The following is a 58265-nucleotide window of genomic DNA, read 5'->3' on the forward strand; positions in this document are numbered from 1 at the left end:
TATTTTCTTTTACCAGTTCCATTTCCACTTCCAACAAGCCATTTGTGTTTGTGTGCCATCTAGGCTGCTACACGTGGCAAAATGTCAACAACATGCTAATTGTCCCTAAAACGAAAGTTAAAATTGCACTTGCTGCAGTAAACTCCTTGTGACCCAGGAACTGGCTGTCTGTGTATCATTGGCATGTAGACAATTCCCAATATACACATGATGACCGAACCAAAACACATAAAACATGGTTTTCATTGTGCCATGGCAGCACATTCACGATAAATGGGTTGATGGCATGCTATGCTGTACTAAGTGAAGTTTAAAAAGGCCTTTACAGTACAGGGACCACAGATAGGCGCCCAGCTGGCTGGATGTGACCCGGGGCCACCTATTGAGGGCTTTTTGGCCTCCCCAAGTTTTTTTTTTTTTTTTTTTTTTAATATATGCAATTATGCATTGTTGGTGTAGGTCCGCATGTGTATTTGAAAAGCTATGTCTCATCAGTCCTTGTAAAGTGCAGTCACACTTGGAGGTAGGTACAGTATCTGATTAGATTGAATCGTCCATTCGCCACACTGCAGACATTTTTTTTGTAAGTGGAAGACAGCTCACATTTCTTCTGTAATTGGATCCCATTTAAATGTAACAGTACTTAAGATCTCACAGGGGCAAAACAAAAATGTTAAATAATAAAAATAAAAAAGGTTATTCCTTCTGTCTTCTCAGTTGGATGCCATAAACACCTCACCAGGAGTTATCTCAGATAGATAGATGCCTAACTTACCTTACCTGGCTACACAAAGTTTTCCCAAATGACTTTGCTACCACCATTTCTCGAAGTGTTAGACCAGCCACCCGGTAAAGGAAGCCCATTTTGGCTGCATCATATTCAGAATAACAAGTGGATTGGTCATTATGCAGAGATTGTGAAAATAGGTGAGGATAGAAATAAAGATGTGCTGGTAATTCGAGAGTCTTACCGAGCCCTCTTTCTCTTTTCCCCCCTCATCCATAGCCGTTTGTTCATATAGGCTAAGTAGGCGGCTGCCTAGGGACCCCAAACCACCGGGAGGCCCCCATGCTCTATAGTCTCTACCTAGATCTGTAGTCTCTATAGCTCTGTAGTCTTACCTGAGTTTGTGGAATACAAAAAAACGGCAAAATTAATCTGTTTTTATCCATTTCTGAGGGTGCGGACATTTTGCCGCTTGTTGTCAATTAAAAATGACATCACAGGTCAGGTAACAAACAACCACGGCTCAGCTGTTTGCTGACTTTGAGCGGCATCACGGTTGCTCAGGTGACAACCAATCACGGCTCAAAGTCAGCAAACAGCTGAGCCGTAATTGGTTGCTGCCGTGATGTCAATTTCAGTCGACAACAAGGGGGCAAAATCAATCCTTGAGATGGATGGATTTTGCTGCCTAACTAAGATGAAAAAACTATTAATCAGAAGTACCATGTTTATACATAGTATTCAAATTACGTCACTGACCCCCACCTTTCGACCCAGCAGGCCGTTAGTGTGGCAAACCGGCAAGCAAGACAACAACGCTCGTGTTGCTTACTACAAGTTACTTTGATTCATTCATTTTGTGCATTCATTCCAGATTTTCATAAACCACTTCAGAAATGGTACACACGTGTGCCGTTCACGGGTGGAAAATTGGGCGCACAAAGATGTGAAATGAAACTTCTAGAATATTCACATGACGTAATTTGCCCCACATTGTGTGCCGGTCCATGGAATGTTGAATGGGAACGGACAAAGAAGTGTCCATAATTATGAAGATACATCTACAGGATTTTCAACAAAGTCTACCAAAGTGTGTTCTGACTATTTTGATTAAGGTAAGTGTCATTGGAAGATGGTAAAAATGCTTTTACCACAATGTTATCGTGATATACGTGAGCCGCTAGCTGGAGCTAGCTCTGGCTAAAAATAGATCTGGTGGTCAGATGTTTGATTTTGATATCTCTCCAAATACCCTCCTTAAGGTCTCTTGTTTTTCCTTTGCCAGCAGCCCAACGGTTGAAATTATTGTTAAAGTGTACGGAAATCAGAGATGAATCATTACATGCCAGCATCAACACGTCGCCATCCCAAAATCATATCAATTGATAATTTAGGGCGCTAAGAAAAATCTAGTTTATTAAGTTAGCTAGTAGTGCACAGCTGTCTGCTTTTAAAGTACCGGTAGTCCGACAACTGTGGCTTTGTTATCTTTCTTTGCCTCTTTTTCAATGATGTGAACATAGGCTAGTTTGTCATTCACTCTCCATGTAGGAGTATGTGCCTTAAATTGCACTTTGAGGTATTTTTCTTTCTTTAAAAAAAGGAAAGAAAGAAAGAAAAGATAATTAGAATCATTTTCATCCTCATTTTTTTTTATAAAACGTTTTTTCCTTTAAATAAGTAAAAACATTCATCTTAAAATGTCAAATATGGCTTGTGTTCCTACATTCTAAATGGACATTTGGCATGGAAATTTGACAATTTGAGTTGAATCTTGTTATTTAATGGGAACAAGTGTTTTATAAAATAAAAGGAAGACAAAATTCTGTTTATCATTTTTTTGCTGATCCCAAATATTATCTGATCCGTGATTCAAATCCGTGATCTGACCGAACCGTGAAGCTTTTTTTTTTTTATCCATTCCACCAAGGGATCAATAATTAGTGAGATGAATAGAAATGAGTAGTGTAAAAAACTGCATCAATGTACATCAATTAAAAATGTATCAATAATCATTTCATAATTGAATCGTAGCCCCTGAATCGTAATCGAATCGTGAGGTGTCCAAAGATTCCCACCCCTATTAACGTGTACCGCTGCAAAAAGAGTTGAGCTAAATCTTTCGCATACGTCTTGCTTACACAAGTAACGTTAGAGGAAGCTGGGGGTGACATTCATCAATAACAAAAGTACATTCGGTGTAAACACAAAAGTTGCCCAACATGAGGGGCGCTCTTGCGATCCTGTGACGTCAGTGAATACTAGGTATAATTGTAAAGAAAATGCTTGGGTTGACTTACCTTTTAAAGGCAAACCCAGAGGTACTTTTTCCTTAAGTTTTTTTTATCTCAAGTTCTCTTTGGCACATAATGCAAATGCGAAAATAATGTGGGTAAAAACAGAGACTTTGATTGTCAAATAGAACAGCTTAAGCTCCCCCAGCCAAGTATCACACCACAAATCCTTAGGTCAGCTTGTCCATTACAGTGTGAAAGTTCTGTAGGTAGCCTGCTGACCCTGAAGATTCTGCTGCTTCAGAGATACCAGCCCTGAAATTAACAACTCACCCTTCTCTCTTCCATCTCCTTCACCCGACTGCCTCCTCTTCCTCCTCCCCTGCTCATCTCTTTATCTGTCATAATCACTTCCTTCAGTTCGTAAATTTCTTCTTTGAAAATCAAATCATCTTCTTTTTGACCTCCTCTCTTCCACTTTTCATCTTCACATAACACAATATGCTAAACTTCACTCCTTTGCCTTGTAATTCAGTGCAACTACACTGTTATCCCCACATAGGTAATGCAAAGATGAACATCCAACATGTTCACGGTGTTTTCCAACCAGTAGGGCTGTGCAGATTGATCCAAGTATCGATAGAATCGATACTAATGTGGGTATTAGTATCGGATCAATACCAGAGGGCCAGTATCAATATTTTAGTTATTTATTTATTTATTTTGGTTTCTCATTGGTTCCTCGCACAATCCCTTTGTCTAATTTGATTAAATAAATAAAAAAGTTATTTAATAAAACAAAGGATTTAAAATACTATAATATTTTATAAACCAAAAAGTACTTGGTATCGGTATCGGCGATATTGGCACCTTTATTTACTTGGTATCGATCGATACCAAAATCTCAAGTATCACACAGACCCCATGGCGTATGTGCACACATTGCAGGGGTATGTGGAAACCTTTAATAATTTATTACCTGTGGCACAGTCGTGCTCAAATCACAATCGCCGCATGTCAGTGCAAGTGTCTCATTAAAGATCAGAACGATGATTGATGAAAAGAAAGCAAACCTACTATAGTGGGTCTAATATTAGCAGTTTAAATGCATGTTTAAAAGGGACTTTATTCAAAGGAGCTCCAGTTTTTATTTTAAATGCTCAGATAACAAAGGAAGGTGTTTTATTTTTATTTATTATATTTATAATAAGTATTTATTTTCAAAGTAAATATATTTTATTTATCTTTGTTTCATTTGAGTTAAAAAAAAATGACGACAAATAATGTCTCGCTCTCTCACGAGCATTCAAAAGCAGGCAATTAAAATATTTACTTAGATGTCACTATTAACATATCCGTGATGGCAACAGAAGTGCAATGCCAGCCCATCCGAAATTACACATGCTCGTTTTGTAGATACCACTTATTATTAAGGGGTTTCCACTAATTCCACGGTTCGGTTCAGTTTTCGGTTTCGTGTTCACGGTTTTCGGTTCAGTTCGTTATGCAATTTTAAAAAAATTAATTATGTCTTGGAGTAAAAAATGACCGCGTATATTATTCACAATTATTTATTATTATTGCATTATCATTTTAATTATTATATTTATGCCAGTGGCATATAGTGGCAGGTATATGCCACTGTTATGCCTGCCACTATATGTTATTTGTTAGGCATAACAAATAACTGTTCATCAATTGGATGGCAAAAGGTGTAAAACCTATATATATATATATATATCCATCCATTTTCTTAACTGCTTAGTCCTCACAAGGGTCACGGGTGGCACTGGAGCCTATCCCAGCTGGCTTCAGGCAGTAGGCAGGGTACACCCTGAACTGGTTGCCAGCCAATCTAGGGCACAGAGAGTCAAAAAACCCAGAGAAAAACCCACACGAGCACGGGAAGAACATGCAAACTCCACCCAGGAAGGCCGAAGCCCGGACTCGATCTCATGTCCTCTGCACTGAGAGGCGGACGTGCTAACCAGTCACCCACCGTGCCGCCCGACTACATGTCACAAATAATGCACACTGTACCTTTAAATGGTTCTTGGTTGATTCATTGTAAACTACTTTCATATTTTAAATGTTGAAAATCTATATAATTTACAGTTTTGGAGGTTGAGTAATTTTGAGTGCATCTGCTTATTTAGAGCAGCATCATATTCATCTGCTTTTCTAGAAGATAAAAAGATTTAAAAAAAGATCTTTTGTTAGCCTTTAGCATATGTAGCTAGTTATTGTTTGTTTAACCATGCGCTCATTTCTATGGTCATAATTTTCATCAAAAGTGTAATTAATTTTTTAGGTGGGATTTCAAAAAATCACGATGTTGAACTGCGAGTTACAAAAGTTACAGTACTCAACAAATGTGATGTACATTAAAAAATACATACAGTGAATATAATATTTATGCAAACTGAGAGAAGCAGGGAGTCTGTCACTCTCAAATTCTATACTCTCCTGACACATTCCATTGCATTATAAGTAATTGTTCAGATTAGTGCCGTAAAAATTAAAGGATTAACTGATGAATTTATTTTAAAAAATTATCGCATTAATCATGAATTAACGCAGATTAATTAATTTTGACCATAGATTATCCTTTAGCGTGACAGTGGATGGCTACGTTTAAGGTAGCACAGGTTGTGTTTGAGCAATAAACATAATTACATGCATTAAAGTAAAGCATTTAATAAATGTTTGCGTATCACATTTAGAATATTTTTTCATGTCAAAATATTGGGGTAATTTAGATTTTTTGATGGGGTCATCAAAAAATTGTTGATAACACATAACCTGGTGCTCTTGTTGAATGTTGATTTAAAAAAAAGCCTTTCTTGTTAAGCGATTAATCGTGATGAATCAAAATTCCAAGATGTGATTAATCTTAAACTCAAATATATATATATATATATATATATATATATATATATATATATATATATATATATATATATATATATATATATATATATCTCTATCTCTATATATATATATATATATATATATATATATATATATATATATATATATATATATATATATATATATATATACATACAGTGCTGCTCAAAAGTTTGTGAACCTCTTGAGCATTTTGGACTTTCCAATTGTTTCAACCTGAATATATATATATATATATATATATATATATATATATATATATATATACACACACACACACACACACATATATTAGCGATTCGATCCATAATTTATATACAATTTATCCAGATACAAATTTATAAATTGATTATTGCAATTATTATTTTCTTAACTTAAATTTAGAAAATAATAATCAGTAAAATTGTACATGTACACTGTAAGATTTGTATGAAAATTATTTTTTTATCTGAAAATTCAGGCTTAATAATAAAAATGCATTGGAATTATATAGCGCCTTTCTAGACACTCAACAACACTTTACAATGGAATGGCTACATTAATCATGCACTCACACATTCACACTGTGTTGGAGGTAAGCTACTTAACTGCCAGTGTGCGCCTACGGCCCCTCCGACCACCACCAAACATTCGCACCTTCCATACACCAGTGTGAGTACCACTGGAGGCAATGTGTGTGAAGTGCCTTGCCCAAGGACACAACGACACATGACTTGGGGAGAGCAGGGCTTGAACAGCCGACCTTCTGGTTACTGAACGACCATCTTTACACCCTGAGCCACGGCCGCCACAATATATAACTGAGCCACTGTATTTAACAAACAGGTTGCAGTCTATTTCCTGTTTGAACAGCACTATTTCATGTTTGACCCCAGTCCCCACAAATATATCGATTGTTATTTAATTTATTACTGCTAAATTGGTTTGCAGTGTACTCCTTTGCACAACGATGTATGCTTTTATTTTGTTAAGTTCAATACGGATGTGCATTGTAAATAAATGACACAAGTTTACTACAAAGGAACCAGGAACGATCGACGTGTTCTTTCCATATTAAGACCAATCTAACTTTAAACAATAAGTAACTTGCGAACTTCTACACATTTAAAAATTGACGCCAGTCCCCACAAATATATGCAGCATAATTTAATGTATTAAGCTAAATTGTGTTATAGTGACTCCCTTTCACGACGTTGAGTGCTTTTATTTTGTTAAGTTCTCAGATGCGCTGTGACGCTGCTCTACTGTAAGTGCAAGCAAACACATCAACACTTTCACTTTAAATCTTTCAAGCTATTTTGTGGAGTTGCTGGGTAGAACATGCTTCACATCTAAAGATCAAGTGGCTTGGGGTCACTCCAAGTGACAAGACGCCGTCCATTTGGCTCTTGGCTCTCACAGGGGTGAAAAAGCCCATGGAGAGAGAGCTGGAGCAACGGTTAGCTCGTTGCTAATGGCTAACCGAGTGCGTTCTTTTAAAGCAGGGGACGGGTGGAAGTGATACACAGTCCTATGGCAAGCCCTTTGAGCATTTATTCCATATCCTTGATATCAGACAGTAGTGTTTCCTAACTAGTGCAGCCTTCGTCAGAACTAGGTGGACATTCAGCCATACTAGTTCTGCGCAATGGCAAGCCCTTTGAGCATTTATTCCATATCCTTGATATCAGACAGTAGTGTTTCTCACTAGTTAAGTTTTTGTCTGCGCTAGTTGGACAATTAGCCACACTGGCTATGCACTTTGTCATACTAGTTGCACAGAAACTATGACTAGTCGCTCATTTTCAGCAACGTGTTAATTACTCAAACGTGAATTCTTCTCACTGGTGACATGTGTCCTATGATTTCCTTGCACTAGTTAGGTTGTGAGAGCTGAAACACCCACTAGTTAACTAGTGAAAGACAAAACACTGACAAGTTAACTAGTGAATGGCTCTTGAAGTCTACATGTTGAACTAGTGGCACGCAGATGTTTTACTAGTTAACTAGTGATACCCCAAATATCCACTAGTTACACTAGTGAGACATTTTGACTGAACTAGTTCAACTAGTGAGGTCCAAAACGTTTACTAATAGAACTAGTGGATGCCAACATGCTCACTAGTAAACTAGTTACACCCCAAAAATTAATGAGGAGGTGGGGCCGACGTGCATCCAGGGTTCCTATTGGCTCTGCAATTAAAATACACCAATCAAGATTCAGATTTTGTTATTATCCCACCCCCTTAAATTGCATGTTTCACACTAGTTTACAAGTTGTCCTAAGGAATTGGAGCTCGTTCACAAGTGAATGCCTATTATGGTTACATGTTAACTAGTGAATGCAGAAACTCAGACTACACAACTACTTGCATTGTACCTTACAAGCTAACTAGTGAGGGTCAAAATGTTCACTAGTTAGCTAGTAAATGCAGAGATATCCTCTAGTTACACAAGTTGGGCTCATTATGATGTCACTTGTTAACTAGTGAAACACGTGTTTTCCTACAAGTAAACTATCTGGGTACAGAGTGAGTAACTAGTTAACTAGTGACACATATTTTCTTATCACTAGTTTACTAGTAGAACGTATTTTGTCTCACGTGTCGGCCTCAAAACTGAACTTGTACAGACTTTGACTGTGCAAGTTTCACACAATTGCTCACAAGCTGGCATATGCACACAACTACTTCACCAGTGAAAATAATTACATTTTATTAGTTGACATGTTTGCCAGTTACAACACTTCGCAAGTTCACTAGTTGTGCGCACATGTCAGCTAGTAAGCATTTTTGTTAAACTAGTATGATGTAAAAGACGCCTATTATACTAGAAACATCAACTAGTGCAACAAAACTCCCTACATGTTAGATATTTGTTGTACTAGTTGGGCACAGTTCCTTACCAGTGAGTGCTACATAAGGGTCCACTAGCTAAAAGACACGCCCAACATGTAGGAAAAATGTCTAACGTGTTCTGTCAAATCTTGTACAAGTTCATTTCTTGGTCTGACTTGTGAAAGAAAATGCCTTCCACTAATTAACTAGTTAAATAAACATCAGTTATATAGGGTATATTTGCGTTTACTAGTTCACTAAATCACATTTTGTACCTCACTAGTCAGCTGGTAAGGTTGGGAAGATCCCAACTAGTGTAACTAGTGGACATTCTATGCCTTCCGAGTTAACTAGTAATCAATTTTAAACCTTACAAGTGAACCACTAAGGTAAGAAAAAACGCAACTGGTGATACCAGTGGACATTCGGCCCTTACATGTCAACATGCAAAATCCAACAATACACCATAGACGTTGTTGAAAACATTCCTTATGTTTTCCGCATGTTCGTAATGTTGTTTTCAGAATCAGAGTTGAGATCGGTGAACAGTTCCTTCGAAGGTTTTATTTTATTCAGAAATTTCTGGACAGAAGCACATGTGTGACCAAACGCCATTAATTCCCCATGTGTCTGTCTCGCTCCTCCCACTTGCAGTCGCCATTATACTTTCAGCATCCCAAAAAGCCCCTCCCCTTCCTCTTTCTGCTTTGCTGCCCTTAGGCCCCCTCCCCTTGCTCTGCCCTCTGAGTCTCAAGATAATAACAAATGGTCAATTGATATGTAAACATTGCCCGGCCACGATCCGGCCCCCCCGCAGCTGATCAACCAGGCAGAAACACAGTTTGCCAGACATCCTGGCACTTTTGTAGACATAATAAAACTTTACAAAGGAATTGATTATAACACAGATCCCCCGAAACAGATGGCTAATTAAGTGATAAAATGTGGAAGGAAGAATCTTCAAATGTTTGGTCACATTTATTTATATATTTTTATTTTTTCTCTCTAAAAAGAGCTCAGTATTGTTCATTCGGTAATGTCATCATCATTGCTCTTTTCTTTTCTTTTTTTGTATGTGGGTGAGTATGTGAATGTGTATGCGCATGTGTGCGTGCGTGCGTGCGTGTGTGCGTGTATTCGTTAGTTCACCAAAAACCTATATTTTAAAAAATCCCATACCGTTCACCCAAACCGAACACCGCCGTCAGGAGACCAGAGGAAGGACCAAAGAAAACAAAGGAAGGTGAAATCCAGCTGGACCGACCAGACACCACCCACCGGGCCACCAACCAGAGTTCTTCACCAACCCCAGAAACATATAAATTTCAACAAATCCAAAAAATCAGGGAGACCTCGAGAGACCAAAGGAGAGACTGAGGAAAGGAAGGAAGGACAAACGTAGCAGAGTGAGATCCACAGACACCAGCCTCCACCGATTCAATGACCTGAGGAAGAAGCAGATTGCGTATGGCAAGCCCTTTGAGCATTTATTCCATATCCTTGATATCAGACAGTAGTGTTTCTCACTAGTTCAGTTTTTGTCAACACTAGTTGGACAATTAGCCACACTGGCTATGCACTTTGTCATACTAGTTGCACAGAAACTCTGACTAGTCGCTCATTTTCAGCAACGTGCTAATTACTCAAACGTGAATTCTTCTCACTAGTGACGTGTCCTATGATTTCCTTGCACTAGTTAGGTTGTGAGAGCTGAAACACCCACTAGTTAACTAGTGAAAGACAAAACACTGACAAGTTAACTAGTGAACGGCTCTTGAAGTCTACATGTTGAACTAGTGACACGCAACTGTTTTACTAGTTAACTAGTGATGCCCCAAATATCCACGAGTTACACTAGTGAGACATTTTGACTGAACTAGTTCAACTAGTGAGGTCTAGTTAACTAGTAAATGCAGAGATATCCTCTAGTTACAAAAGTTGGGCTCATTATGATGCCACTTGTTAACTAGTGAAACACGTTTTTTCCTACAAGTAAACTATCTGGGTACAGAGTGAGTACCTAGTAAACTAGTGACACAGATTTTATTATCACTAGTTTACTAGTAGAAAATATTTTGTCTCACGTGTCGACCTAAAGACTGAACTTGTACACACTTTGACTGTGCAAGTTTCACACAATTGCTCACTAGCTGGCATGTGCACACAACTAGTTAACCAGTGAAATAATTACATTTCACTATTTGACATTTGCCAGTTACAACACTTCGCAAGTTCACTAGTTGTGCGCACATGTCAACTAGAAAGAATTTAGAAAAACTAGTATGATGTAAATGACGCCTATTATACTAGAAACATTACCTAGTGCAGCAAAATTCATTACATGTTAGATATTTGTTATACTTGTTGTGTACAGTTGCTTACCAGTGCTACATAAGGGTCCACTAGTTAAAAGACACGCCCAACATGTAGGAAAAATGTCTAACGTGTTCTGTCAAATCTTGAACAAGTTAATTTCTTGGTCTGACTTGTGAAAGAAAATGCCTTCCACTAATTAACTAGTTAAATAAACATCAGTTTCACTTGTTAACTAGTGACTCAGTCTGGATGTAACTAGCTTGCAAGAGAGAAACCAAGTGATTCACTAGTTAACAAGTGAGGTCAAAACGAGTCCAACTAGTGCCACAAGTGGGTATATTTGCGTTTACTAGTTCACTAAATCACATTTTGTACCTCACTAGTCAGCTGGTAAGGTTGGGAAGATCCCAACTAGTGTAACTAGTGGACATTCTATGCCTTCCGAGTTAACTAGTAATTCATTTTAAACCTTACAAGTGAACCACTAAGGTAAGAAAAAACGCAACTGGTGATACCAGTGGACATTCGGCCCTTACACGTCAACATGCAAAATGCAACAATAGACCATAGACATCTCTAATGCGACTCAAACGCCAACACATTCACTAGTGGACTGCATGCAAATGAAGCAGGTGGGACAAGAACTTAGATGTCTTGAAGCTTTAACCCTTAAGTGCCTGGACCGCAATAACTAAGTATTTACAAAAAACAAACAAAAAAACAACAACTCATGCTTAATTCATCTTGCCCCCACCACTAAACTCAATAAGCATTGTGGCTGTTTTCAGTTTGTTTGTTTTATTTTTAAATAACTGGATAACTACTTACGCCTAAGGGGCGGTCGTTAATCGAGCGTTAAAAAATGTGTATATGAATATATACATATATAAATATATATATATATGAATATAAATAAATAAATATATATGAATATATATATATATATATATGTATATATGAATATATATATATATATATATATATATGAATATATATACATATATATATATATATATATATATATATATATATATATATATATGAATATATATATATATATATATATATATATATATATATATATATATATATATATATATATATATATATATATATATATATATATATATATATATCAGAAGATTTATACATACTGTCTCTTTACAAAAAAAAATGTGGGTGAAATTATTCAAACAAGGTTAGAATCTAACAAAATAGTTGATAGATTTGTGTACACAGTGACGTATGTATTCCCAGAGCTGGGCACTTCCGTTAATTGTTACTTCCAGTCGATGACGACACCCACCTTTCGGCAAATGCACAATGATGCAAAGCCTCGAAAAAATACATGGATTGAGCAGCGACTGATGCACGTTTACATCCGTCGATTAGGGTGAGTACAGACAGTCCCTCTCATTCCGTGTATTTTTGTGAGGCTTTGCGTCATAAAGCATTCACTGAATATCTGGAAGCATTCGATGAAAGGTGGGCATCGTCAACAATGGGAATTGACGATTAACGGAAGTGCCCAGCTCAATGTTTGAAGTGCAGTGACGTGCGGTCAGGATAGGCAAGGGTAGGCACTGCCTACCCCAGGCTAAAATGAAAGTTGAAACCGTTTGGCTTTTCCTATTTATTTTTAATTTTATTTTTCATTTCAGAAAGCCTTCACTACCTATAGGTTTAAAAGTGACAAATACTATATACTTTACAAAAAGTATATCGTATCGTATCGTATCGTATTTGGTGATTTTCATACCTCAATTAAAAATGACTCATTACTTCGTCTGGCCTGCAGGCAAAAATGCTGCAAAAATTATCCTCTGAAGGCGCACCGCTACTGTGCTTTTCCCAGCCCTGTCCGCGTAGCGATGTGTGTTTGCACATGCGTAGTCAGTTACCCAGTAGAAAAGTCCTTTACGCAAATAAGCAGATTGCTACGCAGCCTTTTTACGTCGCTGTATTATTCCTTTTTTTTTTTCTCTTTTTAAGAGCTCAGTATTGTTCTTTCGGTAATTTTACCGATTTGACATGTCATCATCATTGTGCGTGTGTATATGTGCATGTGTGCGTGCGCATGAGTGTGTACTCATTAGGTCACCTAAAACCTATTAAATCCCATACCGTTCACCTAAACCGAATACTTCAGAATCCAGCTAAAGTTGTGAGGTTGTCAAGAGACCCGAGGAAGGATCAAAGAAAATAAAGGAAAGTGAAATCCAGCAACGACCAGACTTTACCGACTACCCACCGGGTTACCAACCAGAGTCTTTCACCAACCCCAGAAACATCTAAATTTCAACAAATTAGGGAGACCTCAAGAGACCAAAGGAGAGACTGAGGAAAGGAAGGAAGGATAGATGAAGCAGAGTGAGATCCACAAACATCAGCCTCCACCGATTCAACGACCAGAGGAAGAAGCAGATTGTGTTTGAATTTCGATAGATGCTGGTGTGGTGGATCTGGCATGCATGAAAACCTCCACCAAAGAGGGGAGCCGTCGAACCCAGCCAGGACAGAGCAAGCACCACACCTCAGGGCCCCCCAGGCCACGGCAGCGCCAAGGGACAACCCCCGGGCCCCGCAGGGGCCACCGGCCGGAGAGAAAACCCAGGAGCCAGGAGCGCCCCCCACCCCAACACGACCTGCACCCCCTACCCAACGCAGTAGGACGAGGCACGGCAGGCCCTGCCAGGCACCCCACCGGCCCACAGCCCCCACTCCCCCCACAATCCCCATCCACCCCCGCTATCCACCACAACCCAGCCCCAGCCGCCCCCAGGCCCCCAAACCCCCAGACACCGCACCCAGCCACCCGGAGCCCCGAGACCCAGGCCATGGGCCGGGGGAAGGAGACGACAAGAAGGGCAAGAGGCAGCGGCACGGCCGCAGCGAGAGGAGCAGAGGAGGAGGAAGGGTGACGAGGGAGAAGGGACAGGGAGGCGGAGGACGGACAGGAAGAGGCGAGGAGGGAGAGGCAGCAAGGGGGAGGGGAGAGGGAACCACGGGGCACCCCGGAGGCCCACAGGCCCTGAACCGCGTCGCCGGGCCCGGAGCGACGGACCGCGCCGGGCCCGGAGCGACGGACCGCGCCGGGGCGGCGCCGCCCCGGACAACAGGGAGAGCACCGCAACGCAGCACCCCCCAAGAGACCCAGGGAACGGCCAAGACGCAGCCGCCACCCAGCAGCCAACAGAGGGGCAGAGCCGCCCACGCTCAGCCAGGGGGTACAGCACCTATAGAATTAACCCACTGGCATGCAGTGAATCCGAATATTAACCCTTAGTGCCCATTGGAGGTGAATCTTGAGGAGTTGATGACTGTAAGGTGTCGTTTGATGTAGTCTGCTCGATCCTGCTGGCAGCAACTGGGTTCCTGATTATAAAAACACAACCATTAGTTACAAATTGCCGAATACAGAAACAGCAATGTAAGTTATCGCGATGTGGTGGCTCTCGCTAACAGGCGGTAAGTAACAGTAACCAGATTTAGGTTAAAATATTTTATATACGTAGACCATGTTTCTATAAATTTTGATATTTGTTTTTTATTTGAGGCAGATATTTTTTCCATTAAAATGTGATTTATGAGGAGGTTAGACCATTGGTCGATATTCAGAGTTTGTTTATTTTTCCAGTTAACAAGAATTGTGTTTTTTTTTGCGATAGTAAGGGCTACAAGTGTAGATTGATATTGTTTATGTGGTAAGTCAGTTGTTGTTAAGTCACCTAGCAAACACAAGTTTGGAGATAAAGGTATCCTACAGACTAAGATAGCGGAAAGTTTTTCTAAGACTTTAGTCCAGAAATACCTAACGGAGTGCATAACCATAAAGCATGAAAATAAGTGTCTGTAGTGTTTTGTAAACACTGGAGACAAATGTTGGAGTCTGAGAGTCCCTTTTTCTTCATCATATATTGAGTAATGTATGTTCTATGAATAATTTTATATTGGATAAGTTGTAAATGTGTGTGTTTTGTCATTTTAAATACGTTTTCACAAACTTGAATCCAAAAGTCAGATTCCGGAGCTATAGACAAGTCTGTCTCTAATTTCGAGATGGGTAAAGACATTTTATCAGTATACGAAAGTAACATATATATTTTTGAGAGTTTTTTTGTTGTTGTCGGAGAAAGCTTGGTAATATCTTTAGCTAAAACAGGCGGTTGGTGCGTATCCCGAAGTGCTGGAATTTGTTTCTTTATCATACTTTTAACTTGCAGATAATGTAAAAAAATTCCGTTTTTTATTTTGTATTTGTGGAGCAAGGATGTATATGATATAAACATATTATCTGAGAAAAGATGGTGGAGATGTGTGATTCCTTTCTGCTCCCACACACCTAAATAAAACGATTAGTTGTTAAGTTGAAAGTCGGGGTTATGCCATAGGGGAGAAAGCCCACAGGGCTCCACTTGGGCTTTTGTAATTTCTAGTGCCTTCCACCAGGCAGTCAGGGTGGTGGAAATCATTGGGTTTTGAAAACAATTGTGTCGCTTAATCTATGTTGTAATGAAGAGTAAATCTAGGAGTCTGAGGTTATTACAATCCTTCTGTTCTCGTTCCAGCCAACAGTTAGTATCTCTGTTGGGGTGTGCCCATAGAATGATATAATGTATCTGGTTAGCTATATAGTAGTGCATAAAATTTGGTGCCTCTAGACCTCCTTTGGATTTACTTTTCTGAAGAGTAGATAGACTAATCATTGCCTTTTTTTTTTATTCCAGTAAAATTTTGTAACGGCCGAGTCCAACAACTGGAACCAGTTAGCCGTAGGTTTAAATGGAATCATTGAGAATTTTTATTTTATTTTGGGTAAAACCTTCATTTTAATGGTGGCTATTCGTCCTATTAGAGAAATAGGAAGATTATTCCAGCGCTCCAAGTCACTATGAATGCTATCCAGAAGTGGAGTAAAGTTTAAATGAATTAAATCAGTTAATTTAGGTGAGCTTTTTATGGCTAAGTATTTTAAATTAGGAAATGAGTAGTGTGGGTCCTGGCTTGCAGGGTTCCATGAATTTTCTGTAATAGGTAGTAGTGTTGATTTTGTCCAGTTAATAGAATAATCTGATAAATGTGAGAATTTAGTTATTAAGTTAAATACTTCCCCGAAATAGCAGGCTTTTCTAAATAAAGTAAAATATCATCGGCATATAGATTAATTTTGTGTTCTGTTACCCCAGAGTGAATTCCTTGAATCCTTCTTTCCTGGCGTATAGCTAATGCAAGTGGCTAATGCAAGCGCTGTATTATTCCTATGTGAACGTACTTTCACACAGTGCATTCGTAAATTCAAAACACACTTAGTGCACAGCAAAGCGGTAAGATGACGCCACTCTGGAGAATATAAAACTATTTTCACGCCTTTCTTTTGAGGGAAAACGCCATATTTTGAAGGATGGGAGACCAACGCCTTAGCTACCGGATCTTCAGCAAAGTAAGGGACAAATAATTATTCGTACTTTTCACAAAGAATGGTGTAAAAGGAAAGATTGGCTTTGTGGATGTGTTTCGATTAACCGGCTGTTTCACTTTACATGGTGTTTGGCATTGCTATTGCTATTGCTAGCTTGATTTTGTGAGGAATTAGGCTGTTTTACAGAGAGATATTCACTTTATTACATTCTTTCCGGGCGTGTTTGAAATTGTCCGTTGGAGGCAGAGTGCACTGCAACATTTACTGTGGCTGGCAGATCGCGCACTGGCTGTGACGGTGGCCCAGAACTTTAGCGTGTGTGTGTGTGGCAAGTGGCAATTGCTCGAAGTAAAAAATAAAATAAAATTTAAGTTGCGGAGCAAAAAATGTAAGACTTCAAAAGAGAGTATTTTTTTTTTGTTTTATTTTCTACCCATACAGAGGAGGCATAAGTTAAAAATTTTGACTGTATGGCATCTTGTATCTGAGTATCAAGTATCTCGAGGTCAGGCTGAGTGTCCTCTTTTTTGGAAATGAAAATATGGTCACCCTAGGATACGTTGTACACTTGCCTGCGACACACAAATTTGTAATTGGTGTGTGCGTCTCAATTTGCGACTGCCTGCCTACCCAAACCTAGAGCTCACTGCACGTCACTGGGTGAAAGCCACACGGGTTCTTTCAGCTCTGAGCTGCGATTGTCATCAATGCATGAGCTGCAAATGAGCCAACTTTGACTTACCCAGTCCATGGCTGTAGCTAGTCATTTTGAGGCCAAAGAAAAATATTGTCAGTGGACTCTCAATCAAAATTGAACATTATTACCTTTTTTAAAGGTATTAGAGAGGACTTTACTACAAATGAAGTTGTTTGATTCACTTAAAAATCTATTGATCAACCTGTAACAGACTTGTACTTATGGTTAACAAAAATAAATTATTACTGGTTGGAAACAAATACACGAGACGCCAGCATAAGTTTCCAGAGAAGGCGTTTACTGTGTATAAAGCGGGGGGTTTTACGCATGCCCACTATTGAGAAAAGCCACAAAATCTTCTCTAATACCTTTAAGTTAATTGTTCCACGCAATTCTTATACAACATATCATTAGAATTTCAGTGGGTGACAGGGAATGAACAATTAGCAGCATTGAAGATAAAAATAAAAGGCTAACAATTAGTCTTATGATAGACACATTTGGGAGTGTGTCCATTATAAGTACTTGTCAATTGTGTCGTTTATTTACACTTGTCGATTGTGTCGTTTATTTACACTTGGGTATTGCACTTGATTGTATTGCAGGTGTTAAAGGAGGGATAGGAGCTTGTCCTTAGATGGCACTGCGGGTGAGAGGTGGTGGGCTTGCAGATGAATTACACAGCCTGGTGGTAAAAACTGTTTTGGACCGTCGTGGTTCTAGACTTTAATGTCCTGTAGCCTCTTCCAGAGGGAAGGTGGGAGAAAAGTGAGTGTCTGGTATAGGAGTGGTCCTTAATAATTCCACTTGCTTTCTGCAGGAGTCTGCCAGTTTAAATGCCTCTTGGGTAGGTGGGGAGGGGGGTTGTATAGATCCAATCACCCACTCTGTTGCCTTCACTACCCACTGCAGGTCCCTCCTTGTCCTTCGCACTTGGCTACATATACGCTGTAATAGCAAAGCATATCTTTGCACCCTTAATTTTTTTGTGTCTGGCCCTTAATGGAAGAAGTTGGGACACCCCTCCCAATATTAGATTGCTTGTCGTGGAGGTCTGTATGGATATAAGGCTTCGTTTATGTAATGGCTTAAATGTACACACGTAGCAAGGTATTTTTAAAAACGGATATTTGCCTCCTCTGGGTGTAGAAAAAAATAGTGTCCACACCACCACGTTTGTAGAAAACATCCACAGCTGACTGCATTATTGCGTTTTTAAGTAAATTCATAACAATGCCAGACCTTAAGGTGGCAACAGTTCCCCAAATACTATCCGATCAGAGTATGCCTCCGTCTGGCCACGCCACGTCCACAAATCGGGCCAACAATGAGTTGCATGCCAAGCCTCTAGGCAGCAGTAATTAGCCAAATACTGCTCAACTCTTGACGTCACTTCACCATACGTCACACAAGCACGGACTGTCAGCCGCTGATCTGTATATATGCGGATCAGTGCTGTCAACGCACAGAAGACTTTTTTTTTATTCATTAAAAAAATACTTGTAAACTGTCAATGAGTACATTATAAACGGAGCATAGAGGAAGACAAAGAGGATAAATACAAAATCTTAAAAAGCTTCACTTGTCTTTTTTTAACATCTTTTTTCCCCACTCACTCACCACACAGACATACAAACATGGTCTCCCCGTTGGCGAAGCGAATGCACGTCACCTTCTTTTTCTTCTTTTTTAACTTGAGGTATGTGATTGAGTGACGTGTGTAGAGGACGACGTACAAGTTCGTTTAATGGCGGACACACGCGACCGCGGAGCCGGAGAAATACGCAAATCTTCATTTTGGCCGGAGTTTTTAGAAACCTTTGTTTTTAATGAAAAAAAAATCCCCGTGGGCATGTGGATGACAGGGCAAGCCGCAGAAAAATATCTCCCATTTGCAAAAAATCCGGCTAATTGTCAGATTTTTTAGCAATCAAATAATCAAGGCTATACTGCTGTACCCAGCACTGACTAGGTGGTATCATCAATTCATGTCAAAATATTTATTGTCATATTTTACTTTTTACACCTTTTTTATGGTACATTGACTGAAGAGAATACCCCAATACTAATGGCAAGTGTCTTGTACAAGTGTGTATAGTAGAAAATATAAATTACACTGTTAGTCCAGTCATCTTGTGCATGCAAACATTCCTATTACATTTGCACACACGAAAACCAAACCCTGCTCACTTAAACACTCTCCGGTGCCCTTCAATACCTTAGTGGTGTCACAATGTGAGACATGAAACATCCCACAGCAGTGAATCATCAGGCTTCAGGATGAATCAGGTGATTCATTCTCATCTCCTACCATTGCTGTTTGTGCAGCTGAATTGATCCAGCAGTCGGCTTGTGTGCTTATACTGTACATGAGTCAAAGTACAATTACTTTGGTAAAACTACTCGTTCAAAGAATTCAATAATTTATGTGTGTTAAAGGTCAATGCACAATTTTTAAATGTCGAGGTTGAATCTGTTTCTGATTAATATAATTTTAATTCACGTTCTCCATTCTATCTCTGTTTGTCTCTATTAGACTACATTCATTAGAGTCATCAGTTAAGCTGGCCTGTTTGTTTTTAGAATGTGGCAGGAAAAATTTACAAATTCCACTGGGTGGTCTGAGCCATCAATTCACACTCATATCCACGCTTATGGTCAGTGAGCAGGAATCAGTCCCATGGTAGCTGCAATAAATTCAGCCATGTGAAGTTTGTGAAACTTTTTTTTTTTTATTACACCAGTGATCGAATTCAGTACATTTCCTTTTCTTGTTTTGAATTACTTTTTGAAACTGAATTGTTAATGAATGGTGCACCCGTTTGCCAGGGGTTTAGCTAATAACGGCTGTATTTTGGGTTATTTTGAGGGAACCATAAATTAACAGTTATATTAGCTGTACACTACTTTTCTTTGTGTTACAGTGTCATTTCTTCAATTTTGTCCCAATATCTGTAGAAATGTGAGGCATGTACTCACCTTTGTGAGATAGGTACTGTATTTATCACTTTTATTACTAATTTTTAAATTGTTGTCGTACGCAACTCGTTTTGAAAAGTGTGATACTAAATAAGTTTTATTGAAAGCAGAAAAGTCAAATGGCCCATTCCATAAGGTGCAAGTAGGTGGTCATTGAGCCTTGGAACAATTGCTCAATTGTCCGCAAAGCCTTTATGACACACGGTCAATGAAGCAAGAATTTAAAATACCATCACGGTGTGATTAGTACACGCAACTGAGAGCAAAGCTGGCAGGTTCTTTGGCTCAATCAATGGGTTTAATACTTACATTTTATGTGCTTCAACCAGTAATGCTCAGTCTTTAGATGTTTTGCGGTATTAGAAAACATTGTTTGCCTCCACTGTTATGCAGATGGCATATAACTTTATTTAAATAAACCTTGACAAAACCAATAAATTATTCATACTTCAGTTATGCCTTAAAACATTTGAGATTTGAAAGACCATAGGCCTAGACTGCTGGACATGCGTACTGAAATGTTTCAATTCGATTTAAGTGGTTACTGTACAATTACATTCCAAATATTTTGCTGTACAAACTATGAGCCATTTTCTGCTTTTAGTCATGAAAATAAAATCAAACAACGCAGGGCATACCGTACCTTGAAACATACATATGACCAGAACAATTACATGGAAAAGACTCGACAGTGTACATTGAGACAAAGTTGGATACATCAACAGACAACAAATATTTGCAAATATAATCATTTATTTAAGCCAGTCCTAAAAATGTACATGACTGTTCTGTCAAGGTATAAAATTTGAATTAAATAAGCGTGCTTTTTCATATTCATGTAAATTCATTATTGAATGAAAAACCATGATTTTATCTGAACAAAATTCGGACATCACAAGTCATCAAAGAGCACAGGAAGAGTTAAGCAGTTAGCAAAGGCCGTCCAGCAGTTTGCAACCTGATTTCAAATAATATGACGGTGATGCTCATTGAGATTGCTCATTAAAAAATACTTTAAAAGTTTAAAACGGACACACAATAAGAGCTTATTTAAAAGTTCATGGAACGTTTTGATCACTGAGGCCTTCAGAGCCTTGCTCTTATTCCTGTTTCAGCAAAGCACTCTCTGTTGCTACAACTGTTGCTGTTACTTGTGTTGCTACACCCTTTGTTTTCCTGTTAATGTCATTCTTCCCTAATGTTGTATCCGGTGTGACGTCACCTAGAGGAAAGACTTGTCGGAAATGGAACGTTGCAACAATTTTGTTGGTTTGGTGTTTCGGTCCAGATGAAGAGCATGATAAACCTGAGGCTGGTGAACAGAAGAAATCTGTAGACAGAGGCACAGAATTTAGATATTGTGACTGATAGTGTGTATCATCAACCAAGGGTTCAAATTGAAGACATTTTAGGAAAAAAAACATATTTTTCTTCACACAAGTTAATGTTTTTGCGATTTGTAGAAACAAATACTTTTGAGGTTAATAAAAAACAAAAAACTAATTAGTTGTATATACCACCCATTAATTGATTTGAAAATAAGGCAGAATATAACATACACACACAGAATAACTTTGAGTCATGTTCTACTTTATTATATATTATATTTTACTGTTGAGCTTCAGAAAGCAATTGTGTGGAAGAGGTTGACATACAAATATTAAGTAAAGACACGTCGAGGTGTGATGGCTAGCTTGACTTCCCTTTTAGACGTTTCTGTATTGTAGTTGATTGACATTGTAGTTGCGACCAACATCAACATAACGCTATCCCAAACTCATGTTTAATTGCTAATTTAGGACGCTAAGAAACCGCTAATTAATTACGCCGCCATTGTTTGATACGGCAGAAGTCTCCGACGTAAGTGGTTAGCAGCTAGCTGTTAGCATGACCAACGAGTGTCTGGCTGCCGGCTGGTAAGTGCATTAAATTGCACGTTGAAGTCTTTTCATAATTATTATTAGTAAATATATATGAAATAAATCTAACATTTTAAAATAATACATAGAACTTTGTCTTTATTTATTTTATAAAGCACTTTTGTCCATTAAAAAAAAAATAGACTAAACTCAAAATGTCAAACTTAGCTTATATATACAATGTATATATATATATATATATATATATATATATATATATATATATATATATATATAAAATGGGAAAAGGCGTTTTACAAAATAAATGAAGACACTAAATTCTACACGGCTATATTTGACATTTTGAATAGATTTTTTTTAATGGAAAAGGCGCTTTACAAAATAAATGCAAAGTACTATTTATCTTTTTTTTTCTTTTCTTTGCTGATCAGAAAAACTATACGATCCGTGACTTAAATCTGTGAATCAAACTGTGACTTTTGTGATCCGTTGCACCACTAATGTATATATAATATATTTGTAATTTTTTTAAAGGTTTTTTCCTCAATGCTGCTTATCAAGACAATAAACCGAAATTCTTTCCATCCAAACAGCTGGCTTTGGGAGAAAGCTGTGGTTGCCAATGCAGAACCCATGCTGGACGCCATGCAAGTGAACCACTATTTAATTTAATAATAATTAATCATAACGTCTCAAGGTTAAAAATTGAATTTTAGTAGATGTTTATGTGCTGCAACTGATTCTGAACAATATGGTAGCAAATTCAATTCAATGGATTATTTTCCTTTACCTCCACGGGTTTTAAAGAATAACACACTCCGTACCATTCCAGAAGCAGTGGAGGAGTGGAATTTCTCAACCTGCCTTAGGTTTACATGTTCATACATATTACACTACAGTACAACCACTACAGAAACATCAGTCTAGTCATGGGTGTGACTATTAAATAATCGATGTTTTTTTCTGGCATCTTCCATTAACATCAAAAGGTAAACTTGTGAGGAAACTTCTTTATGCCTCGGAAAATAACTTCCCTCTACTTTTAACACTCCACTCAAGCCAAAATGAGTCGTTCCAATGCTTAAAACACACTTAATGAAAACACTCAGTAACAGACAGTCTGAAGACATACTGCAGAACAATAAACATTAGCTTCTAAGGGGAAAAAAAGCTAAATTAATGTGGAGAGCCTTCACGCTAACCATTAGCTTCCCCATTAACCCTCTGACACCTCCCTTTGAGTGCATTAACAACAGTGGTTGGGCTATAATTACAACTGCTTGTCTCCGGGGTATCTTAGGAAATATAAAAATCATTCTGTCTTCAGTGGAGTCCCCTTTCTTTGTGTTTGGTGCCATGTCATACTTTCAAGCTGAATCTCTAAATTAAAAGCACCCATTCAAGTTTGAATACCTCATCTATTGAAGTTTGAATCCCCGCTATACAAGTTTCAATCACCTTGCCAAAGTTTCACGCTGATTCAATTCATGTTGACCTTATGAGTGTTTCATTTTCAATTTCTTGTTTGTGATGACCATTTTATTTTCAGTGAGCTGCAGCATCCACTAAATGGGCGTTATAATGCTTCATTGTTTTTCTGTTATAATATGCCATTGTCTCTGCTGCACAATATTTTCTTGGCCCTGTGTTTCAATAATTTAACATTTAAGAGCAACAATCCCCAGCTGGGTCTTAATTACTTCCTAATAATTACAAAACCCTGATAATCTGCTGTGCAATCGAGGCAATTCAGATGACTGACAGCAGACATGCACTCAGTGGTTATCAGCCTTATGAAAGGCTTTTGAAGGAGATAATTGTTCTCAACAACCACTAATTACTAAGAGCTGAGAAATGCTGCAGGAGTCTGAATCAGCTTCTTTGGGAAATTACAAGATATGCAGCCAATAATCTACCTCTCACACAAACGCACTGAGCGTGAATATTTGACACTGTTTTCCTATCAAAAGCGTCTCAGTCTTTTCCAAGTCAGCAGCGGGCATCTTAGTCTCAATCAGATAAAAAGCCAGCCTGTACATTTAAAAGGAAAACCAAGCATTTAGTGAACACTTCCCCAATCCCTTTTTCCCCAGAGTCAAAAGAAAAGATTAATTAGCTTTATTGTCGTTTGCGTACCAGTATTTAATGGAAACCACACTCACGTTGTTTCAGAGTTTACTTTTGTCTTATTGGACTCAATGGGACTATGTATATGCCGTACCATATATCTATTTGGACAATTTCAATAAAAATACCTCTAAAATGTTTGCATCTGCACATAGTGGAGAATGAGTATTGCATTAAATCAGTAATTTCATAACTACTGCTGCTCCAAGAATACAAGGGTACATTTAGTTTTTATTTTAAAATTACTGCTTACAGACAACAGCATTTTCATTCTCTGCTTCAAAAACACTTGAAGATGAAGCAATTTACATAATGTGCCAGTACCACGTGTCCTTTCAGTCTTTTGTATTAAAAAAAATAAAATACTCTGTACAGTGATGAAAAAAATACATGACCAGTAAATTTGACTCTATTTTAGGTGGGACCAAATAGACTGAGTTTTAGAGTAATATTTATACTTGGAAGAGAGTAAAATAAAGAATTGCAAGAAAAAAAAGTCACTCAAGGGTTGAGGAACAAACTCATAACCTTCAGCTTGGGAGACAGCCGATGTACTCCGTGAGCCACGCAGCTCCTGCTGTGTGTTAGTATATCGCTCATGTCAGCTGGAATCTTTGTAACTCTTGGATAAGAGTAAAGAGTAAGAGGGGCATAGCTCAGGTGGGTAGTGTGGGAGTCGCCCACACTGAAGGTCGTGAGTTATTTCCTTAACCCTTGAGTAACTTTTATTTATTTATTTCAATTCTTTATTTTACTCTCTTCCAAGTGTAAATATTACTCTAAAACTGAGTCTATTTGGTCCCACTCTAAATAGAGTCAAATTTACTCTACAGAATTTATTGTTAGGTTTGCATTTTTCTTTACCTATTTACATGACAATAATAGCAAGCTCCAGTGGACAGAACACATTAGAACGGAAAATAGAAAATATGTATCAACCTGGTTTTAGCTGAACCAACAAACAAGGGCAAATTTTTTCAAATTTGGTAGGTCATGAAATACATTTTATTAGAATTATCTGTACATAAAAATGTTTACATAAGTCATTTGAAAATCAAAATGTTTTTGCACTTCCTCCATACTTGAAATAAAGATTTAAGACTGAATAAGACTCCATGGTTTATGGGAGATTTAGGTTCAGAGTACTAAAAGAGCCTCTATTCAAAATTTACTGAATAAAAAAATGTAGTACAGTTTTGGATGAAAGATGGCGCCTGTAAGTTGGCAGCCCGTCACAACAGCTCTGTTAATTTTCTCACTAATCTTTTTTACCATTTAATGTTCATTGTGTGTCATGTAAATCCATTGAGGACTGTTTTCAGTGTTTTTTTGGCCGTGACAGTCTTTGGCAGACAGTATCGACACTTATTGTATGCACCCTTCACCAGCACCATGTTTACAACAGCTCCATTTTTATTGACCTTGGACTATCAATATCATTAGGATTTTCGCCACTTGATGTTACAATGGCGAGGAGCTTTTGACCCTCGTGTAATCAAATGCATTCCAGAGGAGATAGAAAGGCAGCGCTCTAATGAAGTAAAGTGATCAAGACAGACAACTACCGTATTTTTTGGCAAAAGCAAGTGAGATATGCAGCGATACCTCATCTTTCATGTCTGGTCTGAACAGTACAATAGCACTAAATCTATTAAATCCATTATCTGAACTGCTTATCCTCAAGAGGGTCTACTTCACATAAAATGATTCACTCAGACGATATGCCTTATAATCAGGTGTGCCATATTTATGGAAATGTTTTAAAATAGACCCGTTCATTGATATTGCGCCTAATGAAACGGTATACCTAATGGTCCGTAAAGTACAGTAAATAGCACAGGAGAATTGGACAAACCATCAACTATAAGAAAACTACAGTTTGTTTACTTTAAAAATCAACTGGCGACATCATACACACTGTGATTACGAGATTACAATTTTCGTGTTTCGGCCATTGACACGTGATCCCGGCACTCGCATACTGTTCAATGGAGACTTCAATCTTGCTTCTTCCTCTCATCTACTTACAGTGGTGATGGGAAAATGAAGCTTCGTGAAGCACTTGTGATATTTTTTTACTCCTGTAGATGGCACACTTGGTTTAAAGATGCAGTGTATCCATTTCCATTGCACTAGCCTTTATATTTTAACCAAGAGCACCATCTAGAGCAGTCAAAAAATATATCACAATGTTTCATGAAGCTTCATTCATCCATTACTAACTTACAGCTTCACACGTGCAAAAAGAGGGAATGAAACTCTGCACCCCCCGTTTGATAAATGCAAATGTAAAGAGCGCTCTTGTACATTTTAATTAGAAAGGAATATTTTATTTAGTTAATTAAGGTTATGTAGAACACTCTATTACACCTGCGGTTATTATTAAAGTGCTATAATACTAAGTTGAGTTTTACTTTTGTTGATATTAAAATAACTCAACTATGTTGTTGCATTTCCTACTGATATCTTAGTTATGAATAATTTATGTGGTGACTAAAATGATGACACTGTGCTTTATTCTAAATATTTTTAATTAAGCTGTATTGACGTAGTGCTAGGTTGCCATTGCCACCTACTGGCTCGTTTACCCAAGACAGAGCACATCATAATGAATCACAACAGATGGTAAGAACCAACTGCAGCTTAAAACCAACATAAATACTGAAAAGGAGCAGGAAGCAACTTACAGACTTTTAGCAAACAGTGTGTGATTACAGCTAAGATTTAAAACTCTTGCTACACAACCCAGGAGACACACATTAGCTGGCCACTGCCCACTCTGGTCCAGTTATAAAAAGCCATTAGTAATCACTCCTCGACACTCAGCGGCTCTTTTGCCCAATCGAATTCCAACCAGCCAATCTGCATAAATCTGCATTAATCGACTATTTTCCTTCCCCAGAAAACAAATGTGCTTTAAAAACTCCTTCTTATCTGTCTGCTTTTAGAGTAAACATCACACACACACCCACACACACACAATCCATTTAACAACACACACATCTTCTGTCTGCTGCCAATGTTGTATTGCAACAGATGTGCCACAACACATACAGCTTTTAATTAAATATAATAAGGGGAAATATAAAACGTTTATAATGCCCTGGTTGCATAAATTTGCACACCCTCAAAATAATGCTGCCTCACCGAGTGTCAGCGTGGCACGTCTTGATGTAGCAGTATTTGCCCTTTCTTTGCAAAAACGTGAGATTTTGAGGACATCTGCGCAGTCTTTGTCAGATCACCATACAGTTCAATGCAACTGTTCATATTTCCCTCCACCTTGACAAAGTCCCCATCTTACAGTTTTTTACGATTGCGTAAGCACGACATACAAAACAGGGCTCGGATTTTAAAAACACTACACACAATTAGTACAACCATGTACATGAGATGCAGAACATCTCAAATGCTGTGCAAAATGAATCACTCTTGTCAAAACTCTAAACGCATGTATATAAACCATCTTATGTTGCCATATGACATACACATGTGTCATAACTTATAAGGTTTAACTGTTTGAACGACAGTTACGTATGTAACTACGGTTCTATGAGTCCCGAACGACCGCCAGGTGGCAGTGCTGAAACAGCACGGAAATCCCCCACGCGCAAGTGTCACTCGAGAAAGAATTCATAAAAGGACATTTCTAAGGTTCCGGCTGACGTGATCCTCATGTATAAAAGGGGATCGTAGCCGGAACCGAGTCTCTCAGAACCTTTTCGGGCAAATCAACATGAGGGCTCTGAGTGACAAGTAATACTGGCGGTCGTTCGGGACTCATAGAACCATAGTTACATACGTAATTGTCGTTCTATTTCGTCCCTCCCGCTGAAACAGCACGGAACGCCGAATACCAGCGTTATTACGAAGACCCGGGAAACTGTACCTCACAGAGGGGCCTCCGCAGGACTGCGAACCACATCCAGTGGATGAGGAGAGGTGACACCCAAACTGTAGAATCTGGAGACGTGTAAGGCAACGACCAGGAAGCAGCTGCACAGACGTCCTCCAAGGGCACTCCTTTCAGAACTGCCCATGACGTAGACACACTCCTGGTGGAGTGACTGTGCACCCCAGGAGGAGGGTGAGAGACCTGGTACGACTGCCAGATCACCTTCCCAATCCAATGGGAGAGGCGTTGCTTGGACACAGCAGCTCCTTTATTTGGGCCGTCGTAAGACACAAAAAGCTGGGTCGATATACGGAAACATGACGTAGCATCCAAATAAGAGCGGAGCGCCCTTACAGGACACCAAAGACCTGGAGCGTCATCCCCATTCGTCGACGGCGGAGCAAAACGATTGAGACGAATAGGAAGGTTGGCTTGAGAGCCAGACAAAACTTTGGGGTGCCAAGGCATTCGGGGCTAACAGCTTAGCTGCTTAGCGGATGCTGTCGCAAGTAGAAACGCCATCTTGCAAGACAGCCAGTGAAGTTCCCCTTCGGTCAACAGCTCGAAACACAGTGCGTCGAGCACCAGACGAAGGTCCCAGGCGAGGAATCGCTGTTGGGACAGTATATCCAACCGACTGGGCAGGATCTACAGTTCGGAGGAGCAGACACTGCGGAGGAGAGGGAACCAAGTCTGGGTTGGCCAAAGAGGGGCCATCAGCAACAACGTGTAACCCTCCAGAAGGACGCTTTTCCGAAACGACTCCAAATGGCGCTCACCACCTCCGGGTGGAGACGCCAATCCCCCTGAGGCGGACGGCGGCGGGCGAGGAAACCCGCTGACTAGTTGACAATGCCCGAGAGAAACACTGCCTTCACTACACGTGTGAACACTCTGGGAAAGAGTGATAGCCCGAATGGGAGTACCCTGAGCTGTCAGTGGCGACCCCTGTAGGCGACCCCTATAGGCAAAGCGAAACTACCTGTGCTGAGGAGCAATGGGGACATGGAAGAAAGCGTCCTTCAGATTGATTGAGGTGAACCATTCCCCTCGGGTGATCGTCCTGAACACAGGCGACGTAGTCAGCATACGGAAGGGCAACACCCTGAGGTAACGGTTGAGACCTCTGAGATCCAAGATAGGGCGTAATCCGCCTGTCCTTTTTGGAATGAGGAAGTAGGGGGAGTAGAATCCCCCTGGACGAGCCAAGGGATCCACTGCTTCGATAGCGGACTTGGCGAGGAGGGTCGCTAGCTCTTCATCTAGAGCTAGTGCCTTTTCTGGGTCACTGATGACAGTCTCTCTGACCCGGATGGAGAGATGGGGTCCGGCGTCGGAACTGAATCCTGTACCCATGAGACAACGTTGAAAGCACCCATGGGTCCGAAGCGAGGGCAACCCAGTAGTTGAACTGGCGACAGGAAAAGTAACCGACTGCCGGCCCCTTGGGCTCAATCCCTGGCCCTCCCGGATTTAGAGGTACGGGAGGGACGGGGCGTGGTTTGTGAAGCTTGGGGCTGACTATGGGGCCCTCGGCCAGAGGGGCAAACCCCACGGCGGTCTGTGACGATGTAGCCTTATCTACATCGTTGTCTCTCAAAGCTGCGGAGAAAGCAAGTAGGAGATGCGCCTGGGCGTTGGCCAGCTACCACTGTCACCGCGTTGTACGACTTAGTGACCAGTTCGCCACTGAGGGCTAGGGCATCTCACAGCCTCTCTAAGGGCTTCCTCCGGGGAGACGATGAGTGAAGCCACAGAATACTCTAACATTAGGCATACGGTCCAAACCAATAGGATTCAGAGACCACGTTTGCCAGGGCACGGCCGTCCACCGAGGATAAACACTAGAACCAGCAGGAATGAAGGTCTGTCAAAAAAAGATGAGATTCCGGAATCCAAAAAGACTCGGTTGAGTAGTCCATCAGAGAGAGACCACACTCAGTAGGAGGCTGAGAAAAGCCAGATGTGCCCAACTTTAAACGTTGGAAGGCACTAAGCATAACAGTGCGCACCAAAAAAACTTTCAGAGAGAAGGTCAAAGACCCTCTGTTCCGGCTACGATCCCCTTTTATACATGAGGATCATGTCAGCCGGAACCCTGGAAATGTCACACACTGCGATGTTTTACTTAATCAACTTTTCCAGTTACAGTAAGTGAAGTACACAAAGAAAGTACAAATACACAATATGGTAAATTAGTCAAACACAAGATCAATGCCACAAGCTATTGAAAATAGAATTAATCTGAAAATAGGATTCATCTGTCTTCATACAACCAAAATCAGTCAAGATAGACAATCACAACAAAATGTGTCCCAACACTGTAAGCCCAGAAAATAGACAAATAAAAATACAGGTTAAATTTATTGTTTAAAAAAGAAAGAAAGAAAGAAAGAAAGAAAAAAGAATAAAATAAATTAAATGAATCGCCGAGTTCAGGGGTAGGCAACTCTAGTCCCAGAGAGCGGCAGTCCTATGTGTTTTAGATGTCTCCCTCGTCCATCTCTAGACCTTGCTGATGAGTTGATCATTTGCATCACCTGTGTTGGAGGAGGGAGAGATCTAAAACACGCAAGACTGCGGATCTCTAGGACTGGGGTTGAGTTACCCCTGGTCAAATTTCATCAACATCGTAGGCAATATTCTCGTTGGATTTTTTTTTTTTAACCCATTGTGTTGTTGGAAGGCCTTCTTCAGCATCAATTCATGGTTGATGACATTATCAAATAGGGTTGCACAAATTTTATTTGACAAATTTGGTCCTCTTCTTCTTTTAGGACGTTCTCCTATTTCAGTTCTTCCTCAACCTCAACCTCTACCTCCTGCTCGTCCTCCACGGTTTCCCCCTCTTACCCTCATTTTTCTTCCTCTGATTTCTTCCATTTTGGTTGAAAGCAGGTGAACTTACCTGCTGCATTTTTGTAGTGTTCAAACCTGATTGGTTTGTCTACAATAAAGCAATCATGTGTTGAAACAGCTAATGTCCGTGTGTTTTATCAACTGGCTCATGAATGTGGTGATTTGTTAGTTAGTGCATTGGAATTGCAAGGAAGTGTCATTATGATATACTTCTGTGTCTAATGTATAAAAGTGTGTTCAGTGTTTCGCAAATCATTGTGTGTGTTCTGAAAAAAGTGTGAGGCTGACTTTGTGTTTATAGTGGTGAAAATCTGGTCCAATGTTTTGCTCCTTCATTGTAAGGGTTTGATAATTATGGAATTATTTTGTTTGAGTGTTTATGCAATCGGAAAAAACTGTAAGAAAAGTAGTCCCAAACCATGATGCTGCCACCACCCATGTGTCACTGTAGGTATAGTGTTCTTTCTATGATGCTGCGTGTGGAACAAACATTTTAGAATTTTTTGTCAGACCAAAACACATTCTCCCAGATGTTTGAGAGAATTCAAGTGTGCCTGGGCTTGGATGGGTTTTTTTGTTTTGTTTTTTTGTAAGATCAAGCTTCCGTTAGGCCACACATAATAATAAGATAACGTTTGCGAAAAATTCCTGCAGCCCCTTCAATGTTGTTTTCAGCATTTTGGCAGCAGTTTTATTCTCATCTTTTTTTTATCAATTTTGGAGAACGTCCACTCAGGTTCTTGATCATGTTGCTATTTTTCTGTAAACTAGAGCAGCAACAAGCAAAAGTTCACCTGATCAGAACAATCACAAACTAGTCCTCTTCCTTCTGTGTGTTTTTGTTTCCATAGTGAGCCTGGCAAGTATTAACAGACAGGTTCCATTTTTGGCCTTCTATAGAGGTTATACTTTAAATAACTCCTACAGAATTTTTCCAATCGTCTTTCAACTTTGGGTGTTAGATCTAAAGATGCTAAAGATGGAAAATTGTTCAAAGCTTTCTATTTCATTTCACGCTGTTGCTGTGGGAACGCGCTGTTTGCAAGGGACAATTATGCTGTTTGGTCTAAACCTGGCTGAAAACACATGAAACTTTGGAATCACCTAGGTTAGCAAAAAGGATAGCAAAAATGATTTAGCCTATATTTTAAGGGTTATTGTGTGTATGTGTTTTTTAAAATTATATATATATATATTAGGGGTGTGAATTGCCTAGTACCTGGCGATTATTTTTGTATCATGATTTATAGGTCACGAATCAATGCCGATTAATCCCGATGCAAATCTATAAATTGATTATTGCGATTTATTTATTTTTTATTCAAATTTTGAAAATACTAACAAGTAAACTTGTACATGTACACTGTAAGATTTGTATGAAAATGTATTTATTTATCTGAAAATTCAGGCTTATATCTGAGACACTGCATTTGGCAAACAGGTTGCAGTCTGTTTCATGTTTGAACAGCACTGAAATAAAATATTAAGGCTTAATGTTCCATTAATATAACATTCTTCCATGCTTGATGTGTGAATCCTAACCCTAAGTAAGACGTTTTGTTGAATATTCCCATAAAAAAATGTATGTTTAAAAATCGATTTGCCTGCATATCGAATCGATTCGAGAATAGCCCGCTGTAATATCGCGATATATTGCCGAATTGATTTTTTCTAACACCCCTAATATATATATATATATATATATTTACAAAGCATTCAGGGTTGTAAATTTCACGTAAAACTGTGAAAACTGAGATGCATATTCAACAGCTTAAGACCTACAAAGAAGTCTTTCTGAGGCTAACTGTAAACCAAACAGGAAGTTTGCCATTTTGAGTTTTGGCTACTTTGGAATTTTACCCCATTTTGACCTTTGCAATAAAAATTGCAATAAACTTCTCGAAGGCCAAGATAATTTATCCAATCGTCTTCATACTTTGGGTCTTTCATCTAAAGATGAAAAAGGTGACATTTTGTTCAAAGTGTTTTATTTTGGCGCACACTGTTGCCGTGGCAATGCACTGTTTGCCTCCCAAAAATTATGCTGTTTTTGAAGGTCTAAACTTGGGTTAAAAACATGAACATGAAACACACATCAGGTCTGGCAAACACATTTACATTTTAGAGAGTTGTGTGATTTTTTTTAAACTCCTATGAATTTTTACAAAGCAGCCCCGATTGTACAGTTTCCCTTCCATCCATCTATCCATCCATCCATTTACTAACGCTTATCCGGGGGCGGGTCTCGGGGCCAGCAGCTTTAGGAGGGAAACCCAGACTTTCCCAAGCCACTTCAACCAGGTCCTTCAGCGGGATCCCAAGGCGCTCCAAGGCCAGCCGAGAGACATAGTCTCTCCAGCGTGTCCTGGGTCGACATTGCGTAATTAAACAGCCCTAATTCCAACGTGGCCAGGGGTGAGAAGGCCGTTTGTACCTGCTTGCAGCTTTAATTAGGGCCCAAGGAGTAAAGATTAATTGTATTTGAACTTCCTAATGGACATTTCACTCCAACAAATGCAAATATTCCAGAGGTATCTGAATTTGTCTGAGGCTGAGCACAAGTATGTAAGTATATACAGTATGGTATGTATGTAGGAATGGTATGTATGGACTGCAGAAGAACAGAGAAGATGACAAAGGAAAGCCACAGTGAGACTTTCTTGATAAACATGATAAAACGAGACACAGTGGGACGTTTCTTTTTATGTTAATACTCATGAACTCATGAAATACTCGTGAGTAAATGTTTACCTGTCTTATTTTCTTCTTGTCTTTAAGCCGCCTTCCCTTTTGACGTCTCTTTGCTGTTTTCAGCAGCCTGCGCCAAGCTGTTTGCCATCAGTGCCTCCTCCAGACTCCTCCTTGCTTGCTGCACCTTCAGCTCTTGCTCCCTAAATTTGAAACATAAATATATTGATGAGGGGTATGGGTGGGGGTGTTCTATAATAACTCATGTTTACGTGTGTTGTTTTTTTTAGGGGGGGGGGGGGGGGGTGTTTTTTAGATAAGCAGCAAATAAAACAAGTTGAAATTTGTACATGGAGGAGCATTGCCAGAAAAAAAAGACCTGTAACCCCAGTTACGGGCAGCATGTTTGGGATATCATCACTTGGGTTCTTCTCTGACCAACAAAATAGTGCTAGGAAGTTTGGTTGGTTGAAATCTGTGCTTAGCAAAATAAATGTTAAGTTGCTATTTCTCTGCCTGCATGTCATTGTTTTCCACAGTCTCCTTGGTAAGCGTTGGTGGGCAAAGCCCTGTCACACCTGCTGTCTATGACAATCAGCGGGATTTATAGGTGCAGCAGAAACGCACGGAAGACGCTGGATACCGTTTGTTCATTTGCCAAATGTAGTACTTCTATGATATTGTTATTTAGTGTTTCACTTTCCCCAGCCTGACAATAAATAGTTGATTGCTGTTTGTTTGTTTTTCTCACCAATCTAACATTTATTTACTATGTTGGGCACAGTTTTTCATTTTCATTCATTTTTATCAACTTTTTTTTAAATCTCAAAGACACATTTAAAGTTTTCAAAAATTATACCTAAGGATGGGACAAGTCGTGGAGAGTATTCTTGGGCTGTCAAGTGTGAAAAACAGTTGAAACTTAACCATCCCCTGGACAATTTGGTCTAAACAATTTGAACGAGTATCTGTCCACAGGCAGAGTAAGAAGAGCAGGGCAGGGAGAGAGAAAAGGAATGAGAGCAATTTAGGATGACAAGCACATTCAGAGGGAGGGAGAGGTGGAAGAGGGAGAGAATTGGAAATTAATGGAGGAAAGAGATAAGAAAGGGGGGAGCACAGGAGGCATAAATGCTGGAGGGAGTGAGGAGATATCAGAGGAGACTGAGGGAGGAGGAGTTGAAAATGGGAAGAGTGATGGAGATGGAAAAACAAAGAAGGTGAAGACAAACATAAAATATTGGAAATATGTGAGACTGAAATGATGAGTGGAGTTATAAATGGGGGAGAAGACAAGCGATGTTGGAAACAAAACAAGTAAATGAAAGAAAATGGGTAAGATAAAGCGATATTAGGAAAATGGAAGAACAAAGGGCAGAATACATCAAAAGGCCAGGAAATGTTAGGAGGAAGAGATTGCCGGAAGGAAATGAGTGAGAAGCTACAGCGAGACAGGAGTGGAGACAGACATATTCCAATGAGTCTGCTGTAATAGCTTTAGCCAGCTGTTCCCTCTGCTCTGTTGGTCCACTGGATTGACAGATACACACTTGTAGACAATGACATTTGGAGTATGTCTCCACAGTGCCCCCTGCTGTCATGCATGCATATTTTAAGACGTGACGCTACTTGAACAGTGTTACTTTACAATAGCTAAACCCCATTCATGTTATGCCTGCAAAACAAACTGCATAATTTGCTTTTGTGATGTGGACAGTTAATCAATACATTTTTGTCATGAAGGTATAAACAACATTTGCTAATTTTCTTTCAAACTAGATTAAACTGAACTAATATATTCAAGTCAAATGTGTGTACTGTAAATAAAGTCCTTAATAGAAGGAAAATGAGGCCACATTACATTAACATTTTAGTGAATTACATTGTGTAATGGTGGAAGTGACAGGCTGCCACAGATGTATCATCAACTGTGCTTGGTATTTAAACACCTCTAATGAGCTGTTTTGACTGCTGCTTTAATTTGACCCCTCACTGCATGATTTTGAACCACAACAGGCAAGTCATTGTCATTGGAAAGGCTGTCAAGCCACAGTAAACAACCTGCTCAACACCAATGCGCCACAGTTATTGCAGCAACTTGTAAATGGCACACAATCAATTAGATGCCACAGGGATTAAAAGGATCTTTTAAAAAAAGAGCGCCTAACCCCAGGATGTGCTCTGCGACGCACCAATTGTAAAAAAAAAAAAAAAGTATTTTATTTCATGTGCTTTGATGACGTGCCAATAATAAAGCCAGCTCTTCAACTCAGTCTCACTTTAAACTACACATTTTCTCTTGCCTTCCTATTAAATTTCATTCTTTTAACTAAAAAAAAAAGAGAATATGAGGGTTAAGTAACAATAACGCTAGTGATTATACTGATATGTAGCAGAACAAAATTGAATTATGACTGGGTTCTTTTCAAAACAGATTGATGGACGTCAAACAAAAAGCTGACTGCATACAGTAATTGGGATTAATGTGTGCATGCGTGACTTGCATTTCAAACAAGATTAAAGATTTAGCAGGTGTTTTCTGTGTTGTCTCTTAGCAGCCACTTGGGTGTTATATTGAATTGACTGTTTGGCATGAATTTCAGTGTGACCATGGCAGCAACATCTCTCATACTCAGATTCTTCTCAGTTTACTGATTACCCTGATTGTCCATCTATCTAGGGCTGAGAAGTACAGCAGATGCTGGTTTTAACGTTATTTGTTTTTTTTAGGTTATCTTCAATCAATCAGCCAATTGATTTAATCAGCCAATATTGGCTATAATAAAAAACGGACAAAAAAAATTGCCCTATTTTTGAGAAATTTGTTTTTTTTTAAACACATTACACAGTCCAATATAAGGCAAAGATAATGACATTCAAAAAAAATATTTTTAATTTGTTATATATTATTTGTTCATTAATCGGCTATCGGAATTTTATCCTGCCAAATATCAGAATCGGTATTGAATTAAAATAATAGTAATAAATCCATATCCCTCAGGCCCTAATGAATATCTTTGATATCCATATTTTTTAGTTTCGAGCTTTAAGCCTCTTCAAACTTTTTCAAACCTTGCTCACACTTGAACTTAAAATGCATGTTTTTGGAATGTGAGAGAAAGCCAGAGTACCTGGAGAAAAAAACATGCAAACACAGGAAGAACATGAAAACCGACCAACCCTGAACCTCAGATCTGTGAGACAGACATATTTTGTTTCAAAAGACAATTGATTCATTCATTGATTGTTACTTTTCCTTCTAGGAAAGTGAGGAACTCTTATCTATCACGACAAACAAACACATGAAGCAGAAACTATGGAACAGTAGGTGGTGGGTCCATCTGTGAGAAACTCAATAAAAGGTCATAGAGAAAAAGAAACCTAAAAGTTTATTGCTAAACCGTTCTGTCGTCACTAATACATGACAATCAGACTTTCCATGAAAAAAAGCTAGCAGTACTATTCATTTATTAAATAAATTGTCCCAAATTCTGATAAAACTGCAACAGACCCACCTATATATATGACAATTATATCAATTTGGCAAGAGGGATTTGCCAAGTTAAGGAGCAGACAAAGTATGTATAAAAATACAAAACATACAGAAAATGATATGCAAATATACACAACTGGAGAAAATTGCTTTTGTCGAAGTTAAGTTATTTCTGTGACCACTGCAGGTTTTTCTTTCGTTGGGGGGCCAACAATTTTGTCCACATGTGTAAATGAATAATGCTGATACTGAAGATGACCTCCACTGAACAAAAGCTCTCCATCAACTGTGGCTTTTTACTGGAACAAAATCTGCATTGGCCAAAATAAAATGGTGCTGTTATAATAATGAATGTAGAGGCAGCATTAATATTTCCTGGTTGACATAAAATACTGAAACATTCATTTATTCAGAAATAAAGACAGCACTAAGATAGACAGTGAAGACTTAGGGCCCTGTTTTCATGACCACACTGTTGTCATGTTTATAAATGAAATAACTATGACATCCACCACATACATCAGCTACCTAAGCGCCCTGGAATTTATTCCCGAATGGTATAAGATAAGATTTTTGGAAATTTTGCCCTTTGTAAAACAAACAAAACAAAAAACAAAACAGGGATTCATAGCCTCATAGACTGGCAATCACGCCTCTCGCCCAATCCGTTGAAATAGAAAAAAAATTACAACTGTTGTGAATGTAATCCTTAATTCATAAATACTACCAAATATATTACTATATTACACATTATATTACTGTTAATATATTTTTATGAAAACCTGAAGTGCTTGTGAAAAATCAAGTGCAGATTCTGAATCAGCGCAAAAAAGTTAATCTAAAAAGTTGACTCATCGCTAATTTACTTCTTTTTTTTTAAAGTGTGTTGACCAGTGTATTTATTAATAAAAATATCTGATCATCTATGCCAGCAACAACTACTGTAGTGGCAGGCAGAACAATTAAAATATCTTCCACTAGATGGCAGAAGATACAAACCTGAGCTGTGTACTCACTATGGCAAAAGTGTCAAACTCCGGTCCTGGAGGGCGGTAGTCCTGCAGGTTTTGGATGTTTCCGTTCTCCAACACAGCTGAAATATGATCAGCTCATCAGCAAAATCTGCATAAGACTGATAACGATCCTGCTGATTGGAATCAGCTTGTGTTGGAAGAGGGAAACCTCCAAAACCTGCAGAACTACTGCCCTCCAGGACCGGAGTTTGACACCTATGCTCTATGGAGTTGACCTTTTGTGACATTTTTGTTGATTTAAAGTTAAAAAAATACACAACAAACAATGTATGTGCCTAAGATCATTAAAGGTGGGGAAACACTGCTGTAAAGCTTATATGATATTTAATCCTCACACAAAAAGCGTCCTACGCAGTAATAGCAACATTCCTTTGGCAAGATTCAGCCTCTTACCGGATTTGTTCGTCAGTGATGGTGAAGGCCTTACAGAGCGGCTGGGACGTGTTCAACCAGATTGCTGGGTTCTTCTCAGCCGCCGCTGATGTCTGTCCCGTGACAGGAGTAGAGCTCATGTGGAGAGCACTAGCGATGGCTGACAGCAGAGTGTCGTCACTTGAGTTTAGACCAACACCTACAGAGGCAGGAAAGTCCAAGGTCAAGGTTAAAAAATCACTGCATTTGGTTTATGTTTATGCCAACTTACTCTGTAGGACTTTGGGCAGGTCCATTGTACGTAGAACTTCCTCTGAGACATCTGATGGTCGCAAACCTTTTAACCGCCTCTCCCAAAAGAGCTGCAAAGACACAGAGACAGAGTAAATAGACAAAAAAAGACAGAAATGCAAAACGAGAGATTTTGCACGAGTGAGTGAGTGAGTGAGTGAGTGAGTGAGTGAGTGAGTGAGTGAGTGAGTGAGTGAGTGAGTGAGTGAGTGAGTGAGTGAGTGAGTGAGTGAGCGAGTCAGTCAGTCAGTCAGTCAGTCAGTGAGTGAGTGAGTGAGTGAGTCAGTGAGTGACTGAGGAGCCCCTCTGGGTACAGATTAGTAAAATGTGGGTACATGTTACAAAACTATGGTTACAGATTAGAAAAATAATAAAAAATGAATTCATACCCAGGCACCAGAGGGGCTCCGTAAGTGAGTGAGGGCTTGCGTGTGTTTTTACCTGTCTGGGCTGCTCAGTCGCTCTCTGCAGGTCTGCCTTTACCTTGTTTCCCGGGTGACTTGTAACCTTGGTAACAGGCTGTTTAAAAATGGATGCCGTCTGTCTGATGGGCAGAGTCGTGTTGAGGTCAGGCTTACCTCCCTACAGAGAATGCATTTCCTATTAGTTGTAAACCTGTTTGACTGTTTAGCAGTTAGTAAATCAAACTGTTTGTCAGAGAGGTTCCAGTATGAATACAGTATAGCCAAAATCAATCAGGAACTCACAATGCACAGAGCAAAAACATACAGGAATGTAATGACTTTTCCTCGTTTCAAGTATTATAGATTAACCCTAAAACCACTGGAGTCACTCTATAAACCAACATCCAAGGTATATTAAATGAAAATCATTACTTTCACATACTTACAAAATATAATGCTGAACAAAATATCATGCTGAACTTGAAATCATATTACTTAAACACATGTAAAATATTTTAATAATAAAAAACAAAAATTGACACAGACACCCTTAAAGCAGTTTGTTAAACTGACAAGATGAACAGTGATCCGGTTAACAACAAATGGGTAGTGTGCAATGGGGTGGCAGCTCACACCAAAAAACAACAACAACAAAAAACAAGTGCAGTGTAAAAAGGCTTTAAGCAGACAGATTCGTATTAGGTAGACAATTTTTGATGTTGTATATAAAAGCTCACACACAAACCATATAACCATGGCAAATCAATACTACGACAAAGTCATCATATACTGTATATGGTGTTGGTCCATTAGACTGGTGGATGATTAAACAGGGAAGTAGTGCTATGTGGAATAAAAACAAAGAAAAGAAAAGAAAAGAAATTGTCTAGCCCAACCTAACAGTGTTAATGCTTGGGATAAGTGGTTCAGATAATGGATAGATGGATGGATGGATGGATGGATGGATGGATGGATGGATGGATGGATGGATGGATGGATGGATGGATGGATGTCATATGGTTATTTTTTCTGTTGTTACACTTTACATAACATTACACATGCATAAACAATTGAATGTTCTGTTGAATGTGTCAAAATTATGTTCTAATGACTGGCTTTCCTCTCTATAGGCTACATTTTGTATTGTTGAAATGCTTTATGAAAGTACTGTACATAATTACACCATTGGGAAAAGTGTTCACTTTTAACTGCCCAACTATATTTTGTTGGATGTCAGAAACATACTTATTTCCTTTTTCCAGTCTTCAATTCCCTTTTTGCTATTGATTTGTTCCTGTGTATACATGTACGTGTACGTGCACAAGCACACACACTGTGGTGGAGAAAAACACACCAGAAGTGTACGTGTTGAGAAGCATGTCAGCACACATGCCTGACATCAGAGTTGGAACGTGAACAAAGTGACAGGAAATGTCCAATTGGCTGTCCTTTAACCTCATAAAATCATGTGTAATAACATTTCAAGCAAAAATAAAAAAATAAAAACACTAGTCATTTGTCTATAAAGTGGAACTTTTGGGGTCAAACACAATTAATCAACAATTTGTTGGCTTGTTAAACTGTAGCAACTGTGGAAATTTGCTTTTAAGTATATACTGTATGTATGGCAAATGCCATACAAGTGTAATAAGTAGTTAGTCAGAGTTTATTTTTGTCAAACTGTTGCTCAAACCTCACTCTCCAACAAAACAAATTGCTAAATATAATAAGAAGGACATTTCGCCATCATCGGTTATTCGTACAAGCATAGAGCCAAATCAACAAACATGTTAAGTCATCAAAGGAAAAAAAAAAGAACTGCCCAACATCAAGTTGTGTTTTGTTTGTTTGGGGTTTCAGTCTGTTTACAACTAAAACATATACGCTTTTGCACAATGTGCACTGTTCAACTTCTACTTGGAATGTTCTCAAGTGATTCACATTTCAAATACACATTATGAAGGAAACCAGCCTCTAGGGGTCACAAGACCTTCTTATTGAATATAAACCCAGTACGGCTCTAAAATCTACAACATTGGCCAATTAGTGGAACCCAAAGTTCAAAGTAAACAAGGTGAAGCTGCATTTAGCTGTTATGCTGCACACAAATGCAGTAAGCCCCCAAGTGTAAATGCTTTTAAATCCAGGTTAAAAACTTTGCTTTTTTCCTATACCTTTGATTAAGGTCTTCTAAACATTTTTAAATCATGTTTTTTTATTTTATTTTAATCAATGTAAAAAATATATATTTTTTTGTGGGGTTTTTCATTACTTTACTCTTAAACGTTTTTAAAGTTTTCTGTTTTAATGTGTTTTAACGTTGTCAATGTTCTTTTAGTAATATGACGGTACTTTATTTTTAGGGCCCGACCTATTAATCGGCCGCCGATTATAATCGGCCGATTATTGCCCTTCAAACATCGGCCAAAATAATCAGCCAATTCTAGCGTTAATTCTAAAAATTAAGGGAGGATCCCATTCAAAGGCTAACAGGAAGTTAGCATTGACTTTCGACATCGATTTTCACACACAAATTCTGTGGAAACACATACCCACAGGTAAGATAACACTACGCAAAGGCACAGATTCTTCCCAATTGCATTGTTCTTCTGTACTCACTTTAAGTGTGTACACCATGGATGCATTAAATATGTATTTTTAAATAAGCGGAAGATTAATCGGCAATCTGTATTTTTTTCTGCCAAAAATCGGTATCGTTATCGGCCTCCAAAAATGCATATCGGTCAGGCCCTACTTTTTTTCCTCTGCTTTACTTCTGAATGTTGTTAACTGTTGTGTTTGTTGATGCTTGTAAGTGTTGTGTCTTTACTTGTGTAAAGCACATTGAGTTGCCTTGTGTATGAAATGTGCTATATAAATAAAACTGCCTTGTCTTGTATTTGGTGCAGGCTCCAAGCCCAATTAAAAACTGAAGGTTGCATCAGAAAAGGTATCCAGCATAAAACATTGTTATAATCAAATATGCAAATGACTAACTTGACATCCATACCAGATCGGTTATCAAAGACCACCAACAGGACTGTTGACCTACACAGGTGCTGGTGAAAATTGGGCTACTGATGTTCAAACACAAAGAAGAGACGGTCAACTGTTTCAGAGTAGTGTTGTTAGAAAACCGAAATTGTAACTTCAATACCACATCAATACTGAAGCAATACCACAGGAATAGCCTAAAACATCAGTAAAAGCCGAGATACACCAATCCGACGTCGGCCAAATGTGACCGACGCCTACCCCCTGTGGAGTCAGCCCAGACGTCAGCACGTCGCGTAGAAAAATTACGGAAATACACAACGCACCGACACCGACTATTACGTACCTTCAGCGCATACGCGAAAAGTAATTCCTCTCCGTACCATCGGCGGCGGTAGTCATTATTCCTAAAGGCAACCGGCAACCTCTTTACGAGGGCGGGATATAAAAATGTAAACAACTCATACCGGTGTTAACAGCGGCGCGGGGTAAACGCGAAAGCCAGCTGGTGAAGCGAAAACGGGCGCTGGAACAAGCTTCGTCCCCCTTATCGTTCCCGAACGCATGGATGTATTCCGTTGAGGCGTATACTGGACCCTGTTGACTCCTGGCTGGTACCGATCATCGGTTCACCCGAAAAGCTTCGGCCGTGCTGCCCTCCCCGTTTTGGATGCGGTGCCGAGCTACAGCTTCTGAAGGAGCTTCCTCGAGACCGCCAGACGAAACGGCAATGCACCCCTGATGCTCCCACAAGGATCGCGCTGTTAAATGTGCAGTCATTGACAAACAAAACGTTTATTTTGAGGGAGTTTTTCCTTTCCAACAATTTGGATTTCCTCTGCCTGATGGAGACCTGGACTGTCGCTGGTGAGTCCATTGCTATGGTTGAATTACTACCGCCTGGCTGTGCTTACTTGGACGCTCCGAGGAAGTCGGGCCGAGATGGATGAACGGCGACTATTTAATTGTTTTGTTTTTTTATGTAAACAATGTCTATTTACCACATCGATCAAAGCTTTGAAGCCACCTTCTTTTAAGTCTGCCAAACTGTCACTGTGCTATGCTGTGTCATTTACCGACCTCCAAAATACAATAAGGACTTTTTAAACGACTTTGCAAATCTTCTTGCCGAAACCATACTGAAATATGATCATATCCTCTTTATGGGGGAGTTAAATATTCACGTGTGCTGTCCTGAAAAACTGTAAAGATGAGTTGAGTGGAGTACTGTTTATCCGCGTTGTCACTTGCTCTTCTTGCCCCATGCGCTGATTTGCTAGCTAACAGCCAATCACAGTGATCAACACTCAGGACAGGAGCTGGAAACAGCACTATCCACTTGCACCGACGATGTTGTTGCACTCCAATCCAAGATTGAACAACCATCTACCAAGTTGCTGAAGTTGGACAACAGATTTGAGGATCTTGAAGTGAGGTCGAGGCGTAATAATATACGTGTTGTGGGCGTCCCGGAGGATTCGGAGGCCTTGGTGTCTATAGAGGCAGTTGCAGCGCTACTTCAGATGGCATTTGAGATGCAAAAAGAGCCCTTAATTGACCGTTGGCACCACTCAGTGAAACCTAAACCAAAACATAATGAACCTCCTCGTCCTCTAGTTGTTCGTCTGCACGACAACAAGGACTGCATCGACATTCTAAAACAAGCGAGGACACTGCGTAATATCAAGATCCAGGATATGGTCATCTCTGCATTCCCAGACTACACTGCAAAGACAGCACGCGCTAGAGCAGCCTTCAACGATGCAAGACAAGATCTGCATGAGATGAAGCTGCCAGGCCTGCGTTTTGGGTTGGTGTTCCCAGCAGCTCTCAAAGTCCAAGTCACCAGCGGTAGGGAGACTTTCATAAAGACTTTGGGCAAGGAGTGATCGCCTTGGAGAACATCAACTGTTGCCATTATGTCAAGTGAACATTAACCAAAATAGATACTTCGTGCTGTTGCGCTGTATTATACATTTAGCATATCTCTATCTCTCTCTCTCTCTATCTCTCTCTCTCTCTCTCTCTTCTACAAATTTGTTGTTTTGTTTAGATAAATGAACATTTATGGTGGTGGGATGTACAAACATTTCAAGAAGTTTGTCATGCTGTTCCAAAAAATCTGGATAGGCTATTGTAAATGTTCTGTTGTGAAATGACACTGATTTCTTTTTGCCTACATGCCAATAAAAATATCAAACACAACCATGCTGGACAACATGAACTATCCCCGGCTCCTGGACACTCCAACAGCCCTGTACAGCTCTTTCAGAGAAATTTTAATTAACACCCGTGCTGTGTGAAGCAGAAATTCATCCACTCCTTCCTGCCTACAGGTGTCAAGGTATACAACCAGAACATTGGATACATTTTTGGGGTAGATTGGATTGGATAGAATGAATAGAGCAAATTTTACAAGAGTGACAAATAAACAGCTTGAAAAAAAAAACCAGCCATTTTTTGTGGAACTGCGCAGAACTAATGCTACAAAATATTAGGGGCTATGTAATTAACCAGAATTAAATTATGGTTTAGATTTTGGCTTCTAACGATCATAAAAGCATCATTCAAAAAAAAGATTGATAGCCGAACGTCGTGTTGCGTTTAAAAGTTCTCAACATTATGAAAGTACCCTGAATGCAACATGATCCCGTGTAGCAAGTGTGTGACGTGTATGTGATTCTGCCCTCTTTGAACATGCTTTAAGTGTTTACTGACAACCTAGTTGGAGATTACTGTAAAACTAACTAGGGCTGGGTGATTTTGCCTAAAAATTAAATCCCCAATTTTTTAACAAAAAATTTGATTTACATTTTTTTTCCAATTTTATATTATTATTATTATTATTACATAAACCAAAAAGTTAAAACGTTTTGCTTATATTTTATCAGTTAACAAAAGTAACCATATTTCTCCTCTTGGAATTAATGTGCAGAACTTCTACCTTGAATCATATACTTCTGGAAATGTGAATCTATGTGTTGATATAGTGGAAAATAAAACTTTTTTGCCAACTTTGTTTTTAAAGATAAATAGCGCTACTTGTGTCCCTCAATATGACACAAATATCACATTTTGGCTTTAATGTAGGAACCGAGGTCTAAGCTTGTCATCCCCTCCAACTGTCTGCTGATTTTACAAGCACAAGTACTGTTCTGTAAATTGAGGTGGCTATTTTGCCATGACAGGTATTTTTCCTGTTAGCGTTATTTGATTGGCCAGTCCCCGGAGTAAGAAAGTCTTGGCCTGCCGTAAATCTGCTATTTTACCCTGATTAGACCGCTTCACCCCCTTCTATAGATCTCCTTTCACTTTTCAATTTGTTTTGTCACTGAAAATAGGCTGTTACCAGCATTACCATACCAGCCCACAATACTACATTTCATAAGGATTTTATGTCGCAGACGAACGACGCAGAGGCTCAGAGTTGCTGCTGATAAGCATCACGGGCACGGCAAGTGAAGGTAAGCTTGTCTTTCGTAAGTAGCCATGACTTTAAACTAAGTGCTTGCGAGGTGAGTCCGTCTTGATGAGATAGCGTACTTGTGACCATGCAGCAATGTAAACATGCACACTTGTGCTATTCACATAAGCTTGTAAATGTCTATAAGCAATCACGGTAAAATATCAAATTTACAGCAGACTAAAGATTTTGTCGCTCCGGCGAATTACCAATATTGGCGCTATTCAGAGCAAAAAAAATCCCTAGCATTTGCATTGCCAGTCACGGCAAAATAACTACTGCCTAAACAAATGGCGTGGGGCAACTTGAGCAATATACTTTCGGCTAGGTAGCAGTAGCACATACCGGGGTTCTCCCGTTTTCAGCAAGTGGTGAAATTGAGTCTTCATTACAGTATACATGGGTGCCAAATCATTAGTGAGGTGCAACGTGTCCGCTTTGGTGATCGCTCTCATTGTGCCCCTATCTTGTCATACGTGCTTCCTTGTGTATTTTGACTGCTCCTGGTAACGTAGTAAACTGTTTTTATTTAGCGGGACTTTGTTTGCTGTTGTTGAGTTCCTCCCGTATGGAGTGTGTGAGGACACGATTGGCAGAGCAAAAGCTACAGAAGCCCGCAACCAAAGAGGAAAAAAACATTGATGCTATAATTTTTTTAATCGTCCACAACAAAACACTTGAATTAATTTAATTCAATATATCGCTCAGCCCTATTAAAACTAACACACAACAAAAGAATTACATACAATTTTATGTTACGATGCACAACATGCTTCATTTTAAAAACATTGCATGTGCTAATGCTAAAGTCACTGAATTCCTTTTGACATTAGGAACACATTGCCAATTACCGAAATTAAAGATAATATAACGATACACATCTTACAAATCTGTGAAAAAATTGTTACAATATAATATAATGATAGAGCAGAAGGATAGCTAGAGAATGTGTGCAGGAGAACTGATAGAAGTGCAGCAAAGCATCAGAAGAACTGAACCTAGGAGAAGGAATGGCGTCGGCATGCCGCATGATTCTTGAGTATGCAAAGAATGTTACTGAAGTGAAGAACAGAACGATAGACAGGCTGATGATTGTGAAGCTCCAAATTGAAGGTGTGATGAATAGCGTTTATGCCCCAAAGGTGGGATGTGAGTTGGAGAATAAGGAAAAGTTTAGTAGAGTTGGATGAAGTTATAAAGAGGATTCCAAGAGGTGGTGATTGGAGCAGACCACTATGAGCATGTTGGTGAAAAGTAATTTTGGAAGAACAGATGGTGGTGGATTTTAACAGAGAGAAAATAAATGAATTTGGTACGAGTAAAACATCTATCGTATGATATAATGATTGTTATTTTTAGATTTGCTTGACTCAACCGAAAGAATCCTGTTGTTTCTTCCACATAGTTAGAAGCTTACTCTGAGTGTGAGGTGCTATGTCCACCCGCTCGCCGTGTCATGTGTAGAGATCCGATTGTTTCCTGCCTGGAAATTGTGGTAGTCATTCACAATTTTTTGGGGATGAATTAGAATAAAATAATATGGAATCACTCAATTCCGAGGAAAAAAAATATGGAATCATGGAGAACAACCAAAAAGAACACTACACTAATAATAACTGACATTGTTGCACTAACTATGGCTTTTAATCTTGCTGTCTGAGGTGTGGACTTAATCAGTGACAAGCTAAAGTATTTTTCATCAATTTGACTGCAACTTCCTCTGATTGCTGTTACCATCTTTGCTTTGCAAGGTGTAACCTTGTCATTGACACTTTTTTTTTCATTTCCACCACAAATGTTCTATTGGATTGAGATCCGGCCTGTTTGCAGACCATGACATTGACATCCTGGGCTCTATTTTTGTGCCCAGTGCATGTCTGACGTAAGACACAGTGTAAATCTCTGCAGGGGCCGACTAGACTAAGTTATGGTATTTGGTACAGACCGATCACAGCGCATTGGTTAGTATTTGGGGTTTCACGGTGCGGCAGGTGGAAAAAAAATTCAGGCAATCGGTCGCACACCTGGGGCCTCTCCATCTCAAATACCCAGGTGGAATTTTTGACCCATTAAATCCCTGGTTCTGGCACACAATAACAATTTGAGTGTGCCAACTCAGGTCAGTGTCAACAAGGTTTCCATTTGCTTGATGTTGTGGCCATGAATGTCCACAAATAGTAATGGTAAATGGTACTTCATTTATATAGCGCTTTTCCACCTTACAAGGCCCTCTAAGCGCTTTACATTCGACTACTCATTCACCTACCGATGACACAGCATCAGGAGCAACTGGAGGTTCAGTACCTTGGTCAAGGATACTTTGACGTGGTCCCAATGGCATGTGATCGAACCCACAACTTCTGGGTTGCGAGGCAACCACTCTACCATTGAGCCACGCCACCCCCACAAGGCTTTGATCACCAACTGCTCTAGGATCAAGCAGCATCTCTACAGTTGTATTTCTTTCCATCAGGTACACATCACAACAGTTGACAAATGTATCCATCGCAGCTTGGTGTTTAGTTTACATATGTCTTTAGTGAGTATACTAAAATAACATTGTCAACATAGAACTGTACTATGTGTTGGTTTGGTTCAGCACTAACGCAGTGCTAATCTGATAATCTGGTGACACGCAGCTACAGAACCTCTCACACACAAGTACAATCCGTTTTACCTTTGCCAGGCTGAGTTGGTCATGTCGGAGTCTCTGTTTGTTCTTCTGCAGTTTGCCAGGCATCATCTTCCCTGTCCTGAAGTCGAAACATGCCAAATCCACTTTGTTTCCAAGGTAACGAGACAACTGAGGTTTACTCCTGAACTTTTTCCCTGTAGGACTAAATGCATAAAGACACATGGAAAGAGTCAGAAAGACACATTTGCCTGAATGAACTTTAATCTGGTCAACTGTTCAAATGGAATTGTTCACACAATGGATATTACACACAAATGTCATGATTATTCGTAAACAGTATTATCCACGCTATGCACAAGTTAAATGAGTAATTTAGACTTGCATTTGTATTTGCAGCGGTATGTAAAGCACAACTGCTAGAAACCAAACACAAAACATTGCCAAAAATTCTTGCAACCAATGAGATAGTGTCTCGTCTTTGATTAGTAGTGTCACTGGAGAAGCTTTGTCTTAATAGTTGTAGACCCTTCAAGCCTTTTTCTGCTGGTCAGTATAAAAGGCACTGACACCATATTGAGGAGCCAAGTCACATTGCAATATTCCGCCTTCGGAAGAAAAGACAAGGGAGGACACTGAAACTATCACACTACAGCACGGTCACTGATGTTGTTGCATAATATATTGTATGCTTTCACCACACACAGTTGTGATAATGCTCAACTTTGGTGGGTTCTGTGTTTTTATCAAAACCAAAAAAAAACTCTGATGTGACACTTTGTGGGAGCCAGAGATCCAGTATTAGCTGAACTCTATTGAATAGAAAATCAGGTCAGGCCACCTATTGACATACAACCATTCACACTGACAATTTAGAATATTCACTCAACCTAATGTGTATGTTTTTTGAATGTGGAAGGAAGCCATAAACACAAGACGTTAACACTTCACATTGGAAGGCCGGAGCCCAAATTAAAAACTTGAACCTATGAACTGTGAGGTAAAAATGCTATCCACTCGTCCACTGTGTTGCCCAATCTGACAAGGTTATTAATAAAAGGGGTGAGGGGGGTTTAAAGAAGAGGCATTAAAGGCTAATCTAATTTAATGTAAACACGGTATTATGATTAATATTGCTTTTGTGAATGGAATATGAGTTCAACAGTAAACGCCGCTTTTATCCATATAAGGCGGCGGCCGTTTGCCACTTGCTGTCGAGTGAAAATGACATCACTGTTCCTCTATGCTCTCGTAACAACCAATCACGGGTCAGGTTGAGACAAAAGTGAGCCGTGATTGGTCGTTACCTGAGCACTGAGAAACTGTGATGTCATTTTCACTCAACATCCCCTGAGATGGCAAAAAAAAATTGGATTTTGCTGCTTAACCCAAATTCCACAACTGCAATATTCATCAAAATACTATGTTTAGATTAGTGGCGGCACACAGAACATACTACATACTATTGTAAAGAAAATGACTTTCCCTATATAATGTTGCCTCATCACATCCAGCTTTTTGTTGGCCTACATTTGTTTCTCAATCGCCAAAATATCCCTCGATGTAATATTAACACTGTGTGACGAAAACGTAAAGAAAGCATCTGCCCACTCCATGAGCTGTGGTTGAGTTTCACTGCTCTTCCAGTAAGTCAACCTGCTGACTGGTTTCCTGACTGGAACTGATGAGTCATATTACAAACTAAACTGAAAGTAAAGCCAAGACACAGCTCATGATATACTTCAGGTTACAGACTGAGGAAGCGGCGGAACACAGATGTTTGTGACACTCAGTTCAGCCTGAGCAACAGGAAGTAACCTTTTATTTTATTGACTTTATCCATGACCTTGTCATTGGTTAATAAATGTAATTTGTGTTTGCATGAAAAGTGAGCTACCTTTTGTTAGATAACCACCTGGTTTAGAAAGCTTCAGGATTAATTATAATGTCTGTTTATAACTATATTTCACATTCACCAATCACCACCACTAAACATGTTGAACATAAAACCTTGCTCGATAGTAGTAGTGTAGCTTGTGTTTTAGAGTCGATGGCTGTAGCCACTTGTACGCAAGGGGCAAAAATTGGGGCAACATGTCAGCAGAAGGGAGTATTCCACTTGGACAGGGTGTGACGCTAAAACCAAGGTTATATATTCGTTAGGACAGTTTACTTAAGCAGTCATTCAGGGACATCAAGCAAAGGGAGCAGCATTTCATACATAGTATATACGTAGATAATAAACTCGACACGTGTTGATCCAATATGCTCTGTAGGGCAAAGTTACTATAAGTTTCAATAGTTACACGACTGATCATCATCTACTAGTCGTTCATTACGATGACTGAGGCATTACTCCGCAGTAGCCGCTAACCTAGAAGAGGTCATCCGGATCCAAGACTTTGTCCGTGGCTGATCACACTGACCAATAGTTTAAGCAGGACAGTGTACCTGTAGTAATAAACGTCGCTTTTCCCGGCGCTCAACCCGGACTTCCTGATCACTTCTTCTTTCTTCCAGCCGGGTGGTAGAGCCGGACAGTCCGACCTCCTCTTCTCCATCAGCGCACACTTTATCGATTACGGGATTCAGATCCGAACCGATCGCTCTGTGGCCCTCCAGCCAAACTGTGGAGGCAAACCCGGCGGAACAAGCGCCGACGTCACAGATGTTACGTTATCGCCGGCTCGCCCTCGCCTCCGCCCTGGCGGCTTGTATTGTGTTACGGCAAAGTGCCCCGCGTGGATAAAAACGGCCTTCTTTCTAGAATATGCTTCAGTTTACTCTCCGAAATAATAACTGAAGGTCCGGTGAAGTCCGAGCTGGGCTAACGGCGGGCTTCGAGCCTGTGACGTCAATCTTGCTCGATCGCTATCTCTGAGATCTTCTATTAAGAAAGACGAATCACTTGTAAAAGCGCTAAGCCGGGAGTTATTATAAGATCTACTTTGTAGTACCTTTACAGCAAAGTGTAATTCTGCAACTGAAGCTTTAAAACTGAATGTGAAACCATTGGCAACCGCTGGGACTTTGTATTGATTACAGCAGTGTCCAACGTCCAACGGTGCCTGGACAAAGAGACAGAGTGATTATGCGTTCACTTTTTCTACATCTATGCTTCAAAACCAGTGACATCATGGAAGAGGTTAAAGGGGCCTACAGCAGCCCTGAATCTTGACAGGATTGCCCCGTTGAGATTCTGCACGTTCTTTAAGAAATACTGTAAAGCTGGGGTGTGCAAACTACGGCACAGGGGCCATTTGTGGCCCGCCATCCATTTTCTAGCAGCCCTCAGCATGTATAATTTTTTTTATAAAATAATAACTTTTGACAGGGCCTGCAACCCTATTGTGTGCAGTTGTTTAAAAAATGGGTGGTTTCGACACCTGACAACTTACAAATTTGCCGTATGGAACTTTTTTTGGGGGTGGGGGGGGGGGGGGGTGCCAAGAAACTATAGCCTAAACTTTCTCTTTGTAATGCCTAATGATATTTTCGTTTCAGAGGCAGACATGTTTTCAGCCCCTGCCTCCTTTGATGTTTCTGTATGCGGCCCTTTAAAGTTTGGACACTCCTGGTTTAAATGGAGATGCTAACCTTTTTTTTTTTCACGGATTCACATGAACTTCTCTGCAAATGAAGTTCTATTAACTTTTCACTTTTTCTTTAATTAACTTTAACTGGCTAGAGTAAAACATTTTCTCAACCAGAAATCTTTGCATCTTATTTACTGCTCGCTTGTTTCTCAACCAGAAATCTTTGCATCTTATTTACTGCTCGCTTGTGTTACGGTATTTAAAAACTATTGTTCAGAGGTTTGGGAAAACGCCTACAAGAATACATTATAGCCTCTGTCTGCACTGCAGGAAAGAGCTATGAGAGCAATCCACAATGAAGGATCTCTTCACCATACAAATGCATTGTTTCTCCGCTCGAAAAAAAATAAAAAATAAAATAATAATAAAAAAATAAAAAAAATAATAAACATTTGATCTTGTAGAATATAAAACTATACAACTAATCTATAAAGCAAAACATAATATACTACCAGGTAATATTACTATGTTTTCAGAAAGAGAAGGGGGCTATAATCTAAGGGGGATACATAATTTAAAAACAAAGTATTCAGGGTACAACAATGAAAATCTTTTGCATATCTATATGTGGGGCAAAACTTGGAATGGACTGAATATTGACCTGCAACAATGTCCAAACATACATCAGTTTAAAAATAAATATAAAATAAGTATTTTTGAGAAGTATAAGAAGGAAAAATGGCTTGATAAATAGGTGTGGAAATCTTCAGGAGTCGCCACAGTAAACCCTGTCCTCTGCAACCTCTGCTCTCACACCAACAACCTTCATGTCCTCTTTAACTACATCCATAAACCTCCTCTTTGGTCTTCCTCTAGACCTCATGCCTGCCATTTGGAAACTCAGCATCCTTCTGCCAATATACTCACTATCTCTCCTCTGGACATGTCCAAACCATCTCAGTCTGGCATTTCTGACTTTATCTCCAAAGCCTCTAATGTGCTGTCCCTCTGATGTACTCATTCCTGATTCTATTCATCCTGGTCACTCCCAAAGAGACCCTCAGCATCTTCATCTCTGCCACCTCCAGCTCTGCCTCCTGTCTTTTCCTCAGTGGCACTGTCTCCAGACCAAACAACATCGCTGGTCTCACCACAGTTTTATAAACCTTTCCTTTCATTTTAGCTGTGTCACGTGTGGGTTATGTTAGTTGGACCCCAAAAGAAAAAGGCAGACCCAGCCAGGGCGAAAGTCACTCAATTTTAATGGAACAACAAAAGGCGCACAACACGTGGACAAAGGGTTGCTTAAACAAAAGGCGACAACGACAAAAAGGTGTACGTCGTGGGCAAAAAGAAGAAAATACCAAATCACGCCGAAGGGCGGATAAAACAGAGAGGAGTGCAGCACACAAAATTGACTAAAGAAAAACTTTACTAGTCTAATTACTAGTGGTGTCCAGAACACCAAGAAAAATTGCTGCTAGAAAGGTAGCAGTATCGAAAATGTCAGGTATAGTTGCGGAGCAATAACCTGACACTCCTCTCTGTTGCCGCCAGACTTTTATTTCAGCCTGATGGCATGATGGGCAGTAGGTGTGTTTGCAGGATCCGCCCTCCAGTAGTTTCCCCAGCAACTGCAAGGGAGAAAGCGGACACAGAAAACGTCAGAGAACTAAAACGTAACAAGCTGAAACTCTTCTATCACACATCACACCAGACACTTTTCTCCACCTGTTCCAGCTTGCCTGCACACACTTCTTCACTTCTTTTCCACACTCTTCATTGCTCTGGACTGTTGACCCTAAATACTTAAACTCCTCCCCCTTCTTGGTCTCTTCTCCCTGTAACCTCCCTCTTCCACTTGGGTCCCTCCCATTCACACACAGGTACTCCGTCTTGCCAGATACTCCGTCTTGCTACGGCTAACCTTCATTCCCCTCCTTTCCAGGGCAAACCTCCACACCTCTAGCTTCTCCTCCACCTGTTCCCTGCTCTCACTACAGATCACAATGTCATCTGCAAACATCATAGTCCATGGAGATTCCTGTCTAACCTCATCTGCCATCCTCCCCATTACCATAGCAAACAAGAAGGGGCTCAGAGCTGATCCCTGATGTAGTCCCACCTCCACTTTGAACTCCTCCGTCACACCTCACCACTGTCTTACAGTCCTCATACATGTCCTGCACCACTTGAACATACTTCTCTGCCACTCCAGACTTCCTCATACAAAACCACAGTTCCTCTCTGGCCATTCTGTCATAAGCTTTCTCCAGATCTACAAAGACACAATGCAGCTCCTTCTGACCTTCTCTGTACTTCTCTATCAACATACTCAAAGCAAATACTGCATCTGTGGTACTCGAGGTGTGGAAAGAATGGTTATATTATGGGAAACGCTTTGGTTACACTAAAATTGTCATAATAAGAATAATAATTAATGTTGTTATTATTGTCATCATTATTATTAGGGCCCAAGCAGCTAACGCTGCAAGGTCCCTATTGTTTTTTGTTCTTCTTCTTCTTTGTGAATTATCTCATTTTTGGGGACCTAAACATTTAGGAAAACTCACCAAACTTTGCACACTCCTCGGGCTCGGCGAAAAATTTGATATTATGAAGTTGCCATGAAAACATATAGCGCCCCCTAGCGTGGAAAAATATGCAAAAATCCTGGCACGCCTGACCGAGGGCTACAAAAATTCGCAGGCATGTGAAGCGCCTCGAAACACTCAAAAAAGTCAGTGGAAGCCATATCCTAAAATGTACAGGAAGTGCGCTATGGATTTTTGAATGTCCAATTTTGGCCCATTTTTGCACATTCACTGTGGTCATTCTTTTTGCCCATTTCCCAACAGTTTTAGTCCGATTTACTTCTAACTTGGCATGCACAATCTTAAGACATGGGACAATAACTGGGGGAAATTTTTTGACTTTTTGAAATACTATATGACGGGGACTCAAATTTTGCCTTTAATATTTCCTCGATCAAAAAAGAGGAATTGCTTAATAACTCCGCTTTACAAGCTCCAAAAAATCCTAAACTTCTCATGCATCTCAATAGGCACGGCCTGAAAACATCTATATGATAATATTTGGTTATATATGTAGCACCACCTAGTGGTGACAAAAATGTCATACAAATAGTTAAAGATGACATGATCAATATGGTCACGTGACGTTTCGAATCAGTTGGAGGTGTAATGGAACGCGGGATGCAGAGGACGACTTTTAATAAGCTTTTTTATAGGTGTTGACATGAGTGCTACACACTCTTGTACAGTAGGTGGCGGAATGCACATACGCGTTGCTTGCAATGCGCCAATACACAGTTAAAGGCGAGGTCCGGAGTTTTTACCATATCTGTTTGTAAAGAAACCGTTTCTGTTTGTAAACAAACAATTCAAAATAGACCTCTCCCATGGTTCAACCCCATACGAGCTCCACGTTCACGCCCCTTGCCTCTGACCGCACTCAGCGAAGCAAGCTGCAAGAGTGAGTGATGAGGTATCTTGCAAATGGTCACATTATTGATCCGAGACTGACATTCGCCTTGTAATGGCGAAATAATCAGGATAAGTGTGGAGCTAACAACAGTTTTCAATAACAAAAGAGCAGGCTCCGCTCAACTACCACAACACAACAGCCAATAGAGCGCTTAGCTTCCCAAACAGTCTGTGATGCGTTCATGGCCAGTCCAGAGCATCGGAAACTACGCAACCCACAGTGGTTGCTACAGCCTTTTGGCCGTACTACAACTACTAGCCATTTTGGTGCGCTAAGCATAAATGGTTTGTGGTGCCCCACCCACTCCTGACAGAAATGAACAATATCTGAGTATTTGTCAGTTTTGCTTTGTTTTACAAAATAACTTGTCAATATTATTGTTTCAAAAACTTTCATAAAAATATGACTTATTTTTGTGAAAGTTTTTGAATAAGAGACCTACTGAAATTCACTATGGATATAAACGATTTCATCACAAAAATTGTATGATATTACTATTGCAAATGGGCATAGCTTTCCACCTATTTCGGTGGAGTCATGAGTTGTCCCTCACTCAATTGGAGCAGATTATGATGGAACATTTTATCACATTTCATTAATTTGAGCATTTAATTCTTGAGCATTGTCTTCTTTGTTTGTCAAATTAATATGCCAAATGAGTATAATAATAATCAAAATAAAGAATAAACATGCATTTGTAATATGTAATTCTCATAACATTCACCACAAAAACTGGAGCTCCTTTGAATAAGTTCCCTGTTAACAACAGGTATTAACAGCATGAACAGAATAATCAGACCTGCTGTAGCATTTTTATTTTTATTTTCATCATTCATCTGTGAAATGTATTTAATTTCACTTAATATGGGCAAAAGAAGAGGAACAAAAAATGTATGCTTTGCAAATTTTCATTTTAAATATTACATACTGATATTATTATAATTACTATTATTATGATTTTTTACAAGCTTGATTTTTTTGTGTGCCCCCTTCAGGCAGTTGATGCCTTACGCGCAGTGGGTGATAAGCGTATGCCGAGCGCCGTGTCTGCTTTGGGCTTAGCTTCACTTATTGCCAGGTGTAAATATAAGGATATAAAAACCCTCGTTCTATATTGCCGAGTTACCCTTGTCAATGTGACCGAGCCTAGAATGTCGCTAAATCAGCAAGCTAACATTTTCTTTTCTGCTTGGCACTTACCTGTTGAATAGCAATCAGGCCAACTCTGCGTCGCTCTTCAGCCCAAGCCGCTCCTTCAGAGCTCGGAAGCGGGTAAATGCCAATGCAAGATTTACTCTCGTTTTTGACCGTGCATTATCCGCTGCACGTTTTGTTGTGGTATACTTTATTTCCACTCCCCGCTCTGCGATTGGTTGGAAAGTAAAAAACTGTCTGTACTAGGGTTGGGTATTGATTCAGATTTCCAAAATTGATTCTATTCTATTCAGAAGGCCTCGATTTGCTTCAATTCACGATTCACATTGATTTTCGATTCAGTTAAGGATTTCAGGCAGTACCAATTTTACTTTTATATGGAAGACATTCTCATAAGTATAACCCCCCCCCCCCCTCCCCATTTCAGCCACATAAGATTTTGCATTATCTTGCATCAGGAGGAACCCCTGCTGGGCCCCAGACCTAAATCCAATTGAGCACATCCGCGACATCATGTCTCGCTCCATCCACCAATGCCACATTGCACCACCGACTGTCAGCAGTTAGCGGATATCTTAGTCTAGATCTGGCAAGACATCCCTTAGGACACCATCAGCCAACTCATCAGGAGCCTACCCAGGTGTTGTATGGCGGTCATACAGGCACATGGAGGTCACGCACACTACTGAGCATCATTTGGAGTCATCAAACTTCAAAATCATCAAAGTTGGATCAGCCTGGGTCACTGTGTTATCCACTTTAATTTTGAATGTGACCCCAAATACAGATCTCCATGGGTTAATAAATTTGATTTCATTGATATTTTTTGTGTGATTTTGTTGTCAGCATGTTCAACTATGTAAAGAACAAAGTATTTAATAAGAATATTTCAAACATTCAAATTTGGACAAATTTGGACATTTACATCAGGTTATAAAAAACAACAACCTCCGTATAGATGAAAAAGAATCACGTGAGGTCCCCTGACCCTTTTTTTCCCCTGAGAGCTCAGTATTGTTTATTTGGTAATCTTACAGATTCGACATGTCATCATCATTGCTCTCTCTTTTTGGTTTTTGTTTGTATGTGCGTGAGTTTGTGCGTGTGCGGGTGTGTGTGTGCATATGTGCGTGCGTGCGTGTGAGTGTGTGCTCATTAATTCACCAAAAACCTATTACAAATCCCATACCGTTCACCTAAACCGAATACTTCAGAATCCCGCCACAGTCGTGAAGTTGTCAGAAGACCAGAGGAAGGATCAAAGAAAATAAAGAAAAGTGAAATCCAGCACCGACCAGACATCACCTACTATCAACTGGGTTACCAACCAGAATCTTTCACCAACCCCAGAAACATCTAAATTCCAACAAATTAGAGAGACCTCAAGAGACCAAATAAAAGACTGAGGAAAGGAAGGAAGGATAAATGAAGCAGAGTGAGATCCACAGACATCAGTCTCCACCGATTCAACAATCAGAGGAAGATGCAGATTGTGTTTGAATTTCGGTAGATGCTGGTGTGGTGGATCTGGCATGCATGAAAACCTCCACCAAAGAGGGGAGCCGTCGACCCCGGCCAGGACAGAGCAAGCACAACCCACCAGGGCCCCCCAGGCCGCAGCAGCGCCATTGCACAACCCACGGGCCACGCATGGGCCACCGGTCGGAGAACCAACCCAGCACCCTCCACCCCACGCCCAACGCAGCAGAACGGGGCACGGCAGGCCCACCAGGCACCCAACTGGCCCACAGCCCCCGCTCTCCACTACCACCCCCACCTACAACCGCCACCCACCACAACCCAGCCCCGCCGCCCCCAGGCCCCCAAACCCCCAGAC

The 58265-nt window shown here is 39.8% G+C and overlaps 1 protein-coding gene across 2 annotated transcripts; it reads right to left on the reverse strand.

Annotated features, from left to right (window-relative positions):
• Nucleotides 1–20831: 20831 nt before the first annotated feature.
• mbd2 (methyl-CpG binding domain protein 2) lies at nt 20832–51117 on the reverse strand. Of its 2 annotated transcripts, none has more exons than XM_086097595.1 (7): nt 50682–51117; nt 48276–48435; nt 39179–39319; nt 38718–38808; nt 38468–38645; nt 33611–33750; nt 20832–21428 (listed from the first exon to the last, which is right to left on the reverse strand). In XM_086097595.1, the coding sequence occupies exons 1-6, from the start codon at nt 50789–50791 to the stop codon at nt 33633–33635; spliced, it is 798 nt and encodes a 265-aa protein (XP_085953721.1). In that variant the 5' UTR covers nt 50792–51117; the 3' UTR covers nt 20832–21428; nt 33611–33632. The 2 variants fall into 2 exon arrangements, with proteins under 2 accessions (XP_085953721.1, XP_085953722.1); XM_086097596.1 differs by having other exon boundaries at nt 50605–50719.
• Between the last annotated feature and the right edge of the window lie 7148 nt (nt 51118–58265).

The sequence above is a fragment of the Leptonotus elevatus genome, chromosome 15 (genome assembly GCF_054856555.1).
Source record: "Leptonotus elevatus isolate MCC_2025b chromosome 15, RoL_Lele_1.0, whole genome shotgun sequence".
Taxonomy (NCBI): Eukaryota; Metazoa; Chordata; class Actinopteri; order Syngnathiformes; family Syngnathidae; genus Leptonotus; species Leptonotus elevatus.

Excerpts from the sequence above, each read along its gene's own strand:
- mbd2 (XM_086097595.1), bottom strand. The coding sequence starts at position 50,791 with ATGGAGAAGAGGAGGTCGGACTGTCCGGCTCTACCACCCGGCTGGAAG. Across the intron at positions 48,436-50,681 it reads AGCGACGTTTATTACTACAG|TCCTACAGGGAAAAAGTTCA; the intron begins GTACACTGTCCT and ends TTATGCATTTAG. Across the intron at positions 39,320-48,275 it reads ACCAACTCAGCCTGGCAAAG|GGAGGTAAGCCTGACCTCAA; the intron begins GTAAAACGGATT and ends CATTCTCTGTAG.